This window comes from Euprymna scolopes, chromosome 9 (assembly GCF_053919585.1).
Source record: "Euprymna scolopes isolate OS-2025 chromosome 9, ASM5391958v1, whole genome shotgun sequence".
Lineage (NCBI taxonomy): Eukaryota > Metazoa > Mollusca > Cephalopoda > Sepiida > Sepiolidae > Euprymna > Euprymna scolopes.
This window is the reverse complement of record NC_136490.1, coordinates 99,980,157-100,052,245: the sequence shown is the minus strand read 5'-3', so window position 1 is coordinate 100,052,245 and position 72,089 is coordinate 99,980,157.

The following is a 72,089-nucleotide window of genomic DNA, read 5'->3' as shown; positions in this document are numbered from 1 at the left end:
ATAATATAATGAATTTTATATGAAACCCCTTTATAAACTGTTAGCTGTATCCCCTTTCTCAATCATGTATCTCCCGCCTGTGCGTAAAAATCTCTTCATTAACGCATCTTTCTACACATCTATTATAAATGTTGTCCCTTTAAAAACCGTGCAGATAGTGTTGATATGCCTTGGAAACAAACAGTTTATGAAAACGGTATAAAAAAAATAAAAATAAAATTACATACATGTGCACACGACGAAAAAATGTATTTAAGCCATAAGAAAAAATGCCGTGAAACAAAAAAAAGAAGCTAAATCAAATCACGCCTGAATAAATATTGGAAAGTAAAAGATTACAGTCTCATTTTAAAACGAAATTAACTCTTGTACTTGTACGTTAGTCTATGTATATATAAAAGCAAAATTGTCTGTGGACACTAGGAACACTTTTGATTGACTAATCTAATAATCAAAACTCCCCATAAACGATTATTGCAATCGTCTTAATTTCAGCATCAGATGAAATACAATAATTTATTGTTAATCTTGGGGAGGGGGTGTTAATGTTTTCTAAATGAACATGTACAATTTGATTCGATTAACTGGAGTTCTTCCCATTAATACAAATTCATTCACGGAATAGTAAACACGATGCTAAAAAGTCAACATATTCCTACGAAAATTTAAATCTTATCTAAGGTGATTATTTGATAGTGAAGTTACAATGATGTCTAATTAAATGAATACTTGTGTTAACCTATCAGTCTTTTAATGCGATGTCATTTATAACGTAAACATTAGGTTTCAGCCCTGCAACTTGCTTGATTTAAATGATTATAAGCAGTAGTCGTTTTCCCCAAGGTCTTATGTGTAAATGTGCGTTTACGTCGTTGGATAATTATGATGTGCGAACAAGAGTGCCTATATGTCAGTACTGGCAAAGGTGATTTCCGTAAGTATGTACAATACAGTACAAATAGTTGTAAACTTGTGTTAGCTTCTTGCCAACTGAGCGCCTTTCTTAACGATTAATTGTCTTAAAATATAATATATTAGAAACGTGCACACAACACTACATATATATAAATATATACATATATATAATTGTATATACACATATATACAATTATATATATATATACATATATATATATGACAAAAAGATGTTGTCCATCTTCCCGTTTATTTATTTTAGCATGTTTAAATGTTCAGTTCTCTAGTTACATCGAGCGTCATAAAAGAAATATCCATAAGAGGGACAACACCTCGCAATTTTGAATATAGATATTTTGGAATTTGTTTGTATATGCTTAGTAGTAACATCGGACTTCATTAATAAGTGGAACTAAAGGATCTGTATAAATAAAGGGTGAAATATAATTTAATAAGAATGTTTTTCAAATATATATATATATATATATATATATATATATATATATATATATATATATATATATATATATATATACATGCGTGTGTGCGCATTAGGAGGAATGAGCTTGTTTTTATGTAGTGTTTTTACTGTTATATTTGTTTTCTTTCACGAGTATGTTCGCTGTTTATAGCCATACATATTTTTATATCCATATTCCTCAATACAAGGCAAATTGCGTCTTAGTAATAAGAGTGTACTTTTCATAATGGATTGTTTTGCAAGATATTTCTCACATTACACTTTAATTTGTATAGTTTATTGCCCTTAAAGATGAAGGATAGAGACAGGTAATTCAAAACTCCGACCTTTCAGGCGAGAAATTTTTAAAATAGAAATCTCTCAAGCATCGAAGAACCTCTATAGTGATAGGCAATGAAATTGAGGCTTTCCGAAGGTATTAACATCAAGGTGACCATCAATGCTACGAGTTTGTCTGATCATATCTCTTTAAAGTACTTTAGCATCAAGTTGCCATTGAACATATGTTGAGGTTTGTGGGTATTGCGGTCGTGTTTGGTTGGGGGCTTATTTTGGGAATCTGTCCAATAGAAAGCAATTCATGGTTGATTCAACGAACATATATTCTGTTGATGCGTTCAAATACAGGGTGACCAAAAAAACCGTGCCCCATGTACACTTTATATGATGTCTCCATTATCTATTCACCGATTGCCGTTATTTTACAGGGCATGACAGAATCAACGACCGTAAGTACAGCAACACTCCAGTGGGAGCTGGGACAAAGAATACACTGTGTTAAATTTTACTTCACAAAACAGGCTCGTTTAAGAAATCACAGGACAGTTTCATTCGTCAGATAGAATGTGAAAAGGCTCCATCCAAAAGCAAAATTCAGAACTGGGATGCACCACTTCGAGAAGTATGGGACCGTGGAGAACCTCAACGCTGCTAGGGAGAACCGTCTTAGCCACGTCGCAAGAAGCAAAAAGCCGAGCTGGTCGAAAGAGTGAGAGAGTCTCTCCAGCGGAGCCCGAAACGCTCTGTGCGTAAGCAAAGTCAGTCCCTCGGTATGTCCCGTGAGACGTGCAGGAGAGTGCTAGTGAACGATATCAAGGCTTACCCATACAGAATACTGACGCTGCGGGCCCTTACAGCCTCAGTCAATAAGCAGAGGAGGGCTATGACAGTCAAGATGCTCGAGAAGATTGAGGAGACACCAAGTTTCCTTAAGCTCCTTTGGACCGCAGATGAACCCCACTTCCATCTTGATGGAAAGGCGAACCCAAGACAAATGTATTCTGGGAGTCTTCCAGACCCAATGAAGTAGCCACCAAGCCCCTGCCCTCTCCTTAGTGCACGGTGTGGGCTGTAATCTCGGTCAGAGGCATAATCGGACCAATCTTCATCTAGAAATCTGGCGCGGCAGTGACAGTCACCAAGGAACGGTATGTGGAGGTCCTCAAAACCTTCAAGAGTGACCTCCAGACTATCTACCCGTCGCCTATGAGCAAGTTCTGGTTCTAGTAGGACAGAGCGAGTTCTCATACCTCAAACCTCTCCCGAGATTGGCTAAAAGAGAACTTCGGAAGCCGAGTGATCAGTCTCAAGACTGATTTTGAGTGGGCACTCCATAGTCCGGACCAAAGCCTCCCCCCCCCAGATTTTTTTCTTTGGGGCTATCTTAAGTACAGAGTCTACACAGGGAAACGCAGAACCATCAGGAAACTGAAGGAAGCCATCAGGGAGAAGATGAGAGCCATTACCAATTCGGTTTATAAGAACGTCATGCACAACTTCGTGCTGCGCCTCAAGAAATACACGGAGCTAAATGGAGGCAATCTAGCGCATATGCTGTAGAACGGAGAAAAAAGGACAAAAGTCCCTTGTGTTTTGATGTAATGTTTTGAATATAATAAACTAGTTATGACCAAAGTTTCATTTCATTCGGACAAAACACTAAGAAAGGGGTCCTAATCAGAGTTGTACCCGTTTTTTTAGGTCACCCTGTATAATATAACAGGGAAAGATTGTTATTTTATATTTTATTTAAGGGTTTCAGTTAAATAAAGCAAGAAGCTGTCATGAAATGTAATTAACGTAAAAAATCAATGCAACAGATTAAGAAAAGCAAAGAAAACATAATGAAATTAACATGGATAATATATTATATGTCAATCCAGATGTCACTATTATGGTGGATTGCGTCCTATTCTGCCAGAAAAATCGCCCGTTCCGGTTCATATTATTTTTCCTAGAAATTAAAAAAGATTACTATTATTATTGTATTGGAGATATTTACTCCCAGAAATCTTCCAGAGATTCTACTATCAAGACATATAAGGACTATTTGAATATAACATATTTACATATTTGGTATCCTAACTATTTTAATATCAATGGACTTGCTACATGTTTTATCCATCATTGACCATATAAACACATACTCTCTCCCATGGCAAGTCTTGATTACGATTCTAGCAGTATTCATGAACACCGTAATAATTAAGAAACTGTAATGTGTAAAATTAATGCAAACTTGTTATCATGAATATTAATAAAGTAGTGTTAATTAATTAATTCGCGCACATATGACACATTTGTATGCCTACATAGACAGAATATTTACGTGCATCGAACCAGTCTATATGGTGATGTCTACTGATACACTTAATATGGTAGATGAGTACACGGTAAGAAGATGACCAACTAGCACTTTAATAAAGCATAACTTTTCGTAAAAGTCTAAAGCACATTGGGCAAGTTATAATGCGTATATGAAAATTTCAGTTTCTCTGGATTGTAACTGTCGCTGATGGTCATGAATAAATGACCTATTTACGTGGACGCAATCCTGTGTCTAGCAAGTTTGAAGTATTTCCTTGTTTAAGTCGCTGAAATTGCTGCACAAGCAACTGGTTACGGTGTAAAGTGAGCATTTGTTTTAATGTAGACGCCGTTTTTTACACACCAGTTTCAATGAGTGGAGTTTCCAACAAGGGTAAAATTTATGCTGACTGAATCACCTGTTGTTTTGAGAAAAAAACCTTGACAATACCTTTATCCTATCATATTAGTGATCATTTTTCACAAATCTTCTTATAATTCATTGTGAAGATTAATATAAATAAAGGATATTTTCTATTATAATAATATAAGAGGTATCTTTTTTTCTATGTATATTACCACTCTTTTTCCTCCTTAAAATCAAATTAAAATAATATACCTATGACTTATATTTGTAGACTTTACACGTAGTAGCTTTATTTAAATACTGATAATAATTGAAATATCAGTTGAGTAATTAATTTCCTATAAACTAATGTATGATCATATATATATACATATACACATATAAATATGTATACATATAAATATATATACATATACACATCAACATATACATATTTACATACATATATTTGTATAGGTATATAAACGTAACTAATATATACTCATGCATAGCAATGTTAACTTTCAGCTTTATTACAAAGTTGATTTAATTCTTATTATAAACTCGAGGAAAAAAATAATAACTAATCAAATAAACCGATAAAGAATCAGATTTAAAAAAAATAGAATGGCTTCCTTAATTAGCAATCTATTCATTTAGTAGTTACGTTGGCAATACAACGCCGACCTTCTCCAGATGCCTCACATAAACCTACAAGGAAGCCTTGCAATTCAACGCAATATTACCGCTCATGAAAAACTAAATTTTACTGAAATTAAGAAATATATTAACCACTAACACGAAAATTACATATAGAAAAAAAAAACTCTTCACCAACTTGATTGCTCCTATCGAGGATCAAGGATCAGACGCCCTTGAAGTAAATTGCTTACAAAAAATCACTCGGCAATCTAATACACAAATAACCAGGCAAAACAAAAAGAAATGCTCGCCTGATATGTAAAATCAACAGAAAAATTTAAGCAGAAATAAACCTCTCCCCCATTTGATTAAACGTGTCTTTATAACAAATTGCTGATAATATTCATATATATATACATATATATACATATATATATATATATACATACACAGACATATATACAGATATATATATATATACATACATATATCTATACATCTATATCTATATCTATATATATATATACATACATATATATTTATTTATTGCGTGCGTGTGTGCTTGGCATTGGATAGGAAACACCTCTATTGTATGTTGATTAACAGCTGTGCAATACATTCATTAAAATTACAAGTTAGACCATGTCGCCATTTTTAAAACAAAAAATAAACACAATGAAAACGGTATGCTTTTCGGTACAATAAAATCCGATATATTTTTTTTTATTTCTGTTTTAACACACGTTATTTGGGAAATCATTTCAAACATAAAAGCCGAATTTCTTTGCCAATTCTAGATATTCATTCTCTCTTTTATATCAATTTGATGACACGAGCCTAAAAGAAAAAAAACATCAAGTTTAAAAAAAAAGATAAGTGTTTGATTTCTTTTTTATTTTCTTTCTCTTATATAACGTTTTAAGTTCAGCGTATTTAGGTTATCGACCGATAATATGACTCGACATTGAATCGCGAATTGTAGTACTTAACAGATTGTGCGGACAGAAAAATCTGGAAAATCCTTACAGGTCTTTGTTCATTTTGCTAGGGAATCGACACGAAATTAACGAGGGGGCATTTTACAGAAAGACAGGGTACTCGAAATAGGAACTGCAAACGAACTGTAGGAAAATGAAACTAAACCCTTTGATTACAGCATCATAAAGACTACGCTGACGATAAGGCCATAAAATAAGGCCCATAAGTAACACATCCGATGCATTTAAGGACATCGTTTTTATCCCCACTCTTTCTCTCTCAGTTTCATCATCTTTGTTGCTTTCTCTGTCCTTACTTTATTTGTCTTGAGATATGTCTCTTCTTCTATATATATCGTATTTTAACTAGTGTTCTCTCGTCTTTGTCATTTATCTCTCACAAGTAAATATCGCAATTTCTCTATCTCTGTTCGTTTTACTTACATTCATGCTTTCTTCTATTTCTGTGCCGCTGGCTTTCTTACACGCATAGATTATCTCTTTTGTCTTAAATGCTTAGTCTAGCAACAAGAACCGACGTTGCCCATGAGTGAATGAATATAAACAAATGTTCCACATTATAATATTTTTGCTGTCAGAAAATTCGTGAACACACCAATTCTAAAATAAATTAAAGTTTTCTGCTCTAGTCGTGATCTAACCGCAATGTACCAGGAGAAAAATTAATATGCCTCTCTACAGTGACTTATCGATGATATATTTAGTCTAAATTACACTGTAAAGCACCTACTGATGATTTCATCAACTTATATGTATATAATTACTAAAAGTAAAGTTTAAAATACAAAAGCAAACCACATAGTTCAATTGAGTTCTTAACTAAGCATTCATTTCAAACGCGCCCACGTCATTTCAAAGAACCTACTGTTGAATTGATAAGCCGGGCTATTTTGACTGTTTGGAAGTAAAATATCTCAAATGAGTGTTGATGTAATGCTGTACAAGGGTGTCGACTTAAAAAAACGATTAAATAAGAAACAGCCAAGTTTTGACGAATAATCGATTTTCGATACATATCAGTGACATTTGTAGGCCGAATGTATGTAAGAATAATCCCATACGCTAAAAGTGTGTCTTTGTGCAATTTTAAAATAAATCGGGGTAACTGTTTCATTGTATATCAGTATAAATTATCAGGCACACAAAGACACGCACATACAATGTTTTATCTATGCCATAGCAATTAAATACCGCAGAATCGCTAATAAAATCATAAATAAATAAACAATTACTCTCACATTTAAAAGCTGTAGAAATCGTGAATCACATTTGATATGTCATTCTTGCTCCGTACAAAAGATGAGGCTCCCGATTTCACTGTAACGAGTTCGATCCAGTGGTAAGAGTTTTGCCATACTGATGATGAGTGATACCCAGAAGTACGTGTTCATGAAATAATTTTGCGCACGTAAAAATATATATAATAAATATTAAAATAAAAACAATATTTAACTATTTCAAAATAAAATTAATAATACTAATAACAAAAAACATTAGCAAATCGACCTAAAATAAACAAAGGGCAAGTAACTTCGCCAATGCTCAGGTGAGCGTAACGATTTAATACCACATAATTTTTAATAAAAACATACATAAATATAGAAAAATCTTACATTTAAAAACGATAAAAAATTGTGCATAAAATTTTACGAGTAATCGTAGCAAGGTGGAATAACATTAGGCTGCAGATTGAGAAATTATGATTTCAATTCTTGTAAAAACTTAAGGCATGTTGATGACAGGTGATATCAAGAAACACATGTTCATGGATAATTTCGTGCACGTAAAAATAAAATATTTCATGTATATTTGATTAAAAATATCAAAATATTTAACAAATAATAATAATAATAAAAATAATAATAATAATAATAATAATAATAATAATAATAATAATAATAATAATAATAATAATAACATTAAAAAAGTATCGCGGACCAAGCAAGACTGATACTCAAGAAAGGTTGGCTCTCTGAACTAGAACTAACAGAAATTCAGAGAAGAATAAATGATGAAACTGAACAAGAAACATCCCCCAACGGAACTACACGTGGAGAAACCTCACAAGCTGAAGCCTCAGAAGTAAAAACACCAACGGCCCAGGACCTACGAGGGCCGAAGTCTACAAACGTTGAAACCGAGAACAATGAAACAGAACTAACAGCGAATGAAGCAAATGAAATAAATAAAATAACACAGTTCATGAACGAGGAAAAAAACAAAACTCCCATCGTTAAGGAACCAAGAGCAGAAGAAATTAAAAACAGAAACAAATAAGGTTAACAAGCTCCTCCAACACATTCCAACAAACACAATCACATACTTAAACAACGTCATTTCCGCAGGCGCCAAAATGGTAAGTATGAATCTCAAATCATAAAATCAACAGAAGACAAGCAGACAGACAAAACCTGGTAGGGAAATAAGACTAGAAATCCAAATACACAAACAAAACAAAAAAGAAACCAAAATGATCAACTGGAAGAAAGCAATGTGGAGAAAACCGAATATTGTAAATGTAACTGGCAGGGAGAGGCAAAACAAGAAACATGAAAAACTGGACCAAAAAATAAAAACAAAAGAAGCAAGATTAAGGCGATATAGAAATAAATCTGAACAACGCAAACAAAACAAAACATTTGAACATAATGAAAGCCAATTTTACCAAAATGTGAAAAGAGGAAAAACAAAAGCAGAACAACCAAATCCGACAGAAACAACACTTTACTGGAGTAATATATGGGAAGAGCGACGAGATCATAATAGAAATGCCGAATGGCTGAAAGGCATGAAAGAAGAGTTACAACAAATTGAAGAAGGAACGGTGAATGAAATCAGCAAGGTAACCCTAAAAAAGATAGGAAAAATGGCAAACTGCAGAGCACCAGGGCACGACGGGATACATGCATACTGGTTCAAAAAATTCATAACCTTACACGAAAGGCTAGCCCAAAATCTGAGAAGTTGTATACAGGAAGCAAGCGTGCCAGACTTGATGGCAAAAGGAAGAAACACAACTACTACAAAAGGGTACGGAGAAAGGAACCGTCCCCAGCAATTATAGGCCAATCACGTACTTACCAACTATGTGGAAGATAATGTGAGCACAATTGAGGAAACAAATCTACCACTTACTGAATAGTCATGGACTCATCCCCAAGGAACAGAAAGGATGCAAAAAAGGGAAAACAGGACCACATGATCTGCTATATATAGATCAAAAGTTCTTAAAAGGGGTAAAAAGGAGGAGAAAGAACTTAGTCATGGCATGGATCGAATTCAAAAGGCGCACAGCAGGATCCCCAAGCATGGGTAATAGAATGCCTAAAAATGTATGAAATACCAAGGGGGATCACCAACTTAATAGGAAACGCAATGAAAACATGGATACTGGAACTGACACCTGGTGGACAACACATAACAGAAATTAACATACAAAGAGGCATCTTCCAAGGAGATTCATTATCACCATTACTCTTCATTATACCCATGCTGCTCTTAAATAGTATCCTGAGAATGTGTCAAGCTGGGTCCAAGTTCCCCAATACAGAGGAAAAAATGAACCACCTGATGGACATAGACGATTTGAAAAGGAGCAAGTTATACTAATTAACACTACCAGGACCTTCAGCCAAGATATCCAAATGGAATGTGGAATGGAAAAGTGCGCATTACTAGTTATAAAAAAGGGAACATTGGAAATGATGGAAAGCATGGAACTACCCTACGAAACAGAAATTAGGGCACTAGGAGAAAAATATAACTATAAATACTTGGGAATTCTGGAAGCGAAAAAATCAGAACAAAAGAAATCAAAGAGAAAATTGGAAAGAAACACCCCAGGAGAACAAGAAAACGCCTGGAAACGAAATTATATAGCAGAAACCTAACAAAAGGTATACATACATGGACAGTGTCACTAGTAATACACTCTGGACCGTTTATAGGATGGACAAAGAAGAATTGAGACAACTCGACCAGCAAACCAAGAAACTCATGACCATGCATAATGCACTACATCCAAAGGACGATATTGACAGACCTACGTGAAAAGGAAAGATGGCGGGAGAGGACTTATCTGTATAGAAGACTGTGTGAAGGACACAAAAAAGAACTAGAAAAGTACATAAAGCAAAACACTGAAAGGATAATTATGGCAGCGAAAGACACTGTAAAAAACAACACGTCAGAAAACAGAGAGACAAATGACGAAACGAGAAAATAGAAATGGGAACATAAACAACTCCACGGAAGATTTATAAGAATGACAAAAGATGAGAATAACGAAAACACCTGGGCATGGATGCGATAAGGACATATAGACCGAGAAACTAATAAATGCAACACAAGATAACTCGATAAGAACCAACCATATCAAAGCAAGGGTCGATAAAACGCAAGAAAAAAGCAAATGCAGACTATGTGTAAAAAGAGACGAAACGATAAACCATATAGTAAGTGAATACAGCAAACTGGCCCAAATGGAATACAAAAAACAGGCATGCTCATGTGGGGAGGGGGAGTGCACTGGGAATTTTACAAACAACTGCTTTTTTAGCGTACAGACAAAATGGTACAAGCATAAACCCGTAACAGCACTCGAAAACAAGAACCACAAAATCCTATGTGGCATGGGAATAATTAACAAGAAAGAGACACCCTGTACCAATTGTAGACTTTGCTGTCCCAGCGTACCACAGGATGAGTATGAAAGAAAAGGAGAAACGAAGCTAATACACAGAGTTAGCCAGAGAGTTAAAAGGGATTTGGATGATGAAGAAAATCAAAATAGTAGCGATAATAGTAGGAGCACTAGGAACAATTCCGAAAAACTTTTAAAAAAAGAATGGAAGCCATGGGAATCAGACGAATATCTGCAAAAATACAACGCCTAACGTAATGAAAACGGATGTAATATTAAGAAAACCCCTAGAATGTGGAGAATAACACAAGAAAACAATATAACGAAGAAGTGTTACAGGGAATGAAGAACACCGAAGCTGCATATCTAAAAGTTCGACCTCCCCCATCTGCATAACCTCATTGTTTCATCACCGTTCCCCCCAAAAGAAAAATACTACCAAAGAGCCGAGAAGGTTCAAGGATGAGTGGGCAGCCCTCCGCTGGACAAGCGCGAAGAGAACTGGGGTTTGTGGCAGGCTTAGTGCCACTCAAATTACAGTTTAAATCAATGGCCACAATCAGCGAGTCATTAAGCGTTAGAGGCTATTGCGATGACGCAAATAAATTTGGAAATGCTATTGAAGGAGGTGGAGGCAGCTGAACGTCTGGGAAGACTTGTTGTCACTCAGCTTCCAGAGAACACCACAGATATCCAATCAGATCGTATATTGATTTGTGTGAAAGCTCCATGTGAGCCAATAATAATAATATATAGGTCCCAAAATAAAAAGGGCGACGTAAAATTAACAAAGGGCAGGTAAATCAATTCAACGCTCAGATGAGCATATCAATAGGAAACCACAAAATCGCTTATAAAAATAAAGAACTACACGGTAGATTATATATATATATATATATATATATATATATATATATATATATATATAAAAGTGAACGTGTCTGTCTGTGTGTCTGTGTGTCTGTCAGTCTGTGTACATTTCCCTACGCAATATCTCTGTCAATTTTAGTCTATAGACTCGAAATTTGAAATACTGGCTACTGAGATTTGGGAAAATCTATGTGACGGGTGTCAGCCATAAATTTGGCTGTTAAGGGGTAAAATTTCAAAGATTTGACCTTTAAGAACTTTAGCAAACTCCTCCCACAATTTTTGTTCTAGACACTTGAAATTTTAGATATAGGTTCCTTGAACATGGATCTAACGTAATGAAGTGATTTAGGCCCGAAACAATAAATTTTAAGGGGTAATAATAGGGGTCAAAGTTTTAAAAAATTAACCATTATTTTTTTTTTTTTTTTTTTGCACAGCATACACCTCCAAACACCCGAGCAACGCCGGGCACCCCTGCTAGTATGTATATATATACATATACATATATATATATACATATACATACATATACATATATATACATGCATATACATACATGCATATATACATATATACACACATATACATACATGCATATATATACATACATATATATACATACATATATATATGCATACATAAATTTATATATATACGTACATATATATTCATACATATGTATATACATATATATATATATATATGCATATATACACATATATATATATATACATATATATATACGTGCATACATATATACATATATGTATATGTATACATATATATATATATATATATATATCCATACATACATATATACATATATATGCATACATATATACATACATATATACATATATATATATATATATAAACATACATATATATATATAAACATACATATATATACAACCATATATATACATACATATAGATTACATACATATATATACATACATATATATACATATATATACATATATATATACATATATATACGTACATATATATGTACATATATATGCATACACATATACATACATGCGTACATATATACACACATATATACATACATATATATACACATATATATGTATATATATATATATATATGTATATATATATATATATATATATATATATATATATATATACAGTAGCGTCTTAAACTAAGAGGCAAAAGTTTAAAACCAAATATTTGTTAGAAATAACAAGTGTGAAAAGCTGAAATGTTTACATCTGCTAATCATTATCATCCATAATAACATATAAAAATTTGAATCATTTGCAAAGAATAGAAAACTAATTATAACAATTATTTATTTATTTATTTCAAAAATAGGAACGTCGTAAAATAAGAGACAAAATTGAGAAAAACAATGTAAATAGTATGCTATATATCATTTTTTGGATTTCCTCTAAAGATTTAGTCTCACTTAGTCATTTGAAAACGTTGCATCTGCCGGCACCATGGCGAAACGCCAAAACACTTGATTAATCTGTGAGACAAGTTATTGTGAAGTACACAAGGAAAACTACACCACTAGAGAAATGTAAGCAGATTTATGTCCACGCACGGCAAAACCATGTATTTTAATAGCTTTATTACATACAGTTTTCAATGACAACATATGGCGTACTTGACGAGCATATTTAACACTTTCACTTCAGGTTAGGATTTAGATTAACTTGTTTCTAATTCGCTTAAATAAAACAAGATATAACTTAACAAATAAACGAAAAATAATAAAAATTAAAATCATGGTTAATATGACATTATAAATCTGATATTATTTGGTATAGTAAAATAATTCAGCAATATGAACACATAACACCATCGTTGGAATTATACTGAATAAATTTAACAATAAGCCCAATTTCTGCATGCGAACTAAACTACTTACTCATTCCGATCTGTTATTACAATATTTTCTGCATAACAACCAAACAAGTTACTCATTTCCGCTTCCTGTATCACCATATTTTCCATTTCTTTTTAAGGACATTTTTTTTCGTTCTGAAAATGAGATTGTAATCTCGAGATTACAAAGAAATCTACCCCCTACTAATATTAAACAATATGACAATATTACCCTTTGGGATATATTACTAATCAGGAAAATAAATGGATATATAAAGATATAACACACGAGCTTTACAAGACTATCTTTTCTTTTGTTCATTTTTTTCCATACATCGCCTCGTTTTAATAGCCGTTTCCTTGCATTGTTATAACCCTTTTTATAATCTTTTACACACCCACATACACACACACATACACACAAATATATATATATATATATATATATTGATATATATATATATATATATATATATATATATATATATATATATATACTAGTGGGTGTATCTGGCGTTTAGTGGCGAAATTGTGTAGAAGAAGCCTGGAGGTATTATAAAAGTGGTAGTTGCTGGGAGAACCAAACAGCTGTAGGCAGACCGGGTAGTGAATGCTGGTAAAATAAAATAAAAATCATTGTAGGCAGGATCGTACCTGTTAAGCGAAGGAGGAAAAGAAAGTTTAAAAAAATAAATAACGTCTTAGCTCATACGTTCATCGCGAAACCGGATGCCGTGAGCGTTCAAAAGAAGTGTAATCAATAGTAAGTAGACGATGACTTACGCAAATGTCGACGAAACACCGACCCTTTTTGTAGAAAACTGCCCAGTTTTAGTGAATAAATTCATGTTTTGGGATATTTTTTCGATATTTGAAGAGACCGAGCTTTTAAACGATACCGATTTCGTCACGTTTCAATCCGTGTGTCGAAAGTTTTGCAAGACATACAAACACACACATACATGTTGCCTTGTCTATAAGAGATTATTAAAATGTTGGTCAATTCTTATTTCGGTCGCCTTAATTTGTTCCAACATTACTCGATATCAACTTATTTTTCTTAAACACTATTTGGTCAAACAAATTAAATCCCGTTCAATGCAAGCCACGTATCCTCCATTATTTGATTATACTGCACCCGTTCAACCAGAACAAAACACAATATTCTTATGTGGGTGTATATTAAAAAAAAACACGAAGAACTTTGTGACATATTTCAATTATATGGGCGTTAGCCGCGAACACACACCAAATAATACTATAACATATTTCTTCAAACTGTAAAATAATTATTAAAGTATAGTAACGGGGGAAAAAAGTCAAAGGTCTTTGTAAAAGTTTGTGAAATGTCTCCGAAGAAAGGCGCGAAGGCAATTTTATTATACCATCCCTATTTTAGCTTTAAAATACTTATCAATGTTTTCTTATGTGCAGCTATATAAAAAAAACCTTTTAAAAGTATCTGTCTTTGCTTTTTTTATTTCCATGCGTCCCACAATTTTAATAAACAATCAATGTAAATAATGTAACATACACATTTTTGCTCCTTGATACGTCTTCCATCATTGTATTTGGTCAGTTTAATATAATAGTAATATTTATGATATATATATATATATATATATATATATATATATATATATATATATATATATATATATATATATATATATACATTGTAAGGGTAAAATTGCCTTATTGTTTAATAGAAGTAGGGGTTGGATTTCTTTGTAATTTCGAGATTAAAATCTAATTTTCAGAACGAAAAAACAAAAAAAAAAAAGGTCCTTAAAAAGAAATGGAAAATATTGAAATACCGGAAGCGGAAATGAGTAACTTGTTTAGTTGTCATGCAGGTACTTTTGCTAGTCTGTATATATCTATGTATATATGTAGGTATATATATATATATATATATATATGTATATGTATGTATATATAGTTGTACACGAATATATATATATATATATATATATACATTCATATAGGTATTTATATGTGTGTATATGTATTATGTAGATATACGTATATATGTACATATATGTGTGTGCATATATACATATATATATATGCATGAATATTATACATATATATACATATATATATATATGAATATACATACATATATATGCATGTCCATACAAACATAAACATATAAATATATACATGTATACATATATGTATGCATATATACATAAATATATACATATATATACATATATACATATATATATACACACACATATATATATACTATACAGACATATACACATATACATGTGCATATATATACGCGCACATATGCATGTATACACTTATATATATATATATATACATATATATATATATATATATACTTATATATATATATACATTTATACGCATATATACTTATTTATCAACATATATGTGTGCTTACGTATATATACATACCCATATATATACATATATATATACATATGCATACATACATATGCATACATATACATGCATACATATCTATATACATATATATACATACATATATAAATACATATATATACATATATATACATACATATATATATACATACATATACATACATACATATACATATATATATACATACATATATACCTACAAATATACAAACATATATACACACATATATAAACATATACATACATACATATACATACATAAATACACACATATATACATACATAAATACATACATATATATATATAAAGACATACGGGATATACATACATACATATATATACATACATACGGGAAAAGAACATGTGAAATTGCTCCAGAAAAGGTTTAATATTTATGAAGCAATTCTGGTCTCTGATTGGTTGGTAGCAGAACGTAGTTAATTTGAATCGTCAGTTCTTAGCAGCATCGTTTTTAAATAGAATCGTCCGACTGTGGGATCATACCCCATTATACACCCAAAATATTGCAATATCCTCCCTATTTTTTTATAATGGGGAAGTCCCTTTTGTTTGTTCTGCTCAAAAATAAATATATATTTTTATATGCACTTAGACATAACAAAAATTAGAAATAATTTGGATCTTAGAATGTTAGCAATTAAGAAAACGCCATTTTTAATTGTGTTCAAATGTCAAAAAGGAAAATTACAAAGTTTTTTTTTTCTTTTCTTAAAAAGTATTAGTTACGCATTAGTAGGTTAAAGTGTTAATACAAATAAAATGGATACAGTTGAACGTCTTGTCCAGGACTATTTTTTTTTGCTATATAGAAATCTATATACATACAGGGCAGTGAAAAAAATATTCAGTCGAATTCCCGAACAAGTTTTGAGAAAAAAAAAGCGTTGTAGCTTTATCTCTGTTGTTTAATAATATAATCATGAACTACTGTGTTCCAACACTGAGCACTCTGTTTTAGACCATATAATGACTTGTTAAGTCGCCACACGCTATATTTATTTCTAATTATTAATCCCTCTGGAGTGGTAATATAAATTTCACAGTCTATTGATGCATTCATCTGAGAGCACCCCTTAGCAAAAAATCTTGATTTGTACTGTTCTACGCCTGATGCTGTACTCTTTTTTGTAAAGACCCATCTGGTAGAAATAACATGTTTATCTCTTGGGAGAGGCACTACCGTATGGGTATCATTTTCGGTTAAGGCATCTATTTCTTTTTTCATGGCAATTTTCCATTCATCACAATGTTCTGAATTAATTGCTTCGTTGAAGCTTTTTGGCGCATTTTCCATTGAATATCAATAGTCGATTTGACAATCCTTTATATTGTCGACCACAAAAAAAAAATCGGATCGTCTTCTATTTCTTTTGGGATATCTTTCGACTTCATCATCATCATCATCATCATCATCATCATCATCATCATCATGGATACTGTCGTCTCCGTCATTTTTATTGTTTTCGTTTGTTCTAATTACTTGAGGTAATATATTTTCATCCTCTTCATATGACGGGTATTCGTCTGTAAAATTAAACGTGTCTGTGAATTTTACACACCGGATTCTTTTCATTTTATTTTTTTCCGGAAAAAAAATATTAAATTGGCTGGACTGTTTTTATCGTATCCAAGAAATATACCTCTGTCGGCTTTAATATTCAATTTACTCTTTTTCTCTAGATATACGAAGCAAGTTGAACCAAATATATGCATTCTGCTTAATTTTGTTTTTTTACCGCCGAAAAATTCATATGGAGTTTTAGATAGTGTTTTGTTAAAGCACCTGTTGCGTATATAGGCTGCCGCCATCAGTGCATACGTCCAGAGGTTTTTAGGGAGTTTTGATTCAATGAGTAGGCATCTTGCCATTTCAAAAAGTGTCCGCCACGCACGTTCAGCAGTCCCGTTTTGTGTGGCGATCTAGGAGCTGATGTTTCATGCATGATATGATGGTTAATTAGTAAAAGTTCTAAGTCTTTATTAGTGAAGTCCGTACCGTTGTCAGAGCGAATACACTTGATTTCACCATAGAGGGACATGTCGGCTAGATATTTCTTAGTTACTAGCAGGGTATCAAATTTGTTCTTTAAAAAGTAAACCATTATTAAACCTGAATTGTCATCTACGAAATTCAACACATATCTATAATGTTCTCTGACCATCGGTTCTACGGGACCGTTCAAGTCACAATGCACCATTGAAAGGATTTATTTTTTTGGCCTTTTTGTCTGGTATCTTGTGTTGATAGTTTGTCATTTTCCCTTGCGTACAGACGTCGCAGTTGAAGGTTTTTGATGTTTGTATTTGCATTCCATCAACTACAGTCGGCAACTTTTTTGATATCAGGAATATTGCAGTGTCCAAGAATTTTATGTCATGTCTGTAGATCATGACAGGCGGCTTTTGATGGGACTACGCGATTTAAATAATATAATCTTCCATTTTCTTTAATGTCGAATACACTTCCATTCGAGTATACCAGTTTTGATTTATTGGGGCTAAAGTTTATATTTCCACCTTGTTTTGTGGGAGCTTGTACAGAAAATATATTTTGTTTAAATTTTGGGATTAGAAGATCGTTTCTAGAATACAGAAACACAGTTCACCTTTATTGTTATTTAGCGAGATTTTCGCATCGCCTCTTTTTAAAACGATATCATTGACTCGACTCCCGTCATCTAGTTCTACAAAATGATTTTGTGGCTTAAAGTTGGGATCAAAATTGATAAAATCAGATTCCTTTGTAATCACATGTGCCGTGGCCCCACAATCGACAAGAAAATTATTATTGTTTGTTGAAGCATCAAATGTACACGAAAATAAAAATGTGTGTTCGCTAACAGAGCTCTCTACATTTTTAATGTAGTCGCCATTTTGAGTCCTGTATCTACATTGGAAACTCTTGTGATTAGGCCGTCCACAATTATAGCAAATAATTTTTGTACTTTTCTTAGGAAAACACCTTCTTTTGGCAAAGTTGCGTTTTTTATTCCTGGCATGGGTATAATTCGATTTTGGTGTATCTTTAGATTTCATGATATATGTGGATTCGCTTTTTTCTGTGATCATCTTTTCAGTTTCTTCATAACTTCTGAGTGCTACCCTGAATTTGCTAAAAGTCATGGGTTTTTCTTTCTGGGTTATCACGGTGGCAAATGGCTTGAAATCACTCAGTAATCCCTTAAGGACAATGGAAATTAACAGACTGTCACTTATAACTTCAGTAGACATTTTTAAATAATTTGCAGTTGTCTCGTCTCTTATAATATAATCAGTAATAGTTTCGGCTTCCATTCGTTTTAGAGAGGTCAGTTCAGTGTATAAAGAAATAATTTTGGGTTTTCCTTTCGATAAATAATGCTCTCTCAATATGTTTAATGCTTTGCAGCCGTCGTCCAGGGCTTCTCTCATTACCAGTGATAGACTTCGGTCATCTAAACACTGTATTAATTCCGCAAAGACAGTTGCGTTTTTTCAATGAAGTCGGGGTCGTTTCTGTTTTCAGGTTGTGTTTGTATTACTTTGTGTAGCTTTAGGATTCGTAGATATCCTAGAAATTTAACTTGGCACAATTCGAATTTGGATTCGGATCCATCGAAATAAAGACGCACACTGGGCGCATAACCTCTAGAAGTGTAAGCCATTTTGAGTTTCAGGACAGTTTCAGATGGTTCGCTGTTACACACAAGTCCTGGGAGGTGACTTGTTTGTAGTAGACAGTTCGACAGAACAAAATATTCTTACCGTGTCGAAACCCGGGAAAAGAACATGTGAAATTGCTCCAGAAAAGGTTTAATATTTATGAAGCAATTCTGGTCTCTGATTGGTTGGTAGCAGAACGTAGTTAATTTGATTCGTCAGTTCTTAGCAACATCGTTTATAAATAGAATCGTCCGACTGTGTGGGATCATACTCTATTATACACCCAAAATATTGCAACATATATATATATATATATATATATATATATATATATATCCGTAATAATGTCTGTTTGTTTGTTTGTTTGTTCACAATTTGATTAATATATACAAAAATTTCCTTACTTTACTCTTTCATTTTTTTCTATATATATCTTCATTCTTGGACACTAGATACAATAAAAAGATTATGTCATTTGCATATGACATTAAGAAAAATCGATTTTATTAAATAGCGGTATCTTAATTAATGTTTCCAGCGAGAGAATTGTTTTCAGTGTTTTATTTAAAATTGTTTTTAATACATTCTAAACAATAATTATATTGATAACATTTATTTTTTTGGGAATTATTATTTCAACATCGAATTGTTAAAAAACTTTTAGAGTTATCTGCGCCTTAGAATCTTCCGATCATTTCATTTGTTTGTTGTTATTATTCTTTAAACAGCTATATAGAAATCACAAATTTTACGATGTGACCCATCGTTGTTTAATACCTAAAAGGAATAGGATCTACCGCCCCCCTCTGAATTCCACAATTTACACTTTTCTTTCTTTTTTTTTCACGTCAATCTTATCGATTAAAAACTTTAATTTCTAATTAAAAAAAAGGTAAATTTTTACGACGTGACTCAGCGTCTTTTAACCCCTAAAAATATTATGACCTACTTTTTGGGGGTCCTAATACGTTTAAACAATCTTTATAAATAATATGAAAGAATAATTTCGAAAAAAAGAAAATTAACATTTTAAAGTGGGGGATTACTTTTCTATATAAATTTAACGTAAAAATGAACAGCCATTTTGGCCACAAAGCATTCAACGAGATATATCATCTCTAGCATTTTTTTTTTCAAATTTAGCGATGGAGATGGATGGGGCAAAACATGACAAATACAGTTTTTTTGTTTGGTGGGCGTGGGGATTACATTTGAAACATAAAATAATTATAAATTTAATTAATTTTTATGACACCATTCTGTACTTTCACCTTACACTTTTATAAACAAAATGAACCCCAACACATGACAAATTCATTTTTGTTATTTTGGAGGGAAATTACATTAGAAGCATAAAATGATAAAAAATGTAATTTAATTGTTTTGAATTAATTGTTGATAGATCTTAATTTTTATAGGAGTTCTATCTACTTGGTTATTTTTATTAATTTATTTATTTTTGCGATCACGCGGGCATTCGCTGTTATCTTTAGTGAAACAAAAGTTCTAATGATTTATTTTTAATTATTTATTTTTAGGGTGGGTATTTATAGTACTCAATATCCGGAAAATAGTTTCTTCTATCTGTATCCATTCTGCCGAAATATTTGGTGGAGAGGGTATCAGGTACTTCTTCTTTTAAGGAACGATTAAATTTACATGTTATCCGTTCTTTTATTTATGGAATTGTTGTGAGGGTATCCATATTACCCATGATGAAATGATTAGTGTAGCAGGTGTGTTCCAAACGGAACTGTATGTAAACCCAGGCAACGCTGGGTACTCATGCTAGTATATATATATATATATATATATATATATATATATATACATATATATATATATATATAGCTTTATTTTTAGCCATTCCTCTGTGCCAGGGCGCATATTTTTTTATACTGTAGTAAACTCCTTAACGGAACAAACCTTTGTAATAACATTTTAAATACTGTTTTCTAATATTTACTGCTAACTACTTACGGGTTTACATGTCTAAAAGAAATTAAAGATAAAGAGAAACAAGATAATAATTGCCATAAAAAGAGAACACAATTTAGATTCAATCGTGTCAGGAGGAAAGTAGAATGAAATTCAAAATACTAGGAGATGATTTAATAGGTTCTTAGGGAAATAATTATATTAGACTGAATAACAATAATTATAATAGGTATAATCGGAAGCCTATGGTTGAGCTTATGTTGGCCTATTCCCGGCGGAACATTTCTTAAGCGGTGTTTGTTGAATTCAATGCATTTGTTGAATTCAACGAATAAAAAACTGAAAACAAAGCTTGGATGAATATAGGAAGACTAGTTGTAACATACGAGGGCAGGCGTATGCAAACGAATGCTAAATGACGTCACGGCGTGGGAAAAATGAAACCTTTTAAATAGTAATCAGGTTTTTAGACGAGAGTAACGTTCGAGAGCATACGGGTTACGTCACAACCGTTACAATGATGAAATACATTCTGCTGTTACAAAGAAAAACCGACTTGAAGTTATTTTTTATTTTTTCCTATTTGCGAGTGAGGGCACAACGTGTTTGTTCCCGGACAACGTTATATAACATTTATTATGGAGTGTGCTTTCTCCTAGATTAGTGTCAAAACGGAGTCTTCGGTATCAAACCTACCCAAATGTTTGATTCATAGCCCCGAGAAGATATGTAGATTAGTGTTTTCCTTGGTTTGCCAGTAAAAGAGATGAATAATCCCGACGGAATTCGATCGCATCCAACTGCGATCCTACATCCTCATTACACTACACTATACATTTAACCTAATGGATCAGTAAGCGTTTAGATACTTTAGATGCGGCGTAGAATAGATGAGAAAATAATAGCCGGATAGTTCTATAGTACGCTAAGGTATTTACCTCAGCATCAATATCAACAATCTGGACTATTATTATTTTCCCTATTGATGCTGGGCTTCAATAATTTTTTGAGGCCCATCTTCCATCTTTGATAATAATTTTTTTCTTGCTACTCGTCAAAGGTGACTCTAAACAAGGAATGCGGACGGAACTGCTCAATCATTTTTGTGGGTTAGAATCATGTCACTTACGCGAGTTCGCTTTTCCCTCCGTTTTTTTCGACCCTTTTGTTTAATCTTCCTGATATGGGAGGTATTATAATGCACTGCTTTATACATTTAAATACGTCGTTATATAAGCGGTTATATAAAGAGATGGATAGATATGACTAAAATTAGATAAACTGATGCTTATATAATACAAGATATATATATATATATATATATATATATATATATATATATATATATATATATATATATATATATAGTGTATAAAACAGAGAAAGCAAAAAAAAGTAATACAGAAGCGGGTGTGTGTCGAGCCTCAGAAAGTTGAAATGTTTTCACGTTCACTGAGAACAGCTGACAGCGACAAAATAAATGAGCAGGAAAACGAAAAATGTCATCGTCTCGATTTTTGTCGAAAATGGCGACGGTGACATGACGGCTTTGGACATCACGCGGTCGTGGTGTTTGTAGTGGTGGCGGGCAGGTCCGCAATGATAAATCAGACTTTGATAACCAACATTCTGGACACTGGCATTGTCTCCAACCATTTCACTCCCCTTTAATTTCCGGCTTATATTATAGTCGTAACATAATAGCCTCCACCGTTATCTTCTCCTTAACTTCACAACACTTGCAAATCAGCATACCTCCGTAATCTTTTTTATTTTCTTATGGCTTGCAGTATAAGATGTTTATTTAAACAAAATTGTTTTTTTACATATAATAAACAGTATTTAATTTTTTTCTTCCTCATATTTTCCGTATATCTTTTTCTTTCTTCTTTATATCTATATCGCTTACTTTCAAACGTCTCGTATTTTTTCATATTGTCTTCATTGTTTTTTAATTATTTTCTCATTTCGCCTATCATCTGTATTTATTTTCCGTCTATTTTTCTCATGCTTACATTTATACAATTTATTTCGTTTTTTTCCTACTATTTTTGCAATTCACTATTTTTTCGTCCGTTTTCAATGTTTTGCCATTTTCATTCTTTTCCTAAACACCCCTTATCTCATTTTATCCCATCTCTTATTATTTTACTCTACCATTCCTATCGCGATTTCACATTTTCTTCTTCCTCTTCCGAACCTTTTATATATCGTCATATTATCTCTCTTTTTTTTTACCTTGCCATCGCTTTCTTCCACCTTGTCATTTTCTCTTACTTCTAATTTTCATGTTTCCTCCTCCCGACCCCAATTTTCTCATCTTTCTTCAATCGCTACCTACCTTGATTACTAATTTGTATAGATACATTTTATTTCAGCTGATTTGATATTCACATTTCTTTTTTGCTTTCAGTTTTGTTTTGTTGTTTTCACTTCTTCGTGTATGTCCTAATGGTCATTGTTTTTTTTTAACCCCATTATGGACCCCATTACTGATAATGGGGTCCATACATTGACGAGCACATGCCATAAAAATAAAAATACAGAAGAGTCCTGTTCGCAATTTCAATTTTGTGGAGAAGAAATCACAGGAAAGAGAAAAGGAATCACCGACTAGGTTCCAAAGACGGGTGTGATTTGGACAAATGCAGGATATATCGCGCCAAGCAGCTCCTACCAAGATGACAACATTACTCCATTTTAGAACGTATTTCATCGATAGTGAGATACCTACTAGAGCCGTAGAAGTATCTAACATATTTACCTGCCATAAAAATGTATGTGTTTCCTTTCAGATTAGGAATGAAGGACATACGGGAAACTTGACCGGATATGGTACTTCAAACAGCAATTATTGACTAACAGATTTCATAAGCTTCGTTTTCGACGCATTTAAAAAAGCCAGCCAACTTTTTACCTATTTCCCTATGTGCTAAGGTCAGAAAGCAAAAACTAGAAAAGATCTTAGTAATTGCCGGTTTTTAAAGTGTTGCTATAGATAGTGGTTTAGTCTGCTTAAATATTTACGAATAATCTTGGAATGTTATTTGGAAGACCATTGATGAAGTAAAAAATAGATATTTTAGAATGAAACGACTTTTTCATTTTCCTTATTTTTCTAAAATTAACAAAGATTAAGAAATACTATAAAGTCTTACATTTATGTATGTTATAAGCAATATATTAATTCATATAAATGTAAAATAATGATTAGAATATTTTTTAATCTGTATTTTTCTCATAAATTTATATAGGGCGCATACGAAGTTTTTCCCAATCTATACTATACTCCGAAACAGGTGTAAGACGTGCAATACACAAGTACATTGTATTTATAATATATCAATACATTTGTGAGATTAGAATAGTTTACGAACGAGAGATATATTCTGAAAGTGTAATTCCATTTGTATTGAGCTTAGAAAATCTGGTAATTACAAACCAACTGTTCTTGTTTATATATATATATATATATATATATATATATATATATATATATATATATATATATAAATTCGTATTCTTGTCTGTGTGTTTGTTCACAGTTTGATTAATATATACAAAAAGATCCGTTAGTTTAGTATTTCGTTTATTTCTATATATAGTAGGATTCTTTAAAATGTTCGATTAACATGTCACCTCATTTGTTTATTATATTAAGGAAATCAATTGTACTAAATAGTTGTATGTTTGTTAAATGTTATAGCGAGATAGTTGTTTTAAGTGTTCTATTTAAGACCGTTATTTAATCAACTCTAAATAACAATTATATTGATACTTTATTTAATTAAATTTATGTAGAATTATTACTTCTGACATCGATTTTATGAAACGAGTGGAATTATTTCCCCTGATGAGTTTTTATACGTTCCAAAGTTCAATAGATAAAAACACACACTCTTCCCAAATAAATTAATTTGGGAATCGCAAGACGTTTCTAACGTGAAAAATAATTTCGTGTAGACAGAAAGATGTTTTGCTTTATTTTTAAATGTTGGTAATTTGACCTGGATGCTCTGGAATTCCCGTCAAGCATGGATCAGGCGAGACCGGCAATCATCGATTCCAGCCGAGCGTTGTAACAGACGCTTTAAAAAAACAAACAAACCGGAAAAAATTAAAATGTAAATAATAAAAAATAACAAAAACCTACCTTTCCAGGACTAAAAATATTTTTCTTTATTTCGTTTTATATATTTTGTTTGATTTCATTTTGCTATATATTTATCAACAAACTTTTAGTTATTCCTTCAAGAAAAAAAGAAAGTTTTACTTTTTCACCGTGTTAATCTTGAAGATTTGTCTTCCTCTGCGAAAGTGACGCCAGACATATTTTTAGCTACGGATGAACAAAACCATATAGAATGTACCTTTTTTTTAGAAGTGTTATCCGAACAGTCTTTATTTGAACTTAATGGGCTGTTTTTTATTTATATATTTTAACACTGTTTTATTCTTTTTATCAAACAAAAATAGAACTTTGATAGTGAAATATATATTATGGACTAGTTTCCAAACATCGAAAGTTAGTTTTACTTAAAAAAGGAAGAAAAACGACGAGGTGTTTTGTTTTTCGAGATATTTTTTCTCCATTTATCACTTTGAAATTTTATTTAACAATCAAATACTAAACTAACTTACGATGTCAAAAAAAAATACAAAATTTATTTTTCGAAATGAGATCTTCGTAACGAGATGTCTTCTAACGTGACATTGTTTTTTAAAATAAAATTAAAATCTCATGTTATAAAATATCAATAACATCTACTTTTCATGTATGCAAACATTAGTTAAAAGTTCAAATAAACAAAGACAATTATTTGGGGAATATGATGCATTGGATACGTGTTTTATGATGTTTCATTAAATACATGAGAAAGATCAAAAAAAGTTTTCGTTAAATATAGTTTTTAAAAAGTAAAAAAAAAAATCTATAAAATCTATTTTTATGTATGCAAAAGTTTGTAGAAAATTTTCAATAAAGTTTAAAATGCAATTGAAAAAAACACCTAATTTAAAAAAAAATAAAACTAATTTCATTTCAAAATTTCGAAAGTGACGTTTAAATAACTTTAATTATAAAGTAAGGTAAACGTTCATAGACATATTAATGAGGAAAAACAGTTCTAAAAACTAAAAAAAAAGTATATTAAGTTCAAATAAAGACTGTTTAAATAAAACTTCTAAAATGGTTCATTCTATACATTTTTGGTAATCCGTAGCTACAAATATGTCGGACGTCACTTCAGCCAATTGGCTTTGTAAACAAAGGAAGACGAATCTTCAAGATTACCTTCACCGTAAATTCTTCGGTGTGAGTACAAGTTTTTTATAAAAACTTTTCGGTCACTCATGTTTATTTTGGGGAGGGTCCACAGAAATCATATATATATATATATATATATATATATATATATATATATTTATATATATACGCATATATATACACACCCACCCATATATATGCACACACACACAGATATATATATATATATATATATATATATATATATATATATATATATATATATATATATATATATATATATATATATATATACGATGTTTACGAAAAGCGTAAATTGTTAGATGAAAGTACAGGAAAAAAAATTAGATTTTATTTCAAATATACTTAACATTTATATTTTATTTTTTTTCCGGCTTTTCATTGCCGATGGAAGAACTTTATCGAAATAAGAATATTCCCTAAGGAATCATTCACTTCGGTCGACTGTTGACCCGCCATCGACGGCAAAGAGGGAGGAAATAGGGTAAAGCAAATGTGTAAGTGTGCGCCGATATAATACCGCATTCCCTTCCCATATTTTTAAGGGTAGCCATTTCGGACGCCCATAGATAAATGATTTTTACTATTGTTAGAATCTCACCTGATTGACAGTGTGTCATGTACTTCTGTTTTGGGCGATTAGATTTACATGTTTTTATCTATTCTCTTATTTTTGAAATTATTGTGTCTGTGGGGGGGGTATCGACGTTACCCATGATGAAAATGATTAATATCCTTAGTATAGTAGAATAGTGTTCAAAACGGAACTATGTGGAGCCTCACAACGCCGGGTACCCATGCTAGTATATATATATATATATATATATATATATATATATATATATATATATATATATATATATATATATAATAAAAATTACAATTCAATTTACGAAAATGATCCACGATTGTAAAACTAAAGTATATTATAAATATGACAGAATTAATATTTATAAAGTAATCTCAACCAGATGTAAAAGCTCGATAAACCAAATAGGAGATAAAGCTAATAATAAGAGGAAATAGTTAATAAAACATGTTAAAAACAATTTGAAAAAGAGGTAAAACCATATTTAATCTGAAAAGCAAACACTTAATAAGTGTATTGTCCTTAAACCGCGGGATTTCGAATAAATACTTTCCTTCTCATCAGAGGGTAGAAATTAGCAAAATGCGGGATCGGATTTTGCATACAAAAATAATTGATTAAACTGCAAGTAAGTCAAAGATCTTTCAAATTGTTTTTTTTAACATGTTTTATTAACTATTTGCTCTTATATATTTATGAAAATCGTTTGCAGGAAACTACTTGATTTAAAGAGCTAAAACTTCTACTTAAAACTTGATAAATAACCCTATGATAAGAGTGGGGTTCATAGTTTCGATAGACGGAAACATCGTTCATAGAATATGTTAACTCAAGGATAACAAAGGAAGTGTCACTACGAGGCTACACAAGGAAAACCTAACCTCTATTGTCTAATCTTTTAAAATATATTTGTGTATATGGCGCGTTATATTCCTTAGTTACACCAGCTCAATTCTTTCAGAGTAGCGAGGATCACCAGCGATAAGAGGAGTATGCCTTAAAAATATCCATGCAATGTCGAATATCTAATAAACTAATAAAAATTGGAACACCAGATATAGGAAAACAATTGAATAAACAAATAAAAGCGCAATTCTCGTATCATTACATGTCGTATATGGTACTTTAGCTGATTGGTGTATTAGTTTTAGATGCGATATGCGCATCGCTGGATTTGACAATGAAGACACACTTAATTGACATGTAGACAATCGATTTCTGAGTCACAGATATCGCCACGGACTCAAAGACTTTGAAAAAGGAAATCTTAAATGAGATTTGGAGGAGTAGAACCACGCAGAAGCTGACGCCCACTTTCTATTCACGGATTAAATGCTCGAGGCGCTGCGAGGTTTCGGACAATATAAATCCCTTTTCTCTAGTAAGGATTATCTGATTGCGTTTACAATAGTAACCACAATAAGCATTCAAACATTTTGTTCTATTTGTCGTATTTGTATGATAATGTAAAAGCCTGTATAGATTATATTGTTTTTAAATAACGTGTGAATTCTTTTTTTACGTTATTGTGCACTTGTGACAAAGTTTATTCTTCAATTATTCATCAAAAAGAAATTTACAGGACTAAATTAACTTTACTTAGTCCTTTAATAACTACCGTAGTCCCCCCAAACTCTCATGAAGTTTTTGATTTTGTTTTTAAAATTTCGCCACGCGAAATCTAAAGAGTGAGAAAAAAGATTGAATTATTTGAAAATCATCTACTTATATTATCATAGTTTTGCATAGTATTATGGTAAATCGTCCTAAATCTTATTTAAACAAAAACTCATTTATTTATTCAAAAACATTTAAAAATATATAAATATGTCATGCATTCAGACACAAATGGCGATTTATGATGTGCGTGTGTGTGTTTTTTTAATTGAAACTTGAATGTTTTATTAAAATAATAGAACAGATTAATATTATATTCCTTTTCATAAAATAAATTCACGTTTTCTGGAGAAAAGTTGCTCAAGCATAATGGATTTTAATAGATTTTAATTCATTAAAAAATAAATTGGTTTTCTTCCATTTCTTTGGCCGTACTTATTATATTTGAAGATGAAAGAACTTGAATGATAAACACTCTATAATTATTGTATTCGGCATGGTTAACCGGCAAAAATGTTGATATTCTATAAAACATATTAAGCCCACAAATAATCAATAGGCACAAACCTCATATCTTAATAAAAAATGATGATACTGAATTGAAAGATACTAACCACTAAATGATTTAGTTATTTCCACGATTTACATATTTTTTATAGGTTGCTTCATTTAGACGTTTAAATATCAAAATAGCGATGTCTATTTATTTTATGCTTAGATGTGTAGTGAAACAGGACATGTGAGTTCAACTTACAAACATATTATTGTAGTTGTTTTCCCCATTAGGAATTTTAGACTTAGATCATAGTGATTTCATCAATTTCTACTTCTTCAACTTCGTTTAAGAATTAAGATATGTATTGTTTTTCTCTCATTCTATTAAAACGGGTCTAATTGCCATTGAGACTTCGGGCGCTACTCTGAATTTATTAAAATATCTTCAAGGATGATTGAACAAGAGAATTGAGGTGTGTGTTTTCTTATCACTCTAAACTGTAAAGCATGCATTTTTGTATAGTCATATTAGCTGAATACAGGAAGAGAATTATGAAATCTAACTCTTAGAAGGAGAGGAATCTCAGAGTGAAAGGATTAATTGATAAAAAGCATGGGAGTTTACTGCTTGTTGAATTAATCGAAAGTATTTACGTCTAAGGGTCTTATGAATTAGTCAGGGCGCATACTATTTAAGATATTGCAAAATAAACACAAATATGCATATTTGCAGCGATGGGGCAAATTTAAAAGTTTGTTTTACAATAGGGAACCCATTAGATTTGAGACTATATCGGAACCTGAGCTAAAGAGATACTTGCTTGATGCATCGGCGTATATATGGCAACAATATCCCTTGCATATCATAATGGGGACTATGTATGCATAGTGGATATTGTAAGGACAAAGTAGACATTATTGCTAACCTGCTAGACTCTGGAAACCCCTACCGGCTTCCTGTTTTCCCAACTGTACTGACATACAGAAGTTCAAGTGGCACGTGAACAGACATCTTACTGCTCAACTCCCTACCTAGTATCCATGCAACCTATGCTGCCGATAGTAGCCCATTACTGGGTCAAAATAGAATAATAAAAAAATGTTCATAAGTCCTAGTCATTTAAGAAGTACAATTGCGATTCGAATAAGAAAAATACTTCTGCCTGCAAGGTATTCGACCAGAGAGAAATTCTATTATAAATATATGCTTCTTATAATGATGCCATCTCGTAACTAGAAAAAATTATTCATATATTCCTTAAAATGTAAGTGCCCCTCTACCAGAAAAGATCCTACACAATGAATTGTATTTTCCTTGAGGGGGGATATAAAAAATATCTCAAGCTAAAGACCATTAAAATTCTTGTACTAGTACAGCCGTTTTCTACACAAGAGCAGCCACACCAGGCAATCATAATTTAATGCAATAAGTGTAGACATAGGTATTGAGATTCTTTTCGAAAATTTCTAAAAGTAAACAATTCTCAATAATTGTAATACATTATACATTCATCGATACTGACAGATATTGCATTCGGTCGTACACTGCTGAAGAAAAATGTTTAGTAATCTTAAAAAAATGCTGATTTTCTCGACGTATATTACATCAGCATGAGAAAAACTTAATAAATAGGAACATAAAATTTTGAAAAGTTCGTTGGTATAGTTTAGAACAAAACAATGGTTATTCAATAGCGATATCATCTTTTGCATTTTTAGATGGAATATGACACAACTGCAGCGGAACTCACAAATAATGATAAAATCATTCCAAAAAAAGTTATTGCACCCCATCCAATGCTAGCTTCCTCCATTCTCTCTTTACACACACGCACATACAACCACACACACACATAGACACCCCCACACGCATATATATATATATATATATATATATATATATATATATATATATATATATATATATATATATATATATAAGCGTTGCTTTGAATAAATATACTTCTTGCGGATCGTGGTCCATTGTTTATAACGAGGTTTTAATTGAATTGAGAAATTAAAAAAAGTAATTATTTTTTTTCAAATATAACTGATAATGTACATTATTCCGTTACAAACGCCGTTATCAGGGATTAAATTTTTACATCGCAAAATTTGCTTGATGTAGGGGGTCTGTTAATTTAATATTAGGTTTAGTTGTTTCTGCGAAGTATTTGTGCTGATCAAATTATAAGGGTCATTAACCAAGACTTGTATCATAAATCTAGATCAATAAATTTCGCTCTCTGTCTGTCTCTCTTAATATATATATATATATATATATATATATATATATATATATATATATATATATATATATATATATATATATATATATATTACCGACCAACACTAGTGTTTCTTTCCACCGGAATCGTCAGTGTACGAAGTTACATTGATGAGATTCGAACCCCGCAAATAAGCTCTATCTACCACCATTTGCAAGGCACATAACAACAGAGCCACAACTACCCGCAAAGATATTTTAGTAAATTTAAATATGTATAAAAGTGTAAACGTTATTAATGTCGATCTACAGTGTTAGAGTGATTGGAGGCCGCGTAGCGACGGAAAGAATAATACTCATAAATAATCATATTTTATACCTTCAAACACTTGTGTTTCATCATTCCGCAATCAGTGTAGGTAGTTGCTAATATCACTGGTCAGGATATATGCATATGTATATATATATATATATATATATATATATATATATATATATATATATATATATATATATATATATATATATATATATGTATGTATACATACATATATATATATATATATGTATATATATGTATATATATATGTATATGTATATATGTATATGTATATATGTATATATATGTATATATATGTATATATGTATATATATGTATATATATATGTATATATATGTATCTATATATGTATATATATGTATCTATATATATATACATATATATATATATATATATATATATATATATATATATATATATATATATATATACTATTATTAAAAAGTTACTTTGTTTGTGTGAATTCCTGCTTTATTGGCCCAGACGACTTTTTTTATGTCTGGCAGACTGTTCTTAGATATGTGCCATATGGAAATTCGCCCGATAAATATCGAACATCGAAAAATCGATTTTTAAAATAGTATTTATTTCTTATAAATGAAGGAAGAAAGTTTGTAATGGAATATTTTAGGTTGCACCGGGAAGAAAAATTATAAAATCTGAACAAGTAATTTATTTTTTGAAAAAGAAAAACAGAGTTATAAACATCTGGAAACTTACCTCAATGACAGAGTATTCAACTACACATCGAATAATCCCGTGTTCAAGGTTTTGTGTACCTTACCGTTTACTTTTAAGTTTTTTTTTTTAATAATGAGTGTTATTAGAGATTAAAAAAAGATAATATTTAAAATTACCGCAAATCATTTCTTTGTTGGCCTTTTTTTTAACTAAACATTAATCAGAATTAGTTTCCAGGGCATTCATCCAGCCCAAATAAGAGTTGACATGATATTGCAAACAAACACAGACATAATTTTATGAACTACATTATCACAATTTTTTTTTTGTTAATTTATTTTGTGTATTTATTCATCGTAATATATAATATTTATGAAATATTTGATTCTGAAATAATACATACGCAACCGCAATCGGCATGAATTGAAATACCATTTTTAAGCGTATTGTACGACTGAGCAACGCCGGGCGTCAAGTTAGTATATATATATATATATATATATATATATATATATATATATATATATATATATATATATATATATATATATATATAAGTAAATTTTTGGTACAGCAGAATGGAAGGAGAAATTTCAGAGGAAACATAATTTAATTTAAATACCAAAAAAACAAAGAAATGGGCAGGTGAAATTAAAATTTTCCCTAAGGAAATATATATATATATATATATATGTATGTATATATATATATATGTATATATGTATGTGTATATATATATATGTATATATGTATGTATATATATATATATATATATATATATATATATATATATATATATATATATATATGTCGGACTACTGTTCCTATCTTGAGTGTCATTTTCACAACATATTGGTCGATGTAACCTCCAACCTTCTTCAGATATAGCTTGTCAAACTCAGAAATATTTCCATCGAACTTTGTAATTTGGGCGGAATTTCGAACGGAAACCTTTATTTTCTTCACGGATGCAGTGTGCCAAATCGGGTTCTTGTTTCTTTGCTATCCAGTGTTTTTTTGTTTTGTTTTTTTCTCATTTGGGACAGTGCCGCAAAGCAAGTGGGTACGAGAGATTTGAGGTATATCGACACAGTTAAAGTATAACAGTCGCGGTACACAATCTATGCAAATCAGTAATACATGCCCCATAGTTGAGTCGATTATAACGACTCATTGGTACGGATGCTTGAGAAACTGGTAGCGAATGATGTCGGTCATAATTAATTCTCAGTGAGATCTATGCTCTATATTATTAACTTTTATGATTTATTAATATATTTGGATCATTTATGAATATTCTTATTTCCCAATCCCCTGTTAATACTCTATTACTTTTTCGTCTTTTATTTCGGCGTATTTTATGGGGTTTTTTTCATGCTTCAGAAATAAAATTACATGCATAGATGGCATGTTTTCTATATCAATTTTGTCCTTTGTTACTTTTGGATATATTAACAGGATTACCAGATGAGCATGCTACAGATATGTGCGGATTTGAAGTATGTTATCAACTTTTATTGACAGTGTTTTTTGTTTTTTTTTGTTTTCTTCACTCACGTGCACGACCGTTATTTAAGATGTTTTTTTTTTATTCTGTCTTATATAAATCTTATTTAAAGATAACAATTTTCTTTCTTATTGAATACAACAAAACAAGCTTCCTTTACTTTTAATCAATTCATTTCACCTTCTTCGCAGCTTTTGTTCATCCCGTGCTAATCGCAACATTCAAGGGTCTCTTCTATTTTAGCTTCAATCTCCTTACTTGAAAATTGACGTCTGGCTCGTGGCTTCATTAACAGCTTGGTCACATGGAATGTTGATTGTCGCTAGCCAACGAATGTGTCTCACTTGAGCACGTGTCATTGAAATCAGCCACAATCCTAAACAAATGCACACAAACAATTATACAAAAGAATTTTAAGAGGCTAGTTTTATTTGATCTGTTATTAAATTTTGGGAATTTTTATTCGGATCATACAAAAATGACCATTTATTAAAAAAAAAAAAAAAACTCCACTTCAACCGTGCAAAGATATGCACACACACACACACACACACACACACACACACACACACACACACACACACACACATACAAATACACAGAAAAAAATCAGGAAAAATTATCACACAGAATTTTACCTATATAAAGAAAAGACACACCCATTTTCTTTACTATGACGGAGAGAAAAAGTCGTACACAAAAAGGCAAGGATGATCATTGACTAGTTTTATCGTGTAGGTAAAAATAAAAGGCACTTAGTATAGTACTAATAAACAAAAATGAACAAAATCTTGACCATAAGAGAAAACGTTGTACAACAATAAAACTCACGTAAAATGATAGAGCAATATTATTTTAAAATTGTAAGAGTTCTACACCAATGCAAAAATAAAATCCTACCCGTGCTAGGAACAGAAAAAGTCGTAAACAAAGAATTACGTTTACTCATGAAGTAATTTATTTTTGCAGTAGACGATAGCCTGACGTTGCCTGCTAATCTAATACGCTTAAATATGATGTTCTAATATATGCAGATTTCGTATTTATTATAATATAGCCAATTCTTTGTTGATTATTATACTGGACAAACCAAATATAATAGTATTCACATAGAAAGATATTGTTTTTTACATGTAATTCTCAAGATTGAAATCAAATTGTTACTGGTCTCTCAGGCTTAGATTTTACGTTGCACGTTCTTTTTTTATATTTGATTTTCTAATTCTCTTGAAAGTTTAACTGTTATATATCATGCTATCTGGTATGTTAACCGTAAGATGTTTACCTTTCTTTTGTGGCAACTTGTTTAAAAGTTTTTGTTGGTGTGTCATGTTTAAACTTTAAATTATGTGTTCAGTAGTAAGTCTTGAACATTTATCACACTTAAATAAAAAATAACATGTTCTATGGTACGCTTAGGCTTCGCATAGCATTACCTGGGTCTGATACAATTAACTTAAAATCACATTTAATTATGTTAAGTTTAAATAAATAGTTTTGTGGATCCGTCGCATTGAAACGTAAACTAGACAATTATTTAGGTTTGTAATTTTTAATTTTCAAACAACATTTTAGTTGCCGAGGTACGTTTTTTGTTAGAATATCATACATTTAGTATTTAATTGGAAATGGTAATTACGGTGGTGTATCATGATAAATCTTAAAATTTCTATGTTTTTGCCTCTTAGACTTAAGTTTAATATAACATTTGCGTGTTTCACGTCTAATGTTTAATTAATAGCGTCACCAACATAATCATGTAGAATCTAAAGTTATATTCAATACAGTTGATATGTTGAATTATCCATTTACCGAGCGAATGTTTGAAATGTATTTTAAGTGGCCGTCCTCTTTTATATACCAGTTTTCCTTATGTTATCAAGTAGATTTTTGTTGTTCCGTCACACTTTAAATATCATGTTTTGTTCCTTGGAGTCTTAGGCTTAAAATAGCAATTTATTCCCAAATACGTGGCTAATTTCAGTAATCATAAGTAGCTATCAGGGCCACGAAAAAGCTTTTCAAAAACTACCTGGCGAATATACCCCTTGAACCAAATGAAACAAATTTATAAAATACCGCGTTTAAAGGAGGATTGAAACCATTAAACATGTTTTCACTGAAAAACAAGTAAATATCTCTCATAGAGCGGAATGGCAACATTCAACAAAAAAATTGAAAAACAAAAACACAGTTGGGAAATATCAATATTATTCTACTAAAAATTTTTATTAACTTTTAACCACAACTAAAACAGTATACTCTAATGTTCCTTTCACGTTATTCACGTTCCTACTTTTCGTAATTCTTTGTTATTTTTCTGAATTTGCAGAACGCATGAACTACTTTAGATGTATTCATTAACTCGAAACTAGCTTTATTTGGTTTTCTATTTTTTACGTTTGTTGCATCCACTCATTCTGTATATTTTTTAAGAAAGAGTTCATGAATATCATTGTTTGGCCTCACTTGTACGCCTGAGCGTTCATTAAGCTCTATTAGCTTGCTACGATACTGCCGCCCCTTAGGTGTCTCGTGAGGGCAAGGGGACATCTGACAGGGTGAAACAATGAAAATCGAAATTTTGATTAATGAAGGTCCCGGACAGGAGAGCCCACCACTACACCAACCTTTATACAAATTCAGAATTTCATTCTCTTTTTTTCTTTCCTTTGTAAGCCTTTTCTATTTCTCTGCTTCTTTGTACATAAACAACAAATTTGACATTATTTTCTGACTCTAAAACACTTGATGTACGGCAAATGAAAAATTCAAAGTTTGATAATTCTATTTGCAAGAAAAAACCTTGCTTCAGATTCAAGATAAGGTACAACTTGGCCGAGTAAATAATCGACATTGCAACTAGAAGCGCGAAAGTCTGTTCTCGTTTCTACTTTGATGATATAAACATAAGATGTTATATTTTTAGTTTTAATATGCAAATCGGTCATACTTATAAATTGTTTTCATACTATCACTTAAAAAAAAAATTTATTTTTACGTATAATTTCCATGTAAAGATGTTTGCCACATTCCTAAAACTTAAATATCGAAAACGAAATTATTAAAATCAAATGCACGTACTTGAGAGGGAAGATCAAAATATATAAGCAACCTATATAAATTCAATCATTTAATTTCAATTCTCTCATAATATCCTTCGTAATTACTCTGATAATTTGTTAGCTTAGTAATATTATATTTGTGTAAATGTTGCCCTTGTTTATTTATGAAGTCTTATTAAAGGAGGAAATACAAACGCTTTCAATTTGAAATGTAGTTTTGTTGTCTTTAGGTTCATTTTCATAAAATAATATATCTACGTAATATATTATATATTACATATGTATACACCATATATAGTTTTTAAGTATATATATATATATATATATATATATATATATATATATATATATATATATATATATATATATATATACAAAGATAGAGAGTATGAGATAGAGGGAAAGAAAGGGGGAGAGAGGGAGAAAGAGAGAGCGAAAGAGAAAGAGATGGATATTGAATTCGTAAGTTCAAAAAGACAATGCAATGCAGTTTTTATGCAAATACCCATTTTGTGTAACTTTTTCTGCGATCATCGCTCCTTTATTGGACTAGACAAATTCGCTTTATTATATTATTTTTTTTTTAAATTTGGTCCTTTTCCGTTGTATGTTGGCACTCAGAAGAGGGAAAGCGTGTACTATGGTCGAACAATAAAATTTTAAATGCAAAGAAGTGTCCACGCCTGAATTGAATTCTGGCATTTTTTTATTCGCACACACACATACACATACACACACACACACGCACACCCACACATATATATATATATATATATATACATATATATATATATATATATGTATATATATATACGCAAACACGCATGTGTTTGTTTATTTAAAACAAATATATGTTCATAATATAAATATTTACTAAGGTTATCTCAAATTTGCAACGGTACGTTAAGCTCAATGAAAATGTATTTATACTTTCAAAGCATATGTTATTGTATTAAACATTTAAAAATTATTTGAATATGCAGTTAATTAACATTCATATGATGTAAATTCTATTGTTCATATATACATATATATACATATATATATATATATATATATATATATATATATATATATATATTGGGGAATTGGTAAAACCATTTCTAGATAAACAGTTATGCAGGTTACTGCAGCTGATCAGTTTTCGAATATCCTATCCCTCGGCCATACGGACTACAGTCAGACGCGTTTGTCACTAAGGTAGGAAGATTGCCCCTGAAATATTGAATGTAATCAGTATTTGTATTTGGGAATATATATATATATATATATATATATATATATATATATATATATATATATATATATATATATGTATATATATGTTAGAAAAGCATTTCATTCAAGGCATGAAAATTATTAAGCAAAATGTTCTTTCTATAGGCTTTAAAAATAAACGTACAGGATTCAATTAGTAATGTATTTATCTTCAAAGTGCCCTTTTAAATTTTACAAAGTAAGGTATAAAAATTTAATTTAAATTGAATGAAAAATTACCTTTCATTTATTTTATCTAATTTACATTCTGTTGCCCTTTTTAAACAAAAATCATTGATCATTTTATATCTATACCATATATATATATATATATATATATATATATATATATATATATATATATATACATTCTTTATTATAAGTCTTTGATTTATCTATTATATATATATATGTTTATATATATATATATAATAGATAAATCAAAGACTTATAATAAAGAATATATATTGGGTTATAAATATTAATGAAAAATAAAAAAAAGACAGTTTCTTTCCCCTTCCATTGCAAATCCACATGTACTCATAATACGTAAAAGACTGTGAAAATTTCTCTCTAATTATAATGTACATGCTCATTTGAAAAATATTAAAAATCACAAATATTTTTGATGAATAAAAATTCATGACTAGTTTTATTAATGTGGGTTTCATAAGCTAATTTGAATGAATTATTTTACTATTATAGCTAATTAATAGTAGTATTCACTAAGAGTTTAAAAATAGCACTGTCATATATTGCTCACTGATAAAAAAAACAGTGGTATTTCTGCTGTCTCCCCAGATTTTCAGTACTCTTCTTCAGTTTCCATAACCTTTGAAAATTAATTAAAATCATCGCAACGGACACTTGCCTTAGAAGTTTGGTGCTAAAACCAATAGCTATCCATGTAATTTTTATGGAAATAAGCCTCCCAAATTATTTTCGTAGATATATATATATATATGTATATATATATATATATATATATATATATATATATATATATATATATATATATCTGTATATATATATACTAGTTGTATATATATATAATATATATATATAGTTGTATATATATATTATATATATATATATATATATATATATATATATATATATATATATATATATATATATACTAAGTGTTTATAAGTGGAAACATATTGTTGGGCGCACGGATTAGAACATTCTATTTATGTATCCTTCGTAGCTTAACCAGGAATACATGACATAGGTTAAATAAATAAGCTTACTTCTGGTTTAAAACACCACTGTTCTAAGTTATTAATAATTTAAATTAAGTGAAATTTAATATAAATAAAAGTAAATAGAAATAAATAAAATTTAAATAATGGTTTTAAAGCGAAAAAATGAAACAATTTTATTTCAACAAAAAACGAGCTAAGTATTAAAATAGATTTTATTTCATGTAATTTTCAATTGAAGGCACATATTGAATGTAAATATATTTGTAAATAAATTAAGAATATATATATATATATATATTATTTGCTTGAAATAAATGTGTACACACGTTTCTTTTCAGTATGAACATTAATTCATGAAATGTACATTTGTGTATCTTAAATTGTAAACGGAAACAGGAATATGACTCTACTACTACTACTATTATTATTATTATTATTATTATTATTATTATTATTATTATTATTATTATATCTATGTATATATATATATATATATATATATATATATATATATATATATATATATATATATATATTCAAATATTGAATGTGTAGTATAGGATGAAAACCCAGTCCTACGCATGACAAGTTCCTCTTTTGTGTCACTGTTTCATATTCATCGGTCTGTCCTTCCCTTAGATGGTCTCCTTTCCCAAACCCCTTGGTCGTGCATCATTACAGACAACGTTTCTGTCGCTGCGATCATCCTGTCTAGACTCTATGTCTCCGCTCATTCTTCCCCGAATACTGTACAATACAATCTTTCAACATTGGCAAGAGCACTTGAATAAACAACATATTTCTTCCGTCGAAGACCAGAATGAGGAAAGATCGGCATCAGGACAACATTTATTTGGATATGCAAAAACTCGTTGGGGTAAGACAACGGGGGAGAGAGAGTAGGAAAAACAAAACAAAACGGTTTTTCTTTCTGTCGGATTTTAACCATAAAACACTTTCAAAATGCAATTATCTCCCCTCTTAGCGGAAATTTCAAACGAATTACTATCATGATGGTTTTACAGCCGAGTAAGCAGGCCGCCTTGCGTATAGTGATAGTGTCGCCAGTATGCACATTAGCATGGCGGGTTCGATCCCCACGAATTGACCAGTTCATGTGACCGACTTAACTATGTTATCACAAAATCGTAACTATTTGTTGAGTGGTGGTCTCAAAGGCAATTATTTTAGTCATTTCAATCATTCTTTCAACCAAGTGTCGTTTACCAACCGCCCGATTTATTAACCGACGAAGTTCGTTTATGATAAATAAATTCTTTAGCGACTATATCAGGAAAACTAAATAATATAACCAGTTTATGATTTCTTATCAATTACACAACTAATATAATGTATTAGCTCGAGGATTAATGTGTGTCATATCTAGAGCAATGATAACATCATATTATTTTCCTTAATTGGATTCTCAAGTATCTATCCATTGATATCTAACATGATTTTTATGGAGTGATGTGATCCTCGTTTGATTAATTATGTCTAACTGTGTCGGATATATACTCGAGAGTAAAAGCAATGCAAAGAATATGCTGTCGGCATTGCCCTAGTTACATCACAACTATGTTTGACCGTTTTATAAAGGTTTCCAATTTGCCTACATCTTGAATCCCATTTCCACGACGATTAGTTTTTGAGGTGCAAATAATATTCCTAAATTTTATCTTGGATAGGTGGAAAATAATAACATAGTTAAGCGTTTGATATTTCGTTTTGCACGTCTCTGGTCACATTCGAAGTCCAACGCAACATAACTGATAATCTTCTTTCTACTGCGTTTGTTAACGACAACCATAAACAGTTATACGTAACACCAGGTCAACTTATAGTTCCCAAGATCTTAGATTTATTGCTGAGTGCATGTCATGTGCTAAACTGATTTAATCTAAAAAGAGATATTACTGTTGTTGATAATCAAATCATCGTATTAATAGCCACTAGTCATAGGTATACCTACGTAGTTTGACCAAGCATTTGCTCATCCTGATAAGAGCTTATGCATCCTGCAGTTCTGGTGTTTAGTTTAACGTTGTAAGCAACGCTGTAGGGAACTTAAATGCCTACGATTATATTTAAAAATGAAAAATATTTATCTATAGTGGTCTAAATGTGTTTATTTCAAGAAATTAACGTTCACTTTTCATTAATATAGTTTCATAAAGATAATTTAAAAAACTCTAAATCTTTAATAACTTAATATTAATAATGATATTAATTATGAGTTAACAAATATTGCCATTGGATTTATGGAAAAGAAAACTTTATTTTTCTTTGTGTAGATATTACTGTACAATATGTGTGCATCTGACATGAAAATATACCAATGTTATCCTTTTAAGAATATCTCATAAAATTCAAGGGTGTTTCACAATGTGTTCATTTGAAGAACCCGCGGATCTTTGAAGTTTTCTATGAGTAACATAGTCACCTGAATAGATAAAATTAATAAACAATTAACTTGAGATCTCAATAGGTTTGAGCTGATGACAAATACAAAAAGAGTTTGTCAGTATGAATGTACAATGAGCACATATTTACTGCTAATTATCTATTAACTGAAATCACGACGGCATGAATAATATAAATATATTTAGTTTGTATATGTGAAGTACATTTTATCAACATTTTAGAATTAATAAAATTGTCCTGACTATGATCACTTATCTATGCAATATCACTGAAATCGAACCACGTGTAGCCTAGTATATTCCATTTATGATTTTTTTTTTAAATGTAAGAACAATTGTTGTGCGAGTTAAAATATGTGAGTTCTGAAAGAGCAGTAGAGAAAATTTATATCAAAATTTGTCATCATCATTAGGTTGGGACCACAATTGAGAACCCTAGTGTAATGCCCTTTAAACTCAATACTTGCTTAAAGAGCTGGGACGAGATACAAAGCGACAGATGAGTGGATAGTTCACAACTAAATTAAGCAATGTCTCCTTATGGATTGTGACTCATTATACGATAAGCTGAGTAGAAAAGGGAACCGAACCAACATATCCCTGACTAATGACCAAACCTAAAGCATGTATCTAAAAAAAAAGAGATAAGATAAATCATCTTAAATTTTACTCATCTCTGTAGTAACCAGAATCAATGTTTCTAATTTAGAGCACATGATTACAATCTTTATTTTGAATTTCATACAAACGTAACCCAACGTCGTTTTTTCACACCCTGAACCCTTGTCACCATATCTTTATGATTTCATCTTAAAAAGAAGGACGATATTCATTGGTTGTCTGCCTCCAGTTTCTATCACATTATCTGCAATTAATATTTAAGGTCAGTGCAAAAAATTTACCGTATTAAACTTTTATCTTTAAACGATAACTTTTTATTTTAATCTTTATTCATCACCATACCGATAGTTTTTCTCATTATAACTTGCTTTCATCTCTCAATAGTTTTCTGAATGACTTGCTTGTAACATTTGTTAGCGTTTATGCCAAAGTGTAATCTACATCCTGTCCAGTCTTTATCTCGTTATGTTTACCTTAGATCATCTAAATGTTTTTGTAATCACCGTAATAAGGAATAATATGAGAGTGTTACATCGGGTAAATATGCCGATTGAGGCAAATATTCTCAACCAAATTCCTCTCGTAGATTTTTGGTCAATAGTTCATTTGAAGGGCGGTTATTATACTGACGGTACCTGAATCCCTTTCAGTTGACTAAAGCGGACCTTTTCGGATGTACATGCATACAAATATAGCAAAAAAATTGCATAATGTTTAAGAATCTGAATGAATAAGTTATGAATAAAACATGTTGATATGATTTTGTAATAACATATAAAAAATAATTTACAATAGTTCAAATTGCTCCTTTTACGGATCTTCCGAAAGTGTTACACCTTTATAATTCATTATCTAGAATCTGTGATGATATAATCTGGATTTGAAAGATTTTCTTTTAAAAGTATAGATTTGAATTAAGAAAAGTAGTAAGCTGTTAAGAATAAAATTAAATGCACATTTTATTTATAATTTCGTTATTTGTCAATACACGCCGTCTTCAACAATTCAAATATATAATTCTTTTTATTTGCATTTTTCGGACTATTGTTTGCATTTTAAGTGTTATTTTACCAAAATTCGATTTATGTAATCCGTCAATTAAAAGGTTAATTTTGTTTGCTGCCGAGATCTTTCTGTGAGCCTCGGAAGTCTGCATGGAGTTTCGAACGACACAGAACATGTTATTTAATTACACGGTGTTGTATGCTGCTGTTTAGAAATTGGAAAAAAATAGAATCAATAAGAGTATTTGAATTGGAAAATCTTTTGAATATTCCTACATCTTGTTGCATTGACAACTTCAAAAACCAAATAATACTTTTTAGTATAAATACATAATACTACAGCTTAATCCTAAGGAATTTCCAAGATAAGCTAGAATAATTATTAATACGAGGTAAAAAAAGAAGAATTTTCTGCAATTCTTGAAAATGCTGACACAAAAGGATTTAATAGATATTTAAATGTAATGTCGGAAGATTTAATATGAGCTTTATAATTATAACAATACGGATTCATAAAGTGCAAACAAAACGAATGCATTTTACTTTAAATTGAATGGAATTATTTTATGCAATTAAAGTTTTGTAATACTTAGCCAGTAACTTCATCTATTATTTATCTATTAATGATATACATCTGTATAATCTACAACTGACCATTTTCACATTGAGCTACTAAATATACATAATCTAAACTATAATCACGGTAATTTTTGGATTCAAATATATTTATTTTTTATACGTTACTTTGTACAGTTTTTAAAATTTTATTTTGAAAATTGTAAAATTTCAAATAATATATTACTGTGTGACTTTTATAACAAACATTTGATTAAACCATTTTGATGCCCTGAAAGAAATGCATTTCTAACTTGTATATCCTTTTCAATATTATATTGCATTTTTTTAATATTTAAATTTTAATAAATTTAATATCCATTTGCACGCATGTTTGGTATTGTAATTAATGTAAAAGTAAATTGTTAATCATAATATATGACTAAAACGTTTAAAAAAAAAAGTCAAACAAAAAGGTATATAGAAGGAAATCTAATATTCTGTAATTTTCCCTCTGTTTTTACATTTTTATTGTTTTGTATGTGCATATTCCTTCTCTCTCAACATTCATATATATTATATTTGAAGTATTGCCCTCTGTTCGTATTAGCATAAAAATAATGAGGGGCCATTACATTATAACACCTTTTATCAACATTTAGAGTATTGAGTATATTTCGATTAATCATTGACAACGAATATTCTGATTTAACATATACACGTTTCCAATTGGACTACAGCATTATTGCATGCACCTATGACATAAAGGATACTGGGTACTATTTTATGACGCATATAATATTTACTAAGTGTCCTGCTGTATTATAATGCATTGCTTGTTCCAAAGTGCGTTTAAGATTATTGATCAAGGTCATAAATTATAAATCATTTTGACAAAACTATGCTTAAGCTATTTCTTTTAACACTTATTTGTTTACTTCTCATTATCCCGGAAAAAATTATTTAAAAAAAAAAGTTTATGTACCACATTACAACCAAATATAACAAGTAAAACAAAAACATTTTCATAAGTGAGCATTAAAATGCCAATGGGTTTCCGGAGCGCAAGTGAAGGCAATAAATATAATTAAAGAGGGTTCCAAAGCACTACTAATACAGATTTTCTTAGCGACTTAAAACAGATTATTAAGTTAGCTCTTAAATAAAAATAAAATTCAGTCCGCCTCAAGTTAAGAACTGACAGCACAAAATGCAATTAAGGACCCTCTAAAGCATAAATAAATAAATAATTATACATACATATATATATATATACATATATATATATATATATATATATATATAAATTTATTATAATTTTAGAACGCGAATAAACTTAAAATAAGATATTAATATTTTTAATATTTATATAAACAATCCAAACCAAACCAAACTAAATTAAAATGCTCAATTATCCAAACATAGTGAATGGACGAATTATTAGAAAATATAATTTTAAAATTCTGCATATGAGGAAAAAACAAACATTTTATTATCCGACTAGTAATACTTACGTAAAAATTAATAAAACCTTAATCCGATTTTTATAGAATGCCTTCTACTAACCAGAGGAAGGATAAAAGCATGTAATTAAACTGCACAATAATAATTACAAATTTCCACAGAAAAAAAATTTATATTGCATAGCAAATGTGGGTAGGTAGCAAAAAAGGCCCGTAGGTTAAAACTCATATTTAGTTATAACCAGATGCAAATATAAGACATGTAAATTCGATGAGGTGAATTAAAATAAAAGGTAGAGAAGACCCTTCCACCCCCCAAAAATGTGAAGTAAATAAATGAAAAATATATATTCCTTTAAAAGTAAATTTATAATATTACTATATCTACTCCCATTTGATATGCAATTTCAAGAAGGTTTCCTTTTATGCAAATATTACAAGAAAGTGTATAAATAGTTTGTATTAGACACTTTCCTCTTAAAGTGACGCTATGTATTATAAATCGACTATTAATTAAAAAAAAACAATATAATGATGGTAAAATACAGTAACGCTTTCTATTTGTCAACTCAAAAAGCTTGAATATCTACGAAGACATGAGTAGTAACATTAAAACAAGAATCCTTTGATCACCAAAATCTATTGTTTTATATAGTCACAAACAAGTATTTGTAATGCACTCTAACCAGGGATGAACGATGAATGAGCAGAAGAGTCCGGAATGCATTTTTAACACCAAACCTAGTTCCAAACGAAAATACCTCTATGTTTGTAACTAAAGAAATTTGAAATGTTACGAAAACAAGAGTGGTACAATGAAAACATGTTATATTTTCCTACAACATAATATATTTTCTTCATAGTCACTACGATTCCTGATGTATTTTTTTCAAGAATACAATGACGCACCTCTGTTCCTGACACAGGTCAATGAGAAAGTTGCTTGCATAAACCTACCCCGTCAATATCTGCAACAGATAAATGTTCTAGATATATATGATCAGTGATCATTACAATACCATTTGTTATTACTCATTACATGTTCGGGTGGAATAAAAACAGGAAGAAATTACTTTTGGATCCCATCTAGTAGTACATAGTAGTTCGCATGCATAAGTACGGTATAGTTTTTTTTTTAAAAACGCCGGAATCTTCTATAAACCACTCTTTCTTTTAAGATTTTAAGATGGTTGATTGGTTATTTGCCAGAAATCTTACGTATAACCTGTAGGCAGTATGTTTAAATCTTTGGGAATACTTTCGGTTTATTCATTAAATAAGCATAAGGCCAAAGAATAATCTGATGTGTCACTATTTACTAACTTAACTGAATTGTGATATCGTACATGCAGTTTTGAATGGCATTATAGATGAGCATACACTTTATGTCGGACGTTATCAGGTGCAAACCGCGTGAAAATTACAGGCGGAAAGTATACAGGCATATGTTTTACTACCTATTTTCTTTCTGGAATAATCATTGTACTTGCAAAAATCTAATCACTGCCAGTGGAAGAGTTGTTGTAGGTGGATTTATGTGAAAATTATATGATGGCTTTGGTAATTTGACTGAATGTTTAGTAAAACTTAGTGAATAAGAGAGGAAAGCAATAATGATTATTACTTTGAATAAAAAGTAAGTGCAGTCATTATTTACTGCAATACTTCGTTGTATATACATTTTTATTAACTAAAATATTAAGAATTTCACGTTAAAGCATACATATATATATGTATATATATGTATGTATGTATGTATGTATATATATATATATATATATATATATATATATATATATATATATATATATATATATATATATACGGGGTGACCTAAGAAAACAGGCCCAGCTCTAATTATGCCCCGTTTCTTAGTGTTTTGTCCGAATGAAAGGAAAATTTGGTCATAACTAGTTTATTATATTGAAGACATCACTTCAAAACACTAGGGTAGTTGGCCTTTTTTCTCCCTTGAATGTAAAATGCTCAGAAAACTATTGAAAGTCTTCTGTTTTTAGGGGGGATCACCCTGTATTGGGAATAAATGAACTCCGCAAAGCTCATGTGCTATCCTAATGTTTTCGAAGTAAAAAAAATCTTGACCTCGAACTCGGTATCTATGTAAAATTTCGAACTGAAAATAATATTTCATGCATTAAAGTATATTGTCCTGAGTTGTCCAGCGATGATGAAGTAGATATGTTAAATATTAAGTTAAATTTAATGTACATTTTTAAACAAATTATATCTCATTTGATTCGACTTTAATACTTCTATAATTTTTCCTTTTCATATTTGACGGTTAATTGAAATAAACTAGTGTTCACGTCAATTAAAAAAATAACTTCAAATTGAGGAAGCAAAAAGAAAGTCACCACAATGGAAAGTTGTTATTTAAATGTAAGTTTTGGACATTAATGCTACTCAAATACAACAGGAACACAATAAACTAGCTAATATTTAGCAGCATAGCTCTTCTGCAATTTGACGAACTGCAATCTTTTGGGAATTCCTTAGATTAGACTGCAGCAATACCCGGGGAAAAGACATCCCACTTTTCTTTAATTTTTGTCCACAGTTCTTACAAATTTGAAATGTTATCATTGTGCAACTGTTGCTTGATGTAATGCGACACGTTGTCAATAGGATTGAGGTCTAGAAATTGTGCAGGCTAATCGAAACACACCATGCTCTTCCACAAACCTGTGTCAGCTGTGTGAATCGGGGAATTGTGCAGGAAGATGGGATAACATCCAACTTCCGAACAAAGTAGAGTTGAAAATGCTAAGTAAACATATTGATGTACTATAGGCCCTGGACCATTGGTACTAAAATGTCTCACACAAAAAACTGAACCTCCACCACATTGCCGTGTGTAAACTGAGCACCTAGGATTAAACTCTCCGTCTTTCCTCCGACGGACGTACTGACTACCATCACTGTCTAGCATATTGAACTTGCTTTCGTCGCTAAAAAGCACGTTTGCTCAATATGAAGAGTCATGATCTTCATGGTTTCTTACGAAGTCCAGGGGGGGCCTTTCTGTTCTTTACAGAAATCATTGGATTGCGTCTTGCAACACATCATCGCAAATTAAATTCCTTTAATCTGTCTTTGACAGTAGAAAGAGAGCACTTTTTAACATAATTGCACTGTTGTTTGATTTGAGGAGCCATTTCGAATCTGTTTCTTAGGCTACGGATTTTGATAGCATTGTCTTCCCTGTTAGAAGTAAATCTAGTGCGACCAGATTTAGGGGTATCACGAACACTACCGGTGTTTTGGTGCTTTTGCACAGTCTTTCGTGCAATTTTCTAATCACATGTCAATCTACGGCCGATTGTTGGATTGGATAAACCAGAAAGGTAGAGATTAATGGGGTCTTGACGATCACTAAAGAAAGTCGTGGCATATGGACTAAATGATACGTTGTATAACCTGGAACAACAACAATTATTATCTAATATGCTTTGTTGCCAGTTGGTTGATATTTTAAACTGATTTTTTTGGCAGTAATTTAAGCTGGGTTCAAGCGAATTTGTTGCTGCGGATGTTCTTTTTGCCTCTTCAATTTGAAGTTATTTTTTAAAGTGATATGAACACTAAATATTTCAATTTAAAGTAAAAATTGAACAGATAAAATTCTAGATTAATAAAAGGCGAATTAAATGAGGTATAGTTTGTTTAAACAATTACATTAAATTTAGCATAAATTTGCAGTTTTGTTTTTAATTACAATTGCGTAGTTTCTTTTTGCCGGCAGTGTAGCTGTAGAAAAATATTTCAAGCTTTTCAGACCGATACAACTACGTAACTTGACCACAATAACTCCGCTAAATTGGCCCGACTTTGATATTTCAGGGGACAGTTAAATACAAAATTTGAAATATAGGATTTGAAAACGACAATGATATAGTAACTTGGGAAGCTAACCGTGATATTGCGTTCCACAAATTAATAAAAACTTTGGGTTTTGAAGTCATATTTACTATAGGTATAGAGAGGTAAAAGGGAAATTATTAGCCATGGTTGTAGCTAGTGAATTTTAGTTGTGAATTTTATACAATCGGCAAAATATATTGGAGCTCGGTCGAGCACCTGTAATTTAATGAACAGTAGAGTAGAGACAAACTAGCACCGTTTATTCTGTGATAAAAGTTAGTATGGAGGATAAAATGGCAGCGCTCACCAGATTCTATGATGCTATCTATAACGCCAATTATGCAGGCTCTAATTTGGCATTATTTCAGACAAAAATAAAAGTGCTTAAAACAATTTTGTTAAATCTATTACCAATGAATCCTTATGGCAAAAATAATACAATGTCTTTGCTGGGACCATTATAGTATGCAGTTTGGTGACTACATGAATGCGTGCTGTGATTGTGGGGCTTATAGGCTACTTATTGAATCTCGTTAGGGAAGGGAAATATGAATAAATTAGCAATTAACTTCTCCTTTTAGTGAATATCTAATTAATTGTTTCGACAGTAATTATATGAACCGTAATCGGCCCCAGTTTTGTATCAACGGAGATAGTGAATGAGAAAGGATCCATCCTTTATGAAACCCATTACGCTTCGTCTTTGTGCCTCGTTGTACAACTCAGTATGTGTTTCCTAATATTAACGATGTTTTGTCGTTAAAGGTTGGTGTATTCTTTTAATATTAGTTATATCAGTTTTAAGTGTAATATGTTCGGAATATATCAACCGCTTTCATTTAGTAGCTGACGCGTATGTAACAAGTATTTCTTGTTTAATAGTTAAGCAGAAAGTACTGAAATGAATCATATGAATACAACAAGGCTTATATATTTTTTAAAAGAATTTACTGAGATAATGTATTATATGAATCTCACTTGTCTGTTTAAATGTATGCATGCACGAAAGAGAAGAAAAGAATAATAATAAAAGAAAAAGAATTCAGACAGACATTTTAAAATATCCGTAACTTGTAAGAAAATTATAAGACCAAAAAGAAAATAAATACACTATCATAAATTTAAATAACTAACTTTTTAAAAGACTAAAAACATCGGAATCAAGAGGGAAGATTACGATTATACAGCAGTTCATCTTCAGAAAACCCCCGAACCCGAAAACAAATCCGCATGGGGTGTACAGTGTAGCCAGACACATAAAAACCACAACATTAAAAACACAGATAAAAAGAAAGCTGAAACCGAAAAATTAAAATTTTACTACCGCACCTCAAAAATGTGTACCAAACCAAACACTCAGGAAAGGACAAAGATTGAAAGACCGAGGAGAGAAATCACTAACCAGTCCTCAAATAGATTAGTTCGGTAGGTAGTGGGCAATTGGGAAGGCGTATTGCAACCTAAATTAAAGTGAACTCCATTTGCTCTTACCTGCGAAAAACTAAAGGCAAAATGCTGTTGCGATGGGAATACATCTCACAGATTCCAGGAAGCACCATCATTCATTGACAGTTAGTTATCTCTAATGGTGTTTTGTGTGAGAACCTCTGAATATAACACAATACATATAATAATTATGTTCAGATAAATAATAATAATATCGTTATCACTACATATTAGTAGTAATATTCTCCATCGTGTTTATTTACAGGATAAGATCCTTATTATGATGCCATCTACTTTGTGTACTGGTTTGATGTATGTGCAATCATTCTTCTGTCTGAGTCATTAAGATTGGGTAAAGAATCATTGATTGCATTATTAATATGTTTTCTTTGGTTGTAATCATAAGATGAATTTGATCAGTTCTGTGGAATAACCTAGATTAAAAAAGGCACCCCCGGTTTTTAGTCCGTGTCGTTTACAACTTAAGGACCGTTGGTCTGAAATGGAATAATTGATAATTATTTACAACCAATAAGCAGGAAATACAACAAATTGGAAACATAATTTATCCCCAGATCTAATGTTTATTTAAGCATGTGGTTTGCGTTATATTGAAGTATAGAGGAAAACACTTTAGGAAACCACATTTAGTATGCGAATACTTGCTAAATATCGATGACAGAATGTGTGTGCGCAGTGAATGTATCCTAAATGTAGCTGGATAGTTTATTGCATTTTGTCATTTGTGGTAGACTATTTTTTTTTCAAATTGTACTTGTTTGAAAATTAATATTTATATAAAAGTTCATTATAGTTTGTTTCCGGTTAACAATACATGCCATTAAAACTGTAATCAATAATGACGTAATCTATGAAGAGGAATAAGTTTAATTAATGAAAGTACCTGCAACTATCATATGCGGTTTAGGTATTCTATCTATTTTTTTATCATTTACTTAGTTTATGCTCATGGTTTCATATATAGGCTTGTGTGTAAGTTGTTTTCTTCGTTTAATGAATAATAATAAAAATAAAAATAATAATAATAATAATAATAATAATAATAATAATAATAATAATAATAATAATAATAATAATAAAAATACGTAATTCTAGAATATAATTGGTGCAGAAAAAAACCGTATGTATGAAACTTCAATGAAAGTGTGTGGTCTTCTGAATTGCAGCACTACTGGAGATGATTAATGTAAATTAACAATGAGTGCCTTCTTCGTTCTGAGTTTTGATAACGTATACACCAACCTAATTGAAGACATTTACGTAAATATTCAGTGAGGAACATTTACCAACGGTAAGAAAAAAAAACACTATGAGGATTATAGGATTATACATATATTAATGGAAGAACATGTTTGTATATATATATATAACTATATACATATATATATATATGTGTGTGTACGTATATATATATATATATATATATATATATATATATATATGAACAAAGAATTAATAAAACATGTTAAAACATTTAAGAAGAAATACAAACATATTTATTTTCGAAAAGAAAACACAAATAAAATGAATTGGCCTTAATCCGCGGAGTTTCGAAAGAAATATTTTCCTTTTCATCAGCGGGTAGGAATTATATATATACACACACACACACACACACACACACACACACACACACACACACACACACATATATATATATATATATATATATATATATATATATATATATACATTGCACCATATTTTATCATGGCTTGTCTGGAGCAGTTGTTATATTATCTCTAGTATTTTGAACAGAAACCGTTCACTATTGACTCCGAACCATCTATACGTGATTTGTCTGAGAGTGTTCTCACGTTGATAGTGTATCGGAATGCGTCCAATAATATAAACAATCAAAAATAGAAACTGAATAAAGAAGGAATGTGATTTACCCATGTTTATCCTATACACAAACTAAAATCCCAACTGCATTTTACATTTTTTTAACAACACAACAGAAAGATCAAGCCTACAAAATCCTCTGTAGATTATTTTATAAGACCCGAGTTCGTTCGACATGGATGTAAATTTTTAAGGAACACTCGACCCATGACACTTGGCTTTTGTATGATTTATTTTAATTCAAGTGCGTATGTAAACATGATTTCATAAAATAGGCAGTTGGCACTTTTATACGATAGGGGCGCATCTGAAATTACTGTTTCTGTGTAGAGAACAATTGACCTATTCCAATTGACTTTAGCATGCAAAACTTAAATGAAGCCATTAGTTACAGTTAATTTCATAAAATCGACTATAGATTCTGAAAAAAGAGCAATGTAGACTCCTATGTACTGAAGACTAAGTCATTTCGGGGAGGCATGTAAAACTCTATCCAAATACATTATAAAGGGGCTATCCACAACTAGACAAGTCAGTTAATCAATTTGATTGTATCTATCTATCTATCTAACTATCTGCCTGTCTATCTATCTATCTATTTATGCATATATATATATATATATATATATATATATATATATAAATTGTACATTTTATATATAAATGTTTCCATTAAATCTAGAACAAAGATTTTAATTTATTATTTGAAAATGGAATACACGACATTTAATATTATTTCCTTACGTCTTGGATGTTCGATGTAAGGCTCATCTCAGAGAAATTTATTAGCAAAATATTTATAATGGAAAGACATAATATTGCTTTGCTGGAATAGAAATGAATGTTGTTCATATGTTCCAAACTACTTAAAGAGTCAAGCATTGAAGGTTAGTCAAATTTATTTGAATCAAGAATGAAAGGCAAAGTTCATTAGAAAAATTTAAAATTTTGAGGTAATAAATCCCATTATACATATGTATAATGTATGTTTTTCAACCTACCCTATTATTCCTGCAGTAATTTATTCATTAAATTTTTTAAACACTTTATCTAAGGTCTGTCTCATGTAACTAATACGCCCTATTATTTAGATAATCCATATATTTCTAACTCTAGCCAATATAGCTATTTTAAACATATTTTAGATTATTTAATTTAGCTAGATGTTCTTAATTTAGTATACTGCATTTTATAATACTTTTCTGTATTAAAGAATGTTTATATTAATTTTAAACCAGCTTAAGTTGACATTATTTCAATGTAACGTTAATTTTAAAATTTATAGCAAATTACACCTATATATTCGACTTAATTTTTTCATGATTTACTTTTTAGTATTTCATTTTATTTTATTTTACCTACCACTAACTATTTAATATTAAGACAATATTCCCCTCTATTATTCTGTTTCCTTCCTATCTTATGTAGTCTCCCATCCTATCCAGATATCCTCTGCGTACACACACACATAGACGCCGTATACACATTTGCTTATATACATGCATTTGGGTATGAATTGCGTTATCAATTATAATTACATGATATATATATATATATATATATATATATGCATACATAAAATATTAATACAATAAATGTTGCTGTCACGGAAGCAATACTTCTAAAAAATCTGTCATCAGGTAAAGGCATGGGTTCCGGACCAAAGGATCATTACATCTAGCCCTGTATCTCATCATAGCACCAGGCATTATTGTATTGCGTCACTGCGAAATTGACAAAGTCATGCTGATGAAGATAGTGCCTTGTATTGTATTTTCGTTATGCATTTTTCTTGTGTGACGGAGAAACATCAATATTATTCAAGAACGCAGAGGCAAAGTTTACAATAAAAAATACAATAACCGACTTTGATAGAAAATTAAATAGTTTTTCAGCCATTTCTTACAACTTGTACTCGTAGGTCATTCGTATCTTTCCAACATGCGCTAATGTACTCTTGCAAATATCTATCAATCTTTGTCTCTCTCTCCATCTATCTCTCTCTCTCTCTCTCTCTCTCTCTCTATATATATATATATATATATGTGTATATATATATATATATATATATATATCTTAAATACACTTTTTTGTGTTTGCAAATGTGTTGATATTTTTAGTGCTTTTTTTTTCCTTTCTCATTATCATTTTATCTAAGCAGAACTAGTTCATTTGCATTTGAAAAGATAAAACACGCAAGAACTTTCTTGTCAACCTGGCACTTATAAGTAACATGTTACTCATTCAAATCCGTACAAGACTACAGACATTATAGATTTTGCTTTAATTTTTTTTTAAGAAATGCGGTTATAAGTGTTATTTCTCATGATGGCGGACTAATCGAAGTCAATTCTGTGTTTTACAAGTGTTTTCTGGTTCATAGTCCAAGAAAACTCAATAACACGATTAATTGCTTCACGGTCAGAGAGTTGTTTAAAAGATGTTGACTATTATCAAGAACAAGACGGTTACCCACTTCAAAAAGAGAAAAGCTTACTCTATCGCGCCTTTCAAAATAGATAGTCTTGTCTTAATCATACTTATTAACTTAGCGGGTGTCAGTTGAATTATCTCTATATAGCTTATCATAAAGTTCTGCTTACCAATCTAACATTTCATCTCTCCCATATAATAGTGTAGTGTATCATATTTAATTCCCCTGCTTACGTTGCTTGTCTTTACTTTTAGTTTTTTTAAAGCAATAACATGCTGCTTTAGGGGGATTTGTTTCGTTTATCGATTATATTTTCCTCTCTATCTACATAAAATCTAATTGAAAATTCTTGAAAATATTGATTTTCCTTGTAAGTTTCTTTGACTCTGTTTTATTTTCTTATTTAATTCTTGCAAAGCAAAATTCTTTCAATTTTTTTTAAATAACATAATGTATATATATATATATATATATATATATATATATATATATATATATAGATAGATAGATAGATAGATAGATAGATAGATAGATAGATATCGGTATTCTTTCATTAATTAAAATATAAATGAGAAAATCAAGTTATATTAAAAATCTAATATTCTTTTTTATGTTTTTCTATTTCTCCCGGGCTAAGCCGTGACACTGCTCCTTCTTGTTTATTATAATTCGTAATGCAGATCGTTAACACCCTTAAATTCCAGTAAACTGTCCCGATAATTATAATTGTATTATTTAATATCCATATCACTCCATTCCAAATTGTACAAAAACCTTTATTTCATTAGGATTTTCAGTCTTAAGTTGGTCCTGCTCTAGATTTTAGAGGTGTGTCTTTTTTTCTGTATCTTTAATTTTTTTTAAAAAGTGTCATTTTTTATTTATTAATCAGTTACTTATTCTTTATAACTAAAAAAAAGGCAGAATACAATTAAATAAATGATAAAATATCAATTTCATACGAGATAAACAGAGTAGAAGAATAAAAGAGGTGTAGTTGCAATTATCCAATCGTGGAATCATTCAAGACAGCATTTCGACATGTGTGCTTGCAGAAGCGTGGCACGATATGCGTGTATGCGGGTGTGTATGCGTTAAGGTCTATGCGTCTATGTGCATGTGTGTTCCACCGCCCATCAATCATGGCATCGCCTCTGCTGACAACAAGCCGGGTTGGTTTTGTCAATAAGTGATGTGAAGCTTTGGAAAGGATCTAACCAGCGGCCACAATGAAAAAGAAAGCTCGTCCATCAAACTCGAACCGTCTCGTCGTTCATCTTGTTTTAAGGCGAAGCGACCATCCGTCTGCTTCTTAGAAGGGTCTAAGTGTATTTAGAGGCAGTCCTGTCCGATGATCGTCAAGGCAGTCTGTTTATTTGTTTGTCGTAAGGTCTGCTATGATCATACATTAAATAACGTGTAAATTAACATTTAGTTAAATGATTTTCCGTATAAATACATAATTGTAATTACTTAAAATAAAATTAAAATATATAAATAAATATATAGATATATAATGGCAAAATCCATTATGTAATATACCGCTACAACTACTAGAGTTGTTTGTGACCACGTAGTAGAACGTCGAATGTCGGTGACTGGAGTTTCGGTTTCGAATATATTTTAATCCAGACATGATGATTAGTAGGCGATGATACGAATTATCCCTTTATCTATCTATCTATCTATCTATCTATCTATCTATATATATATATATATATATATATATATATATATATATCACAGAGTTCATTTATGTCTACCAATGTTCTTCGTTGAGCATTGTAAAAAAAGTTCATCCGATAAGTATCGAAAATTGAAAAAAAAATCTTAAATTAGCTTTTCGCTTTTATAGGTATAAAAGACAAGAGTATTACATTTGAATATTTTACGTTGAACCAGCAACGGAGATAATAACATTTAAGTAAATAATTTCCACTTAAAAAAAAGGATGTATTATGATGTTTATATATAGCTTAGTTATAGAGCAATCGACTACGGATCGAATGTTCTCATGTTCAAGCTCATGTGTACCTCACTAGTTTAGTTTTATTTCTCTCTTATCAATGAGCTCAATTTACGTTAAGAGAAGAAGTACCGCTCCAAATCTCCGCGTATTATTTTTTCGTTTTCATCTTTAAAAATCAACATTAATCAGAAGTGACTTTCTCAGGACATTCATGGTCGTGCTTAAATATCAGTCGACGTAGCATTGTAAACTAACACAGATGGAATTTGATGTGTCTAAGAAAGCCACGCAAGTGAGATTAGTTTCGATAGTGATATTGAAACTTAGTTATTTCAGAAATATGCTCAGTTGCTTTCTGAATTTGTCAAGCTCATAGCCGTTGTTGTTCTAAGAAAGAAATAATCCGTCGTCTCTGTAGAGTCCAAATTATTTTTTTGTTTAGAATGTAGAATTTAATGCCCGATCAGTACATCAAATGTGTCTTTATCAATTCCGCCATGTAGTAGAAACTCAACGATACCATATACAAACTATTTGAAATCTCGACAAACCCCGAAAACAAGCGCGGATAAAAAACTAGTACACACTTGATTCAAACTGGGGCAACATTAACAACACGCAACACGCATAAAAATAATGCAAACTCACCCTCAGAGAATAGCCACCCAAGCACCAATAATTTGTGCCATCGCGGGAATATCGTATATTGCATACAATGCATCACATTAAAAAAAATGCTACATTGATAACACAATGATACCCTTGCACATTATTGTGAATGTACTGCTGCAAAAACGAAACTCTTTATTTCACAGGCACATCCACGCTTGCAGCAATACCAACAAGACTATTAAAGTAATATTACAGCCAACAAAAGTATTGTTAGTAAGCTTCAGATAAAACAATCAATTTTGATTTATAAATTACACTCCGAAGCAAATGGATGACACGAATTAAAGTCAACATTTCTAGTTTAATATGCACATTATATTAACACTTCAAGAAAAAGTAAACACAATAAAATAAATAAACATGCAATTAATGGTAACAAAGAAATAACCATAAAACTCGCATAAACCAATTAAATCAATACACAAGCTATTGATCGACCATTTCATAACATTCTAAGAGTATATAACCAGATTCAGATCGCTATTTGCAATAATTCTCAAATTCTTAAATTAATAGAAAGATATAAATAAATGAAAAAAAACTAAATACATATATATATGAGTAATAAAGAGATAAAATTAAGAAATATATATGATATACCAATACAGAAAATGCAATAAATAAGTAGATATTTTTTTTTTTAAATATGAAAAGCGATAAAAATATAATAAGAACGAAGACAAATAAATATGCTAATGAGCGTTAGTATGTGAGATACAGAAGCAACTAACCATTACAGAAGTATCCCCCTTTTTTCAGGAAAATGGTTACCAGTCATAGGAAAAATAATCGATCTATACGAAACACTAAAAAATAAAAGTAAATCTGTAAAGCAAACACTGAAAACCAGCTAATAATACAAAGATAAATAATTATTGTAAAACACATATAAAAAATATGAAAAATATTAAGCGCAATACACGCCAAATATTAGTAAGTTAAGCAACTTACACAGATACATCATTTTCCATTATTTGCAAACATATACGGGCTAATAAAAATCAAACATCCACATCATATTTACGTCTTTAAAATTATTTAAATCCAATTGAATATCGTTGCATAGGGTTGTAGTCCTGTTGTATTGTTCCTTGCAGTTGCACACATATTTATCTTCATCGATCTCGGACATTTATACACTGATGATTAAGGAAGGATTAAATACTTAATGTCTTTAGGTATTTTAATAAGTATTCATACAGAAAGGAAAATCATCAACTATCTGTCTATCATAAACAATACTAACAATAAAAGAAACATATACTTGGAAAAAATGTGCATGATTTACCAATATTAAACACATGCTATCCTCTCCATTTAATTTGATTCTGTTCGAAACATATATCGGTATTCGATTAATTTAAACGTTGTACATTGCACCACGCCTTTTTTTCATTAGAATGTTTCAAGATATGTAACTATATTTTTTATGTTACTACTTTTACACCATTTACTATTAATATCTCTTTATACACAAACACACACACACACACATATATATATATAAATATATATATATAAGCATGTATATATTTTAATAGCAAGTCATTATTCAAACACATCTGATTGAACGCGACAGAGTTATCTTATTTTGCCGATTGTATGGATAACATTATAATTTCCGATAGTCTACAATACTAAAATTCGATACCTTAACAACTGCTAACGACGACTAAAATTACTAGAAGCAATACTTTAAAAAAAAAAATAACGACATCCCTTTTAAAACTGGATCTCATTTAACACCGGGACAAAGAAATTAAATTAATAAAATATAAAATTATAAAATTGAAATTAAAAAATAAAATAAAAATAATACACCTCCAACCATACTTCATCTTTATAGTAAATTACCAAAAGAAATAAAATATAATTATAAATACACCAAGCCTCAACGTATAAGAAAACGAAAACAACACCAATCGCTCGTTATGATAATCGGATGCATTGATAGAAAACACTTGAGACGAATATGGCCGAACAACAACTTTTTGGCGCCATTATCTATAACTTGCGTACTGAAATAAAAGACTGCTTGGCAAATTGAAAAGTTATCCATAAATGTCGGAAAATAGAATAACTATCGTATGCAAACAGGTGTGTAAGAATATATATATATATATATATATATATATATATATATATATATATATATATATATATATACACACACACGTATATATATATACATATATATATATATATATGAAAGTGAACGTGTCTGTGTGTGTGTTTGTGTGTATGTGTCTGTGTACATTTTCCTACGCAATAACTCTGTTGATTTTTAGTCTACGGACTCGAAATTTGATATACAGGGTCTGAGTTTTGGGAAAATCGATGTCATCGGGTTTCGGCTAGAAATTTCGCTGTAAACCGGTCAGATTTCAACGATTAGACCTTTACAACTCTACCAAACTCCTCCGACAATTTTAGGTCTAAACACTTAACATTTTAGATATTGGTTCCTTGGACAGGTATCTCACTTAATCACTCAATTTGGGCCCAAAACAATAAATATTAAAGATTCATAATAAGGTTCAAAGTTTAAAAAATTACCGCTTTTTTTTTTTTGCTCAGAATATACCTCCAATATATATATATATATATATATATATATATATATATATATATATATATATATATATATATATATATATATATATGTATATATATATATATATGTATATATATATATATATATATACATATATATATATGTATAGATATATATATATGTATATATGTATGTATATATATACATATATATATATATGTGTGTGTGTGTGTGTGAATGTGTGTGTGTGTGTGTGTGTGTGTGTGTAGTGTTTAGGTTGGTTTCCTAGATGACACCATTGTATTTATTAAAAATATATAATGTCCATTGTTTGTCAGTCTAAATTGAGATTGGACTGAAACATATATGATAACATTAAAAATCGCATGAAGCGTAAGCTGCATGGATACAAAACTTCCTTCCTTGTTAAGGACAGACAAAATCTCTGACGTGCAACAAATGACAAGCACGCCATTTCTCGCTCTTTCAAAAACAGAATTAAAACAATAAAATAAATAGAAAAATAAATGCCAAATTTAAAGACAGGGGAAACAACGTATTCAAAATCATGTTCTCTATTCATAATTTATAAAAAATAAAACGAACTGGTATCCTATGATTTTATATCATATAGAATTTCACGGCCATGTCAAAATATTACCCGTGCATCAATGATAGATACTAATGGATGGTTGTCTGAGTGACATGTTTGATCCAAAATTAGCATAGACCGACACTTTAGTGAGTTTGAGGTGAGCTAAAGACAATGATATTGCTGAGTTAAAGATAATAAAAAAAACATCGAAAAAGAAAAAAGAAGAATGATTGCATATTTAGTATATTCTTTAATACTTTTCTATGGCGATGTATTGAAACTATTTGCTGTGACGGAAGCATTTCATAATGTAAATTACACAATATAAAATATTACCTGTCTGCAAAGTAGGAAAAAAATGGAAAATTATCCAAATGTTAATTGTGAACATCGGCTAATTCTTTACCCTTTCTAGGAATATATATATATATATATATATATATATATATATATATATATATATATATATATATATATATATATATATATATATATATATATACAGGGTGACCCCCAACAAAGAGGCCTCAACTCTAATTTTGCCCCGTTTCTTAGTGTTTTGTTCGAACAAAATTAAATTTGGATCATAACTAGTCTATTATATTCATAACATCACATTAAAACACTACGGTCTTTGCCCTTTTTTCTCCGTTCTACAGCATATGTTCTAGATAGCCTCCATTTAGCTCCGTACATTTCTTGAGGCGCAGCACAAAGTTGTCCATGACGTTCTCATAAACCGAATTGGTAATGGATCTCCTCTCCTCCCCGATGGCTTCCTTGAGTTCCCTGATGATTCTGGGTTTCCCTACGTAGACTCTGTACTTAAGATAGCTCCAAAGAAAAAAATATGGAGGGGGGCTTAGGTCCGGGCTATGGGGCACCCACTCAAAATCAGTCTTAAGACTGATCACTCGGCCTCCGAAGTTCCCTTTCAGCCAATCTCGGGACAGGTTTGAACTTGCTCTGTCTTGCTGGAACAAGAACTTGCTCATGAGTGACGGGTACATAGTCTGGAGCTCATTCTTGAAGGTTTTGAGGACCTCCACATACCGCTTCTTGGTGACTGTAACTGCTGCGCCATATTCCTCGATGAAGATTGGTCCGATGATGCCTCTGGGCGAGATTGCAGCCCACACCGTGCACTTAGGGGAGTGCAGGGGCTTGGTGGCTACTTCATTGGGTCTGGAGGACCCCCAGAAGACATTTGTCTTGGAGTTCGCCTTTCCATCAAGATGGAAGTGGGCTTCATCTGAGGTCCAAATAGGTTAAGGAAACTTTGTGTTTCCTCGATCTTCTCGAGCATCTTGGCTAGCATAGCCTTCCTCTGCTTCTTGTCTGAGGCTGTAAGGGTCTGCGGCGTCTGTATTCTGTATGGGTAAGCCCTGATACCGTTCACCAGCACTCTCCTGCAAGTTTCATGGGGCATACCGAAGGACTGACTTCGCTTACATAGAGAGCGTGTCGGACTCTGCTGGAGAGACACTCTCACTCATTCGACCAGCTCGGCTGTTCGCTCCTTGGGACGTCCCGAGTGGCTTGGACGGTTCTCTCTGGCAGCGTTGAGGTTCTCCGCGGTCCCATACATCTCGAAGGTGTCCACCCAGTTTTGAATTCTGCTTTTGGATGAAACCTATTCACATTCGAACTGACACATTAAACTGTCCTGGGTTTTCTTAAACGAGCTTGCCTTGTAGTAAAATTTAACTCAGTGTATTGTTGGTTCCAGCTCCCACTGGGGACTTGGTTATATCATGGTCGTTGATTCTGCCATGCCTGGTACAATAAGGGAAATCGGTGAATAAATAAAGGAGATATCATATAAAGTGTACAAAAGGCCTATTTTGGGGGCACCCTATATATATATATATATACATATATATATATATATATATATATATATATATATATATATATATATATATATATATGGTAATTTATAAAATATATATGGCGATTAAGCTACAGTGAATATTCGGCGTTTCATCCACTCTAGGACTCCTCAGGCTTATGCGCGGATTCTGTGGTTGTTTATCGTTACTCTTCTATTGAGGATTAAGTTAGCCAATCAGCTTTCTAGTATCAACCGCGCCCCTTCCTATCAGCCAATGGGCATGCGTTTTTTCGAAAAAAGGATCTGTTTTAAAACTAGGTTAGTGGTTTAAGGCAGACATTTTTTTGTTAGTTTATATATAAATATACATATGTGTACACACATATATGCACATGTATATATATATACACATACATATATGTGTGATCGTTTATGTATATTCAATTATTTATTATTATTTATATTCATATTTTATTTATATTATTTAATTTATTATTTATATTTATATTTTATTTATATTATTTAATTTATTTATTTGTTTATTTTCTATTGTTTTTGGTAGTTTTAAAACTATTTTGTATCGCTATCCTAGAGTAAATTTACTTTTGTGAACACAGTTATTTGCTATTTCTCTTCTACAGTTTAATAGTTTTTGTTAAACATTTATTTTGAACTGGGCAAAGTGTGCGGTTGAAAATAAATGTCTAACAAAAAGCCTAGTTTATCAGGCAACAATATTTGGGAAAGAAACCCCGAATAACAAGAAATATTACGTAGGCATTACTTCCTTAGATTTCAAAACCCGATACTATGACCACAAAAGTACATCCAAAAATAAAAAAACACCGTATAAAACAACACTAGCGAATAAATACTGGGAACTCAAAGAAAGCGGGCATTCGCCTGTAGTCGAATGGAAAATAATAAGACAAGCTACCACGTGTAGGCATCTAGACGATCTATGTAGATTATGCCTTCATGAAAAATGTCTATCCTGTACTTTAAAGAACCCCAACATCTATTAAACTATAGAACGAACAAAAAAATGTCTGCCTTAAACCACTAACCTAGTTTTAAAACATATCTTGTGTTGGATCAAATGCATGCCTATTGGCTGATAGGAAGGGGCGCGGTGCATACTAGAAAGCTGATTGGCTAACTAAATCCTCAATAGAAGAGGACCATATAAAAACGATAAACAACCACAGAATTCGCGCATAAGCCTGAGGAATCCTAGAGTGGATTAAACGCGGAATATTCAGTGTAGCTTAATCGACATATATATTTTAGAAATTACTAACTAGCTCTACCTACGTATTGAGCACGTTGGAAGTAACTACTTAAAGTTTGCACATAAATCTATATTTTCTTATATTAATTTTTGTGAGTAAATTAAGTATATATATATATATATATATATATATATATATATATATATATATATATATATACATGGGTAATAAACTTTCCAAAACTAGAAGATATATTCAATAATCACAAAGTAAATTATAGCCATAGTTTTTTTATGGAGTGACTTACACGTGTTTTGTTGATTAGAGGACAACTTGTAGACCACTCATCAGAGGCAAACATGTATTCGTCAGAGAATAGAAGAATGGATGTTTTTTCTTTGAATAGAAAAAGATTTAGTAAGAACCACATTGAGAAAATGCAATGGCGACATTTACATTTCCCAGAAACATCAGGCGAAAAGCACTTTATTATTGCAGCTGCCCAAGGAAATGATATTGAGCTCAATCTACTTGCGAGGATTTGGTCTCCGATGTCGTATTTTTATTGAAAAAATGTAAAGCTATGCTGATTCATTTCCTGCTTAGGTTAAAATTAAAAAGAAAGAATTCAAAGACATCTGCATGAGTATTTTAAATATAACTACCTATTAATACGATAGGTTTTGTGTTATTATGTGTGCCATGCTAACAACTTTTTTTCTCTCAAGAGATTGTAAATTCCCTTTCTTGTAATACGTTTTTCATGAACTTTGATTTCGGTTTAGATCATACTTGATGGCAGTTGAGTTATCTATTTTGTATAAATAAATCTACCAATAATTCTTCATGAGTTTTGTTTTGGGGTTCATTGTAGGTGAAGGAACTCAACTTATCTATATAAATATATATATATATATATATATATATATATATATATATATATATGTATATACGTATATATGTATATAAGTATATATGTATATATACATATATATATATATATATAATTATAAAACTCAAATGCCCTTGTAACGGGTGTTGTAACCCAATATCCGGTTTCGACTTCCCGATTTCGCATGCGTACATAAAGAAATAATCAACGCGACAATAAAACGTATTGTTTTACTGTGTACGTGTTTAGCGCACCGGTTGTTTGTTTCGCGTGTAAATTATCTAAATAAACAATTGTTAATACTTTCTGCATATTTTATATCGTTCATTTCCGCATTGCGTTTAAGTTATTTTAACGCAATTTTCTTACAAATAAATTCATTTAATTCGTTGACAACCATAAGAGCATTTTACAGCGGTGATTTACCACCACCTTCCAATTAAAAAAATATATATATTCTAGTTTTAATACAGCTTTCTTAAAACAAATTCATACATTTTCTTCTAAACTAGCAACATGAATCACCCCGAAAATATAGTTTTCTTTTTATTTGCGTTATAAATAAATATTCAACGCGGCAATAAAACGTGTTATTTCTCTGTGTACGTTCTGAGCGTCCCAATTGATTTTTATTCGCGTTTAAATTAAAAGATATATCTAAATTTGAATTGCCCTTTAAGCATTGTGGTATCTGGACAGTGCACAATTACCTCAATGTACAGCAACCCATCTATAATTCAATGGTTGTGAGTTTTTTTATTTAAAAAAAATAAACAATTATAAACAGAACGACTCATGGCAACTTATCTATATTCTTTTTTAATTTTAATATACTTTCATAGAAATGTTTCTCTTATGTCACAAACAACTATTTCTTTACGTCACAAGTGTCACGCTCATACATTCATTCCATAGCTAATATAACATACTGACCCAACGGGTCAGGGGTCGTCTAGCGTATATATAATTAACTCTCCCGTCGATTCCGACATTTGAGGTTTAGTCACACGAACTAATTTTCTTGGAAATCCACACAGTTATTTTTTTGTAGTGGTGAAGGCTTTGTGTAGAACCAACCACACATTTTTGCATTACTGATGACCCTTGTATGTGCCGATGACTGCCACAGACAGAGTATACAGTACACCACAGATTTTTGCACCAGAGGTTCCTTCTTCCTTGATGCATGTTTTAACGAGACTGGGGGGTGCATCTCTCCCATTTAGTTAATGCGCCTCAGATTCCGACCTAGACATTTCTACGACTCGGAGCTTGTATATACGTATTTTTTTCGCGTGCGATTTAAGCTGAAACACCTAAGTCATATGGATGTTTTTTTATCATAAATTTAAAATATATAGATAGACAAGTGCATCTATGAAAATATATGCGAAGTATACATGAGATTAAAAATAATTTTAAGGCGGATTTTTAGATCGGGCTATGCCAGACGCTTCTGCTAGCTTTGACATACACTTTTGCAGTTTTAACAAAAGAACAACAATAATATCAGGGTTTCCCCATTTACGCTGAACATCCATAGAATGCTAACATCATTATATTACCTATGAAAATGTGGGCTGTGGAATTTCCACAGGTCTTGCTAGTTCATAATAAATACAAAGGAAATCAACCTTAGACTTATTAAGATTCCCTAGCCTATTGAAACTCTTAAGTACGATTGACGAAACTTTAATTATATAAAAGGCAAGATAACGTTCAGTGAAGACTGGCAATTCCTTCTGCAAATAAACAATTATTCAAACGTATGTAAGTAGATTTCTTCCATATTTTTTTTTATTTTCTATTATTTTAAATATCTATTAAATTATAGGTTAATAGTAATTGTTAATTCTTATTTTTCAAGATATATGTTTATCATCTAAAACAATATCATTAACAGAGTAACTTCAATTCAAAAGTGAATAAGTGTTAGTGTTTCTTGCGATATTAAATATTATGTTTTAGTAAGTTAGTACGTAATTTTTCTATATTAAAATACGTATTATTTTAATATGTTTTTAATAAACCATCCTATCAATCTTAAATCTTACAACTATTAGCATGAAACCATTTTAGAAAACACCAACTATTTATAGCTAGATTTTTTTTTATCTAGATAGGCGTCCACCTCTTGGGGAATATCGTAGTTATTTACTGAGATATTTGATATATTAATTAAAAGATCAGTTATTCCGAATTTATGAATTTATTTTTACTATCGTTAAATATTTGTTTATCTATTTCACAATATGGAGACCTTCAAAACACCTTGATCTCCATCCTTTTCGGTCATTCACCTCATCTTCAAGACTCCTGTATGGTATGTTCACTCCAGACAAGTTACTCTTCAACTTGTCCTTGTACCTAAGCCAAGGACGTCCGACAATTCTTTTACAACCCTCAAATTGACTGTACATCGCAATTTTTGGAATTCTGTCATCGGGCATCCTCAATACATGGCCAGCACACCGCAATTGCGATTGAATAAGGAATGGTTCAATGCCAGATATTTTGCATTTTGCTAATAATTCGGCATTTGATACCTTGTCTCGGAGGCTAAGACCACATATGGAGCGTAGACAGCTTTTGTGGAAAACGTCCAGCTGATTAATATGATGTTTGTATGGGGTCCATGACTCAGATCCATAAAGAAGAATGGAAAGACCAACAGCACGGTAGACAAGGATTTTTGGTGTCTAGTCGAATACCCCTTTCGTTCCACAAGTGATGGTGAAGATTTCCGAAGGCAGTAGTGGACTTAGCAATCCTGTTGACAATTTCATCATCAAGAGATCCGCCCTGTTTGATATCATGGCCGTCGACTTTCAGCTTGCGCGCAGGAAATCTATACTCTGGTGGATTTTGCTTTACGCCTTCAACTTGTTTTGGGGTAGGGTGTGGCTGATGCACTACCTCAGTCTTCCTTATGCTAATCGTCAGGCCAAAGGCCTTGCGCGCGGCTGAAAATCGATCAAGGAGAACCTGGGCTTCTTCAAAGGATGTGCCTACCAGTGCGGCATCGTCAGAGAAGAGCAAGTCGCGAATAATTTCGGTGCGAAAAGAGTCTTGGCCTTAAACCGTTGATGGATAAATAAGCCACCGGATGACCGAAATTGAAACTTGACACCAGTGTCCAAATCATCAAATGCATGTTTCAGAATTAGTGAAAAGAAGAGCGCAAAGAGGACTGGCGCCATTACACATCCTTGTTTGGTCCCATTCGTAACATCAAATGGATCAGACATCATACCATCTGAGACAACATTGGTCTTCATCCTCTCGTGAAAGAAAATTATCACGTTCAGCATGTTTTCTGGAATACCAAGCCTTCTTAAACTTGCCAAAGAGCATCGCGATTCACAGTGTCGAAGGCTTTCGTCAGGTCAACAAACACCATATACAATTCCTGATTTTTCTCACGGACCTTTTCTGCCACCTGACGTAAGGAAAATATAATGTCAATGGTGCCCCGACCCGACCGAAACTCACACTGGGACTCTGGATACACCTTATCAACGAGACGATATATGATTTGGTTTAGAATGAGCCTAGCAAAAATCTTTCCTGGAATTTAAAGCAGATATATCCTCCGATGGTTGTCACAGACATTCTAGACTCCCTTATATTTGTAGAGATGTTTGATGCAGGCATCTTTGTAGTCCTGCAGAAATCGGCCTGCTTTCCATATCTTTACAAAGAGAGCATGGAGCTTTTTTACCAGCACATGTCCACTGTGCCTGTACACTTCAGGCGGAATTGGATCCTTTGGTGATGGGGACTTGCCAGACACAATTTGTTTGATGGATTTCCATACCTCCTGATAAGCAGGTTCCAATGACAATTCTGGAATATCTGGAGTCTGAGGAATAGAGGACACGACATCGCTGTGAATGACAGATGAGGTGTTTAAGACAGTTTCAAAGTGTTTCTTCCAACAATTGAGAATAGCTGATTTATCAGTCAGCAATGCCTCTCCATCGGCTGTGCTTAATGGGGAAGCGCCACTTTTCTGAGGACCAAACACCTCTTTCAGACCATAATATAAGGCTTTCGTGTTCTTGCTGTCAGAATCTCCCTGCAGTGCAATTACCTTATTGTACCACCATTGTTCTTTCATAGCTCGGAGAGCTCCTTGCACCTTACCTTTACAATTTTTGTAGGCCGTGTGCTTCACTGTTGAGTTTTTGTCCTCAATCCAACATTTGTGAGATGAGTGCATTTGGTTAATCAGTGCTTTAACTTCATCGTCACTTTCGTCAAACCAATCCTAGTGTTTTATTTTCGGTATTCCAAGGACTTCTACTGATACAGCTTGAGTTGCTTCTAGCAATGCTTTCCAAGAAAATTCAACATCATCAGTTACATCAACACCCTCAAGGTGTCCATTAAGCTTATTGGAGAGCTCAGTTCTCTTTTCCCTGGATTTAAAGGGCCGTACATCAATGCGTTTGGGGACTGTTGATCTTGTGACTATGTTCCTTCGCACATGCAACGACAGTTTACTTCTGAGAAGGGTGTGATTCGAAAGATAGCAAGAAGTGTGGAAAGAGCGAGTTATTTTAGAGTCACTCATGTGCTTCCGCTTTGTTATGACGAAGTCAATAAGATGCCAGTCCTTTGAACGAGGATGCATCCATGTCGTCTTCCGATGCACAGGTTGTTGGAATATGGTATTGGTAATACAGAGGTCAAACTCCCTACGGATTGTAAGAAGTTGTAAACCATTTGCATTTACCTTGCCTATGCCATGATTACCAAGTACACCGGTTCACGACAGAAGGTCACTACCAACACGAGCATTGAAATCGCCAGCAAGAACGAGTTTATCATGGTGTCGAACTCTGGAGAGGACATCACGGAGGGTATCGTAGAAGCCATCCTTCTCTTGATCTGAACTGGCTAACGTTGAGGCGTAACAACTAACTAGCGTCACCCTGGTGTTTCCTTCTAACTATAGGGAAAGAGTTGCAACAGGATCAGATATGGCTTTGGGCAAAGACGATAAGGACTTTGCCATCTTGGACTTAATGGCAAAACCAACGCCTGATTGGCGGGGTTCCTTTTTCTGCCTTTCCTGACCAAAAGAAGTCATATCCACCCTTTTCCTCTCGAAGTTGAGAATTGCCAGGCAAGCGAGTTTCACATAAGACAGCAATGTCAACATCATACCTCTGTAACTCAAGAGAAACAAGGGCTGTCTTGCGCTCGGGTGCAGCATCATTATCCTGGAGGGCACGGACATTTCAACACCCTATTGAGAGATTCTTTATTGAGGTTTTTTGTCGCATTCTATTGTTCTGACTGCACAAGTGGATAACCAGACATCTTCAGCGGGCTGCCAAGTTAAGTGGTGAGCAAGCAATTTTTTAGGGCTCCTTTTATCGCCACCTCCCCGCCACAGGGAAAGCAGTGCTATCCCTAAATAGGGCTGTTTTGTCCGTGGTGGAGGGCACGAACAGCACAATTGCTCACAGGTTTGATCTAGAACGGCCATCTACCATCAGCCGCCACTGTGCAGAGATCCGGCTGAGGACTTCCAGTAATATCCTTTACCTGTCTCCGTCGCTTTCACTCCATCGCCAGTGGACTCCTTGCGGGACAGTGTGAGGTTTTCATAATGAAATTACGATAAGCTGTCAGAAACCCACACAAATGACTTGATTTAAGTGGTGAAGGCTCGTGTATGACAATCCACACTTTTTGAAACTGTGATTAACTTACTCGGTGCAAACCAATTGCCACAGAACAAGCAGACAATAGCCCTCAGGTTTGGTGTAAGAGTGTCCTTCTCTTAGTGGTATAACCGCGCCCCCAGACACCAACCTGGTAATTTCCTTGTACCGGCGCAAATATATATATATATATATATATATATATATATATATATATATATATATATATATATATATACACTCTAACACACATGATGCTAGTTGGCCGTTGACCCTGAAAAGGGGTTCATTCGCCCTTTGAAAGGTCTTGTTTTTAATCCTTCAGGGGGACTAGCCGCCCTCCTCACCAAACAAGTCTGGTGGGGGAACCAGTTTAGTCGCCGGTGACCCGACCATGAGGCAGGTAGTACCGGGTTACATGGTACCAGTAGCATATGAACTGACCTGACTGATATATATATATATATATATATATATATATATATATATATATATATATATATATATATATTTATACACGCATGTGCTTACACCCACATATATACGCATGCTTTGGCATATATATGCATATATATATATATATATATATATATATATATATATATATATATATAAATATATATATATATATATATATTACTTATTAATTATTATAATTTTTTGCTAATGTTTTTATGTGTTGTGTTCAAGAGCTTTGTGACAGGTTCCTATAAACACTGGAAGAATTAAGTCGTTATCGCTCCCAGAATTCTGTGAACATTTAATGTTACTATTTATATTAAATCTAAAAAAAATAGAGATAAGATGGTAAAGTTGTTTGCCGGACGCATTGTTTAATGTGTATTTTAATATAATTCTGGTTTATAGAAAGCAGAACATGTAAAGGAATGAACTCAAACTAAGACAACTAAATATATACTGGTGCAAACAGCTATGCAGTTTACACGGAACATGTTTTTACTTGTGCCACGTAGTATATTCGCGATACTATAGGTCTAGATTTCTCCCCTCGTAAGGTGGTCGCCTGACCTTCCTACGTTTCTTGAAGAAGCAAGAATGTTGATGTGAAAATCCGTTTCTGAATTAATGCAAGTGCGAATATGTTTATAGAACGACGAAGCAGTAGTGTTTAAATGCTCTTTAATGCGGTGGTGAAGCAATACGATCCTATCCTCACTTATAAAGAAAAAACGCAACACCCGCCCCTTCTCTAACAATTGTTTTCTAAAACTACCCTTTCTCAGTGATAAAATCTCATCTTCAATCCGAAAGGCCATCCGCAGCGAGGGACTCAACATTCAACTCATCCACACTGGATCTACTTTAAGACAA